This window comes from Diadema setosum, chromosome 17 (assembly GCF_964275005.1).
Source record: "Diadema setosum chromosome 17, eeDiaSeto1, whole genome shotgun sequence".
Lineage (NCBI taxonomy): Eukaryota > Metazoa > Echinodermata > Echinoidea > Diadematoida > Diadematidae > Diadema > Diadema setosum.
Window position 1 is genome coordinate 25956548 of NC_092701.1, and position 64789 is coordinate 26021336.

Below are 64789 nucleotides of genomic sequence, written 5' to 3' on the forward strand. Positions count from 1 at the left end.
AACAAATTAGGGGATGCTCTATATAAGGTGCAGATTTTGGACATCCTTCTCCCGCTTGGTCACTTCGACGCCCCCTCGCTGGTCATACCTCCCCCAATCATGAACATAAACCGACACCCTTGACTACCAGTGACGGATCCAGGGGGCGCACCGGGCGCCCCCTCCCTCCAAAGCGAAAAAATATATATGTAGCTACAAACGACAGTTTTTGGACTGTAAAATGTCAAAATTTTCAAGCTCGCTCGCTTCGCTCGCTCGCATTTAATCGTTATGCAATTCTCCTGATGCTGCTGTCAGAAATTGCCAGCAGTTGCGCCCGGTGCGTCCCCTCCCCTTAATTTCCAAAGCGAAAAAATATAGCTACAAACGGCAGTTTGGGGACTGTAAAATGTCAAAATTTTCAAGCTCGCTCGCTCGCATTTAATCGTTATGCAATTCTCCTGATGTTGCTGTAAGTAATTGCCAGCAGTTGCGCCCGGTGCGCCCCCTCTCCTTAATTTCCAAAGCGAAAAAAGTATAGCTACAAACGGCAGTTTTGGGACTGTAAAATGTCAAATTTTTCAAGCTCGCTCGCTTCGCTCGCTCGCATTTAATCGTTATGCAATTCTCCTGATGTTGCTGTCAGTAATTGCCAGCAGTTGTGCCCGGTGCGCCCAGGCCCTCTCCTTAATTTCCAAAGCGAAAAAATATAGCTACAAACGGCAGTTTTGGGACTGTAAAATGTCAAATTTTTCAAGCTCGCTCGCTTCGCTCGCTCGCATTTAATCGTTATGCAATTCTGATGTTCCTGTCAGTAATTGCCAGCAATTGTGCCCGGTGCGCCCAGGTCCTCTCCGTAATTTCCAAAGCGAAAAAATATAGCTAAAAACGGCAGTTTTGGGACTGTAAAATGTCAAAATTTTCAAGCTCGCTCGCTTCGCTCGCTCGCATTTAATCGCTATGCAATTCTCCTGATGTTGCTGTCAGTAATTGCCAGCAGTTGCGCCTGGTGCGCCCCCTCCCCTTAATTTCCAAAGCTAAAAAATATAGCTAAAAACGGCAGTCTTGGAAACATAAAATGTCAAAATTTTCAAGCTCGCTCGCTTCGCTCGCTCGCATTTAACCGTTATATGCCATTCTCCTGATATTATTGCCAGTAATTGCCAGCAGTTGCGCCCGGTGCGCCCCCTCCCCTTAATTTCCAAAGCGAAAAAATATACCTAAAAACGGCAGTCTTGGGAACATAAAATGTCAAAATTTTCAAGCTCGATCGCTTTGCTCGCTCGCATTTAACCGTTATATGCCATTCTCCTGATATTACTGCCAGTAATTGCCAGCAGTTGCGCCCGATGCGCCCCCTCCCCTTAATTTCCAAAGCGAAAAAATATACCTAAAAACGGTAGTTTTGGGAACATAAAATGTCAAAATTTTCAAGCTCGCTTGCTTCGCTCGCTCGCATTTAACCGTTATATGCCATTCTCCTGATATTACTGCCAGTAATTGCCAGCAGTTGCACCCGGTGCGCCCCCCCCCCCCTGAATTTCCAAAGCGAAAAAATATAGCTACAAACGGCAGTTTGGGGACTGTAAAATGTCAAAATTTTCAAGCTCGCTTGCTTCGCTCGCTCGCATTTAATCGTTATGCCATTCTCGTGATGTTACTGCCAGCAACTGCCAGCAGTTGCGCCCGGTGCAACCCCCTTAATTTCCAAAGCAAATATATATATATATATATATATATGTATATATATACATACATATATTATTATATATAGCTACAAACGGCAGTTTGGGGACTGTAGAATGTCAAAATTTTCAAGCTCGCTCGGTCCGCTCGCTCGCATTTAATTGATACGTTATGCAATTCTGATGTTGCTGCCATGAGGTGCCCCCCCAATGTCTTGACCCACGGTACGCCACTGATAATTATAACACATTAGATTTATGCTATGAGCTAGATGAGATCTACAGTTTGCAAGTGTGTAAAAGGATAACTCTGACTTATAGAAATGAACAAGAATCGTAATTGCATAGCTGGCCAAAATCCACACAACAAAGAAGAGATGTTCATTTATAACTAGGCAGCAAAAATGAAAATAATCACCGTAAACTTATAATCATCATGTTTTGCAAATGATTCTTTAAGTCTTTCGGAACCTTTTTCTCACAAATGTTTTCCTTAAACATATATAAGATACAGAAAGAAAATGATTGCAATAGGTACATCTTGCATTACATTTTCCATTCCACTGGAATAATTTGTTTAGGGAGGTCAAATAAAAATCGTAATGATTTCAATCTACAATTGTATTTTGAATGACAGATTAAGCAGCTAATGTACAAGTAAACATAGTTAATACCGAACGTTATGTTCTGGTGGAACGGCGATATTGAAACGATATTGATTACAGCAGGTATCAAAACAGTCAAAATCAAACTTCGACCAGAATTAACTGGACAAAAGTACCACAATCAGAATCAGCATGAAAACTCGTTTTATTGTCATTATTCTTCTGCGCGAACGTAAGCTTATCACGATTGTCCGTCGATCTCTTCTGCTATCATGTGATTGGCCGTGCAGTCGGCAGTAATATCATTGATCCAGGCGACGACGTCCACGTCGATCCTGGCAAAGTATCCACGATCGGAAGTTGCAAAGGAGTCCGTAGGACACCACTTGCCTCCGTCGCCGACACCTTCAAGCGACCATAACGACTCCCCGTCGTACCTGGGGCAGAAGAGCGGAGAACCGCGATCGCCTCGGCAGTACAAGTTCTCGCTTATTCTGGTTTTGAGAAGGAAAGATGAAGTCAAGTAATTAAGTCTCTCTTCCACGGGTATACACTGTTTAATTATTATATTCATATTCAAATGCAGTAGAAGCAAAATAATACAAAATACTCTAATTTTTCCCCAATCAGAGGGGGAGGGCGGAAAGGAAAGGGGGAAAGGGATTGGGATGGGGATGGGGAGGGGGAAGGGGAGGGGAAAGGGGAAGGGGGCATCGACGGTACTTTTCTCCTGTATAAAAGACAATGTCCATCAGAAACTTGGGTAGTAGGCCTGCCTGGTTAGAAAACGATTGATTTAAAAAAAAGGAGGATTTTATAGAGTGAACCAAATTGAACTAATCTGCGATTTCACACTGGGTAGCATGATTTGCTTCGCCCAGTCTATGTGAACGGCTGTCGACAATGTCTTTTTTGTGTGCCCAAACACTTGAAATTAACGGTTTTTTATTGCGTCGCAAGGAAAATGATTTTTGAAAACCGATCAATTTGAATGTGTACGAACGGGACTTAAAAAAAAAAAAAAAAAAAAACGTTTAGCGTCTGGCTGCCCACCTTGCTCCATCTGTAAATAATGATTTTGTTATCGGTTGTGGTGGAGCCGTTGGGCGACGTGGCGACGACGTCAAAGTGACGTGATAAAGCCATTACAAAGAAGCCATTTTTCACTTTTTTCATGTCGGCTTTGCTTTAATTCTCTTTCAATTACTGCATGATAGTAAAACCGACATTTTCAGGATAAACTACTCACACAACCTGTACTTTTATAAGCAAAAGTAGCAGTCGTACCAGGAGTAGTAGCAGTCTCACAAAAAAAAAAAAATAGATCCTATCAAATTATGTCCATTGCCATCACTGTAGCTCATAGTATTTCAACTATTAGACTGTATACTGCTATTAACTCTGCTTCTATCAGTCCTCTACTTATCATTACGACTTAAAAAATTAATGCTGCTTAACTCCCATTATTACTTATTCCAATGAGCTACTCACTACTACTTCCACATTTATTGCTACTCGTGAAATAACACCTTTACCTATATAAGTTTGCTGCTCGTACGCTCTCCGCTTTCTCCTTTTACTATACCACCAGTATTCATTTACTGCTGCTTCATTTACTACTTCTACTACTACCACTACTACTACTACTACTAATACTACTACTACTACTACTACTTCTACTACTACCACTACTACTACTACTACTGCTACTACTACCACTAATACTACTACTACCACTACTACTACTACTACTGCTACTGCTACAACTACTACTACTACTATTCTATACTACTATACTACTAAGTATTCTTCTACTTTTTTTTCGTCACAAGTATTTACGGGCACGTGAGTTTGGCAGCGGTATCAGGGTCAGGAGGCCCTGTGTGATTAGCTCGTGTGCGGCACTGGTGTGATTGTACTGGAGACTGAAGGGGCACCGTACTAGATTGATCGGGGCTTGGTAGGCCCGACGAGCCCCAGCCTGTGACGTAGCATTGTGCGTCCGAATGGAGTGCATGCAGATCTGGTGTGGGAATGGTGAGGATCAAAAATTAGAACCAAACTCAACTAAACAAAACAGGACAAAATGCACACAAACAAGCAAAGGCGCATAAGAAAACCTCTGGGTTGTTTGATTTCATATTTTGATTCAATGACCTGCGAGAGCGTTGCCTAGGAAACAACAAATAAGCAAATACACATAGGTTTCATGGAAATGACATTCCATGTTCAGGAGTGCGTAAATGACATTCAAACCACCTGAACAGAAACAACTCACTATAGAACAATCCTCTTAAAGTACCCTTTATGAAGATAAATAAAAGAAAAAATATAGCCATTGCACTAATAAAGAACGAACTCAATGCAACTCTGGTGTACCAAGAGAAACTAAACGTGATTTCCAGGATACCATTGAGCTAATTTAGAAGGCTGGTCCAACTTAGCCTTTTGTCAAGGCCCTCGCGCTGTATGATGGCTATAATGGGCGAGCGCAGCCCCACTTGGCTGGGCTTTCTTCACCATACAGCAAGAGGGCCTTGACAAAAGGCTATAGGTCAGACTCTGACTATAATCCCATTAAAACGAATTGTGTAAAAAGTTTGATCGAAAATTCATACGTGGAAAAATGAGGAGAGAAAACGGGATTCCTACGGAATTCGAACCCGAGACCTCCGTATTGCTAGCCCGGTGATTTACGAATTCACCCCAGTGGGAAGCGAATGAATCGGGCTACCCATGCACCCCACCCTACCGGGTCTTTAGGGTTATTAAATCAACGACCTAAAAAAGGGGGAACGTAAATGCCTACAGTATTTTATATGAAACGAAGTTCTCCCCAGCAATTTTAGCACATATTTTAATCTTGAGACTTCACAAATGGATTATTATGAATGCATCAATAAGAAGAATTAACTAAATACAACGAAGTGACGGCACTGTACAACAGCTTTTGTTCACGTTGGTCTGAACGTGATTACCAGTGGCTGTCGGGAACAATCATGATGTAGACGTACCATAATGTAAGAGGCAGTGTTTAGGCCTACATGCGTTTAAATTTTCGCCACAGGTTACATGAGCACACTATCCCTTGGGAGTACTTGCATCTTGTTGGGAAGACTGGAATGAGACAATTGTATTTCAGCATTTTCCACTTTATGTAGAGATGCTTGTATTATCCTTCTCAGGTAATGAAATGAGCTCAAGAGCATTTATATTTTTATTTTCGGGGGTGGGGGATGTGAGGTTGGGATGACCTGTCCTTTTTAGACACGTTGTGATTATCTACAGCGATTGTAGTTGAGTAGAGATATGTTGGTTGAAAGCACAAAGATTGTATTTCAAGCATGTCTGACAGTTTATTTGCAAATAGTCGCTATAGGGAGGGATGGGGAAGGTTTGGATTGGTAAGCAAAGAAGGATACGAAACCTTTCTCCAAGTCAGTCCTCGGCGGAAGACAGACGGTTCGGACACAGGAGCTTAGCTCGACAGGTTGGGTCAGGTTGACCAAAGCGAAGTTGTACGGTCCAGGTTTCTCTGCGTATATATCATAGTCATGATGAAGGACAAAGTTTTCAATGGACGCTGTCTGCTCGCAACCATCCGAAAGAGAAGTGTTGTGCTCGCCGAGAACCACTTTGATCTTCGTTTCGAGTGTCGAGCCATGGAAGGTAGAAACATTAAAATGATGTTAGTCAAATATGACTATCCATAGCTACTACGACTACAGTTGTCGGGAATTTACGGTGTGGGCCACTTCACAAATCCATTATTGTAATATTACTTACACTACTTTTTCTATCTTGAATTTTGTTTGAACATCAGAGAAAAAAAAAACTAGAGATATTAAGTGCAGCACAGAGTTGACCTTAATGCCAGATTCGAAGCCTTTCGATTCTCTTACAAACACTACAGATATAAGTGAACTCGACATTTGACCTTGAGGATTCATCTGTTAACCTCATGCACGATGGCTAATATAACTTCAAATTCATTTCTATCCTGTTCGTCAAATCAAATGACATTGGACTCCTCCGGCTGAAGTAGACGTTGTGAAACGACATTTTCGGTCAAATGTTTGACAACCAACCTTTCATGCTTAACATACTGTATATCACCTAATAGAAGAAAGAATTAGGAATAGAGTGTGTCCAAGAGTTTCATGGACTCTACAGAAACGAGAGGCATCGCACTGCCATACCGTGAAGGGCTGCGGATTAGCCTCGTCTGGTCCAATAGGAAAGAAAAGGTCATTGAAGAAGAACAGGTTGTCGAAACAAGAAGCTGCTGTAAGCACCCAATGGTTGCAAATCAACGCACCGCTACATAACTGCCTGCTCCCAATGTCGTCCTCGGCGAAGATGTACGCTAGCCAAGGCCATGCTTTTTCTGACGCTTCAAATGAGTTATTGACTAAGGACTCGCCTTCTAACACAGTTCCGGCTACTCCACACGGCAACAAATCTGCGAAATGAGCAAGGAAAATGGGATTCCATACATATATATATATATATATATATATATATATATATATATATATAATAAACATAGATATACTCTAAAAAAGTCAAGTGAATCTAGAGTGAAATTGAAGTGAATTTCGAGCGCAGCTTGTGTTTCTCCCAATATTTTTCAGGAGTACGTGAAGGATGTTACCGTGCCCGGCAATTTCTTCTCCTGGTTCTTAGTCTTACCATATTATCATGTATTACGTGTCCGCATGTTGACATTTACATTTGTCGAAAGTGTTTGCAAAATAATAACATCTGCTTTCCAGTGCGGGTAACATTTCAAATACTTTCACAATATACAGGTGAAATATAAATATTTGCATATTTCTTATGGGACATACTTTCATTTTATATGCTTTATCATTATGGAAGATTTCATATTAATTTGATAAATAAACGAGTAATATATATATATATATATATATATATATATATATATATATCGAAGTAGTTCACTCCACAAGATTTTCAAGAAAACATGAAGCTACCATGGCAACGCCTCGTCGGGTACAAAAACAAAGAGTGTTTTGCATAACTACACTTATAGATCATGACACATATCAAATTTGAACTAAATGGCTTAAATGTGGAAGTAATGTGGAAGTAATTTACTCCACAAGGTTTTGGGAAAACTGTGGTTACCATGGCAACCCTTTCTCCGACAAACACAAAAGCATGTCTTGCACATGTACACATCAATGTCATCATGTACCCTAAGTTGAGATTGTCAATAAGACCAATATTAGGTGAAATTGTTTTGCAGATGTGAAGAATAATTATCTAGCCTCCAAGACAATTTCCTATCGACAGTAACACCCAGACATTTGATTTGAATATGATATCTGTTGGCAAAACTTGCTAAAAAGCATTCTCTTGGTTTTCTGAAGATTTAAAAACAATTTATTTGCTCCTATATTTTGCGTGGTTTTTTTTTTCGCAATTCATATTTACGGTACGTGGAAGAGTGACTGGATTTTGGTGTGAATAGAAATTATTTGAATCATCTGCACACGGTATGGATGAAAGGATATTCAAAAATGTGCAAAAGTCATTTATGTAGAGAATATACAATATTGGGCCTAACAAATTTACTCTGTGGAAAACCGCAGGTAATGTCTTTCGGGTTGTAATCATATCCATTCAAGTACTATTGTTTTCTAGTTTGAAGGTAATTCCTGAACCACTCCAAGGCCCAACGCCGTATGGTACAATGAGCTAGCTTGTGAAATAAGATTTCATGATTGATAGTTTAAAAGCATTAGACTGTTAGAGACGTCTAGTAAAATACCGACGATAGTGATAATCTATAGTGTGCGCGACTTTATCAACAAATTCGAAGAGAGCGTAAATGTGTTTCTGTGGGAATCCAAATGGGAAATCAATGAAAATATCACCGGAATTAAAAAACGTAATTGTTCGTATTTATATCAATTTTCAAGGACTTTTGAAGGATAAAAGTAAGGAAATTGGTCTAAAATTTCTTATTTCAAAAAATTGTCGCCTTCTTTAAAAAGGGGAATAACCTTGGCTATGTTTACCTGGTCAGGAAAAATACCACTTGATATTGATCTATCATATAAATGTGAAAGAGGATCAGCAATAGAAGAAATTACCCCCTTCAAAATAAGATTACTTATATCATCCAAACCTGCACTTTATTCATTATTCATAATAGTTACAATATATGTTAACTTACATCTAGAAATAGAGATGAAAAAAAAAGAACAGACTGAACGGTTGGATGACATAAACACTCTGAAAAATGTTTATCAAGTTGCGGAATGTTTTTCACAAAATTTTCACTAGTTGTTTAAAAATTTGAATAAGATATATCAACTACATTAGTGAAACTTTCAGTTCCATTCTTATATAAATTACATTTTTGTAATATCTGATATTTTTGACATATTTATGCCTTCCTATGGCTAATATGATACACGATGCGTCAAAACAAGAACAACGAGTCCGCGGATGAACCAAAGTAGAATGTCGTATATTTACCTATCAGTACGAAACCTCTCCAGTCTGAAAGGAGGCGTGACGAATTGGTAACGTTTAAAAAAAAAAAAAATTCATGAGTCCTCACCGTGGCAAGTGGGCGGCTCATGTGACCACTGTCCGTCCGATCCACAGGTGAGCAGATCAGGACCTCTTCTAAAGTAACCATAGTCGCAGTCGAATAGCGCCTCGTCACCTGCGTTCACGCCTCCAGAGTTCATGTTGCCGTTCGTTGGCGGCGACAGCTCTCTGCACTTGACCCCTGACAACGAGGAAGCAAAATCAAAAGAAAAGAACAAAAATATATGTAGATCAAAATGGAAAGCCGCATAATGTAGAAATGTACTAATGGGTTCAAATAAGGAAGGGTTTAACAATCTGAAAGAAGGAGAAGTGTAATACAAAATATATACACGGATGATTATGCAACGAGAAAAACAATCCACACTCTGTGATTGTAAAAAAAAAAATGTAACTGTTGCGGTGGAAAAGAGTGATTCGCTGTAAAGTGCAACTTTTACGACGTGGATCACTAAAAAAAAAAAAAAGCATACAAAAAAAAAACAAAAAAAACATACACTTACAACACAACGTAGATATTATGGAAAATTAATGTAGGCCCTATCAACTTCGACGCCACGTGACCAGAAACTAAAGGGCTGAAGCCCTAAAATGTTACAAGGCCGCTCAAAAAAAGAAACTTTTTAATTGAACATTCATTTGAACTAAAATAATTGAACGTGAAATGGTTACTTAAAGGGATATGGATCAACTGTGCTTTTTTGACACATCACTATTCATAGGTGTAAGAGTGGAAAACGTGTGTGTGTGTGTGTGTGTGTGTGTGTGTGTGTGTTATGTATAAGAATAACTGTGAAACATATCGAAGAGAGGAAGGGAAGGGGTAACGTGATACCAAACCAAAATCGTTTGACCTATTTAATCATGATTAAGACTTATTTGCATATTCTGTTGCATCCATTCTTGTAATTTTTCCTTTTGCATGCATGCATTTCGTGTGATCAAGCAGCATGCCTTAACAAGTTTTATCAAGCGAAATCATGATGTAAGCGGTAGGGCCTATACATATGTATGAAACATAGTCGCAGGTTTTTGTGTAATTCGTGTTTGGCATGAATGTGTAAAATTCTTTGCATTCATTTGTTTATTCGATCAAGCTGTAATAGCCAGTTGAATACGAGCTGCCTTTATTTCTAATGTGTATTGTTTGTTTGTGACTATGATTTAAGTTCAATTAAGTTCAGGTCAGTTCTTTTCTCTTTTCTGCTTGTGTCGGTTTAAAGGGGATGGCTAGTAACTGATCAGTGGGAATCAGTGGGAATGCTGGAAGATGATTGTTCGAATCCTTGTGGGATTCATTTAAGAGTACATTATATATCTATTGTTGTGTGAAAATTATTTGCTTCAGAATGGTCTCATATTCAAGTAATGTGCAGTTTAATGTTTCCAGGTTAGCATGCCTGGTCAGTGACGGGGCATTAATCTGCACATTACTTGAATATGAGACCGTTCTGAAGCAAATAATTTTCACACAACAGTAGATATATAATGTACTCTTAAATGAATCCCACAAGGATTGGAACAAACATCCCTCAGCATTCCCACTGATCGGTTACTAGCCATCCCCTTTAATCATATGCAAAATGGATGATCGTAATATTTCATACACAAAACAAAGTAATTTCACTCTTAATGGACACAAGAAGAGGAATCTTCAGCACAGGCTTATAATGACGTTTTATGAGAATAATTGAAATACAGAAGACCATCCTTATAAGGAAAGGGGAGCTTGACTACGAAGGTGGTCCCAAATGACGTGGCAACATGGAATGAATTACAAAAAGTAAATTCTAGATATTGCCACTTGCTTTCTATTCACTGAACGAAATTCAAATGGAGAATATACAGAGAAAAATCATTTAATTAGTTATTTGATTTTGTTCGCTTCCCGAGGTTCTAAAGTTTTATGAAATAAACACATTAATGTGGTGAAGTAATTTGCTTCGAGGGTAGCTTAAAAAGCCTCCGATCCATAATACCCATCACTCGGTAAAATGTTCACTTTACGAATAGTCTGGTTAAACATTCTTCTCCATCAATGATATTCAATCAAGCCCCTGTCATACTTAGCCGGATAAGGCAAACACATTAGGAACGATGTCGAATTTTGGCATCCGTTGATATCCATTAAAATGCGTTTCATTACCTTCTTATCCTTTGGATGGACGTTTAGCTTCCAGTGATTTCCGTCCGAGCGGCCAGAAAACTTTGTGCATGCACAATTTTTTTTTTTTTTTTGGCCAAAAACGGATAGCGCAATCTGACCCTATTCCGATAGTTGTACAATTTCTCCTGTATCTGTACTGTACCGTAATTTATAATTTTCTACGCGTTACCCATCCACTAGGCCTTCTGCAGAGTCCGTTGCTGCAAGAGGTGGAACGGATGGAACGGCTGTGTACAGCACATCAAGCACATACGCACGGTTCTCTGATGTTTGATGTTCGTCTCATGCGTCACCCATTTGTTCCTCGTGCGTTTTGTCCCATGGGTGTGCAGTTTATATTCGTTTCTCACGAGTTTGCGCACTTTCCACTGTCCTGTACACAATCGGCCCAGGTGCAGTGTTGTTTGTTCGTTTTGTTCGGCCCCTTGACCGTGCATGTACGCTCCTCTAAAACAGACACTTTCTACCGGATTGACGATTTGAACAACGGATGAGCAAAATGTGGTAGGCCTATCCGGCATAGTGTGACAGTGGCTTGTAAAAGAGTGTCATAAAAGCACACAAAACATGGACAAAACAAGACCATTATTTGCTAAGGTTTTTTTTTTTATTTGGTTTATTGTATCTTAAACCAAAAGAAATTCCCAACTTTGGTCAACATCCAACGGTATCAGGAAAAGTATAAAATGAACGAAAGGAAATTAAGGAAATAAAGGACCTATCTGGAACACGGAACGGTACTCTAATAATGGAGCTACTAACCGTAACTCCATGCTCTAATGGAGTGTTGACTGAAAATGCTATCAAAAGAAAAACAAAAACGAAACATGTCAGACATCCTCACGTTCACACCGTGGCGTCGGATGAGACCATTCGCCGAGAACGCACGTTGTGATGCTGGCACCGTGCAGTCTGTATCCGTCTTGACATTCAAAATGCATCGTTTTCTTCATGGGATAGTCGTCCAAAGGCGTCGTCCCTCCTTCGGGATCTACAACTCCTCCATAGGCTGGCCAAGAGGGAGCTGGGCATCGGTACTCTATACAACAGGAGGACATAAATAGAAAACAGCAACAGATGATAAATTAACCTTTACAGAACAACTGAACCATCATTATTACACTGCAGGTTAGGATGCTTTCAAGCGCTCTCCTAAAGCTCACCATGCCGTATCATACCAATGCCAGAGAAGCGTGAAGCTTTGCTATCTTCCCTTCCAAACACCTGTGAAAGGGCTTAATTCTGATGGCTTCTCTTCCAAAAGCCCGTGATATAGGGAATAACAATATCCTTAACGCATTTCCATCCCTAAAGGGGGCATCTGTAAGAATCTGGAGCAAGCATGTATATGGTTGGCCACCTGAACATGTGTGTGTGTGTGTGTGTGTGTGTGTAAGGGGGGATACTTTTTTTTTCGTTACAGCTTCCTTTAACTTTCGTTGTATCAAACAATAATTTGATCAATCATTTCAAATTGGATATGTAACGCGGCTGTGAGTTCAGGTGGACCAAGCCGACACTGAAATAGTCGTAAACTTTATAGTTATAAAGGAATAACAACAAATGGAAGGGGAAGAATTAAATTGGTTAATAATAATAATAATAATAGTGGCTACTTGTATAGCGCACAGGTCCACTTTTCAGTGCTCATGGCGCTTCAAAAATGAAAAATATCAAATATTTACATGCATATACATATTCAAACATTATGATATGCCATTATGATATTCAGACATTATCACTGCTGTTCATGCATCTTACCTGCAAATTCAACATGGATGGTGTGAAAATGGCGTGATGGACTGCGTAGACTTCTACACATGAAGGTCCCAGAATCTTGGGGTGTCAATGATGGAATTGTTAGCCTCATAGTGGTGAGAGGCTTCCAGTCTAAGTAGAACGGGTCAACCTGGAAAGATTTAGTTGTAGGGAAATATATATTCCTATAATATAGAAATTATGTTATTATATTTTAATGTAAGTATTGTATATAAACATACATATATATATATATATATATATATATATATATGTACATTTATTTATATATATCGTGAAGTTGCCTTGCAGGTCAAGAAGGTGATGGGCGCTGCTTCATAATATTAGAGAGCTTTAGATTTTAGACGCGCGGACGTTCAAAGGAAAAAAAAATGTTCTGAGCGTGCGCAGTAACGCGCGTAAAGTCAATCTATTTTTAGTTTGCGTCGCCTGAGTTTTTCACTACGCGTACTCGGCTATTTTAACGTCCGCACAGTTTGCGACGTAGAGAGCTTCTTCATGCACTGATCATATGGGGGCGCGATTTTGTTTTTTATACGTTGCGTCGCAGCGTAATCTAAAGCTACTTTTCCACACGACGCAGGGAGAGGAGAACGTCCAGCGCAAGCGTCGGCTCAAACGTCCGCGCGTCAAAATCTAAAGCTCCCTAATATTGTGACAGAAAGAAGGAGCAAACGAACGCAATGTGATAGTTCTCATTCAGTGCTTCTTTTGCAAAGCTTTCGACTCTTTGACCGGTCTTCTTCAGGGCTTTTGAACTTCAGCATAACGAGAAACGACGAAACTTGAGCAAATCACAGGAAAGCAAAAACAGCAATTATGAATTAAATCAACTTGCACTAAAACAACACGGCGGTGTTAGCGATAAACCAAGAAGTGGTTGCTTTTCGCAAAGTTGATTTTCAAAGCTCTGACAAGACCGGTCAAACAATCAAAAACTTGACTATCGTAAGGCACCGGAAGTTAACCACCTCGCTGCGTTCTATCGGTCACCATTCCTCCGAAAAGTATAATATATATATATATATATATATATATATATATATATACAGAATAAAAGGCTTGTAATGTGTTTTCATTGGGAGCAATGTGGTTTATGCATATGGGGATACCAACTGGCACGAGCTGGTGCGAGCTCGAAGGTCGCTATTAGCTCGCGTTCAGGTCACTGGCTTAGGTCGCATAGCGGGCACTGATTGGGCTTCAGAATGTGCCAGTAAGGATTGTATGAACTTCACTATAAGTCCCACTTTCACAAAAAAACTACATGATCAAAGATACATATTATGAGAAATGGCTGGGTAAGCTTGCAAGGAAAGAAAATTGAGTGGCAAATCTCATTATCAAAAGGGCACTGAAGAGTGGTACTATACCTGTAGATGAGGTGCGTATATGTCAGCCGGGATGCCAAGGGCTGATGTGTCACAATCTATGTGGACAGTCCGGTTTGGGACGATGACGAATGTTCCGTCACTCTTCGTCTGAATCTGGGTATGACTGAAACTGAATTTCATTCTGCTTTCAGCTGAAAAAAAAAACAGAAAAAAAAACAAAGCAACAAAAAGAAATTAAAGAATTCTCATTCCACGGTCTCGATTAGAACCTAGCTATTGCATAGCTATATATACGCCATAGCTATATACACGCCCATATGATAGGCAATCATGTAAGGAACTCCAACAAAGTCGATGCAGTATAGGTCATGCACCATACCCCCTTTCCTACAACAACACAAAACTCCGACGTTTAAGTGCACTAGAACGTATACAAAAGATTGGTTGTTAAGATAGTTGGGATAACCGGAAGACATCCTTGACCTACTTGTTGAAAAATGAAAAAATTACCAATTCAATCCTGAGATTTTGACAGGAAGTAATCAAAAACATTCAATACTTCATTTTACTAAGTATCACGCAGTAGTTGTGATGTCTTCAAATCGAGTGTTGACAAGAAATACGAGCATTTACTTTTTTTTTCTTATCAAAGATCTTACTGATATTAACCCCCTCCTTTCAAAGAAGTCTAATTGAATCGATTTGTTACACAAAATGTACTTTTGAAAAAAAGTTCATTTCAAAAAGAGCGAAAAGAGTAATGATGTGGGGAAATTGAAACTTTGTAAGACAAAGACCCCTCTTGCTTTGCAAAGATGATGGTGTCTGTAGACACGTGAAACTTCCATAACTTATAGGTTAATATTTGCAGATAATTTTCAAATTTAGTAAAAGAAAATAAATTTTGTTAATGAAATTGATGTACACATTTATTTTCTTTCTTCGAATCATGTACATTCTAAATCGAATATTGATGCCTTTTGTGATATAACTCAAAAGAAATTTGATATCATGTCTGAAATTACCTTGAAAGAAGTAAAATCAAACAAAATATTGATTCACGCTGTATCCTAATGAGACCATGACCACGAACGTTCTGTTTGTTCAAATTCAATAGTTTGCAATCACAGTAAACTTCGATATGGATATAAGCTGTGGATTATAACGTAATAAGCCAGTTCGGAATTAGTTTGCACACGGCTACAAATGATCTTTCTTTTTTTCCTCAGTTGGTTAGGCCTTTCAATTATTTTCAAAGCGACATAATGCATAAGTTTGCCCGACGAAACAAACAATGGAATTCATCAATCATGTTCAAACAATGGATTAACTTGTGTGAACAGAATGGTCCGTCACTTAACAGCTGGGAAAGCATCAATTTCTTTATTTTGCAAATAATGCCTTAACAATATCTTTCTATTGATATTGCAAATACATGTACCACTTTTGCTGTCAGGTGGTTGTGCTGGCAAGAAGGCCTATACCATTAATACTTTTATGAAGATTACTTGAATAATCCTTAAATCTCAGATGCTTATCTCAGTGAATCTTAAAACCAACATACCCTGTTGGTACTAATGACCCGCTTCTGATTATGTCAGTGCAAAGTGGAACCCCGAAATGGCTTTTTGGAATAACTCTTTATGACTGCTCCATAAAAAAGTGTCTGACATACTATTGAGTACAACGAATATAGTTGTGAAAGGGTTAACCGGACTCACTACAGAAACAAAAGTTGTGGGTAGTAGCGATCTACTTACTGCAATTGGGAACACTTCCAGTCCAACGACTCCTCAAACATGTCCTTGTCGTGTCACCCAAGAGGACGTAGTGCTCTGGGTGGGTGCACCGAGAAACCAGCACCGTACCATTGGGGAGACTGCCGTCGTGATAACTACTGATCTCTTGAGTCGCTCTTCCGTTGACAAATTGCAGTACGTCATCAACCTTATCAGGGACGCGGCAGTCATCTGACCGTGCGACTGTGTACAACAGGCAGACCAATTTGACATGGATGAACAATGACGAGAGATTTTTTTTTTAATGAAACTCCGCATACTGCTTGTTAAAGTGAAATGTTAAGTGAACTGATGTGTTCTACTAATATTGCTGCATTCACTAGATTCACACATAATTATATTTGGATTAACTTGTCCTTCAACTTTAATTGCAAGTCAGTAGGAAATTGTGAGATGATGACCGTAATCAACCACTTCGCGTATCTGACTCCGACTAATACAAAAATTTCTAATTCAATAAAAATAATTGTTTTGTTTCAAAGACATTTTGGATTAAATCATTATTCTACCTACCAAAGTGACCTTGAACGATAACCCCAGCTCAACCCCTCCTCAGTCCTCCTTTCTTTCTGCAATTTTTTCATTCACATAATTGAAACTCTTAATATTCCTCAAAAGGTGTGCATCAGATCGTTCAAATTAAATTCTGAAAATGTTCAACCTTCCTCCTGGGGACTCCTCAAACACCCTCCACCTCGATCGGTCGCTTTCCTCCCTCGATCCTCACCCCTTTCACCCTTATTACATCTTACCACACTGCGGCAAAGGCACTGTCCATGTGCCGTTAATACAGGTCGTAGAGACCGATCCACCTTCTGGCACGTAACCTCTTCTTGAACAGGAGACTGACACTTGGACTGTCCTCTGGTTTTGTACTCCTCGGCCAAAGACGTCATCTCCAGGATCTAACCCCGTAAGGGAATACATTTCGCCGTTTGTTGCCGTCGGCAGACGACAGTGTTGGGGATATGCTTCAGCCAAAGGGAAAGTAACAAAGTATATATTTTAGAGTATACATGATAATTATTACCAGAAAAGTTTGTGATACTATGTGATGAGCAGATTTACTAAGGCAATAGTAGTCTACAGTACCAGTAATCAAATAATAGTATGTTGTGAATGAGGTAAATTTTCAGTATGAGTTCATCATTGTCCATCATACCCACAAGTGGCAAAGTCTATGCCTTGTATAGGCCCAACTCCGTCCGTTGTAACCTTCGATAGGTCATCCACTTTACTCTTGCTCGGTCGGTAGCAAGTCTTCAAAGGACCCGGGTTCGATTCCCAAATCTAAACGAGCGATGTTGTATGTAACCATACCGCCCCCTCTATTAGTGAGAGGCAAAACACAATGTTTCTCGGATAACATAAAATGAAGGACCCGTGTGTGAGAGAGTCACATCGAACAAATGCACGTAAAAGATCTCGGTTCATTCATTCATCGTAAAAAGTGGGGTGCATAACCCGCTGAAGTGGTCCCTCCTCACTTCCAACTGGACCCCCATGGAAGACCAGTTAGTGCAGCTGAATATGAGCTACCCACTTACCCATCATCATGTCATATTCAAATGAAACAAACAAACAAACAAACAAACAGTGTACAGTGTGTTTATATTAACAGCTCGACGACCAATAATCGCTACAGTCTGCCTACCTTGTGCCAAACATTCCGGTACCGTGCCACTCCACTGGCCGTATAAACAGTCGCGGACTGCGTTGCCGCTCATGGTGTAACCGTCTGAGCAAACGTAGCGGATCCTAGCCCCATGTACATAGCCTTCGACGCCCTCCTGAGGTATGTTTTCAATAGTGATGTCATTTGATCGTCCAGGCTCCCCACATGACACTGGTTTCGAGTGATAATGATAATGACGATAATGATAATATAATACAGCTCTACTACTACTGCCACTGATGGTTTTTCTTTGTAAGAACAAAGTGATATGGATGATAATAGTTGGTTCTGAGAACAAAGAGAATATAATGCTGATACTACAGCTGATCTTGATTTCTTATTCGTCAATTTCCTCTATTCTTTTTTTTTTTATTTGCTCTCTCAGAGAGAGTACCTTGCATCCATATACCTGACAAAGAGAGACATCGTGGATGGTAAAACACCTTGCCCAATAGGTGAACGTAATAATCACCAGACAAGATTCGAACCCCTGAGCTTTCTGTTTGAGAATCAAGAGACTCATCCACTAAATCATATTGTTCCATCGAACTGGCGGAACTGATGATGGAGGGGGGGGGGAGGGTTGGCGATGAAGGGCGTCGAGGGTAAGGTTTGAGGGAAGGAGTAGAATTACGTGCAGGAGAATAACGACGGAGTTGCATGGAGAGGATTAAATCTGAGCTGTGTTGTCCTTAAGGTTATACCAAAGTCTGTGATTCACTGGAGATATCCAACATCGTGGTAGTTAAATATAAACACAAAAAATGAACATCTGAGAACGAATTGACTTTCCATTTACTTACTCATGGTTTTCCCAGTGTTAGAAAAAAAAAACCCACTCAGTCAAGTGTTTATTCAACAGTGTTTATTTAGGAAATTACTGACAAATTTTGATGATGAAATAACATTTGATCTGGAAATGGAAGTGCAATAGTAGTCTAGAAATATAAATGTCTCATTAAAATCGGAGGTAAACGAAGAAAGTTAGAAAATGTTGAAAATCTAGGCGGGTTTATTTTTGCGTCAAAATATTGAAAATTGTAATAACCCAGAGTACGCCCTTTTAGAGTGTCAATCCAGAATGTCATTCTAATTTGAAATTAACCTCAGCAAAAACAAAACTACGAAAACAAAGAACGACAGATGCATGATTCGCACCGGACCTGAAACGCAGAAACAAAAGGGAATTTTAATGTTTGAATACGTCATGTTTCCATGAAACAGTATTACTAGAAGGAACTATTTAGGCCCTGTTGAAAATTAACTCGATATCACGTGGACCTACATACACTTGAAGGAGAGAGAGTGCAGTTCCAAATTGTTCAAAGCAAGCAATCAAATTTACAGGTAAGTTTTCAGATTGATTGGAAGGATGAGAGACCAGGAAGCCTGTACCCCATCTGATTTGCATGAGTTATTGTGAACAATATCACCGTTTCATGAGAACACGTATAGATTTTTAAAAACCAACTGGCTTCTCGTCGAACGTTTGTCAAAAGTGCGCTTTAAATGAAATTTCTGCCTGTCTGTTTGAATGGTTTTATTACGTATTATCAAAGGAGAACGTCACGTACAATGACATTTTACTTCCAAATTAAGGCAAATCACCTCTTCGACAGGCCGGAAGTTGGGTGTGGTTCCACTCCCCATTCACACAAAGAGGTTGCTGTAGATTCGGTACCTGCTCCGACAATTCATATCCAGGTCTGCATTGGAGCTCCATGCGCTCGCCGTGGTTATAACGCACTTTGACGACCATATTTGAAGTGTTTAATCCTTCCACCCCGCAGGATGCTGCTTCCACAAAGGGACGGGGCACCACCGGGACGGACCAAAAAGTGCCGTGCGTAAAAAGAGCGGGTGAAACAGAAAATGGTCGAAGGGAAGAATTTCGTCGGAGATAATATTCATTTAAACTTTCACTTATAAAGTAAAAATAATACAGCATGAGCACATTGAAGTTCAGCACAACTGGCAATAATTTAAGCATTTATTTCAAAGATAGTTACAAGTTGAGATTACTCGTTTTGAAGTAAGTACAACCTATGTTTGATAAAATGTTTATAGATTGAATACAAGACATAATAACTTGGGGGAATGAAACATAGCTAAAAAGTATGGGTTAAATATAATTGTTTAAGTCTTACTTTTTTTGTGGGAGAAACTTACTGAAAAGCTGATAATCGTGTATAAAATGGGTCCTTCGGGAGAGAAAAAAGAAATAGAGGTAGACCTAGATATGAGAATATGGAGAAAATAAGTTGCTAAAGAGAGAGATAACGTTATCCGGTGAGTTGTAACCGCGTGAGATTGGGACACTTTTTTTTTTGTTTTTTACACAAGGCATAACAAATTATTACATCGTATACTGCGTATGGCCAACATCAAATACACACTAAATACCTTGATGAAGGAAAAAAAAAGGATAAAATTCTCAAACAATAGCACTGTTGTGCAGCCGTTATAAGCTCACTTTTCATGTACTGATGACTGAGCACCGAATGTACAGAAAATCAAACGAATTGAATAAGAGGCCATCTACTTTGCCTGCTTTCGATGAGATGGGGATTCGGTCTCACCTGGCGAACAAGTGGGGACTTCCGGAAACAGGTTGCCATGCCTACACTCTACGCTGTCTGACGGAGTCCCCTCGTAACCGTCGTTGCAAGCATACAGCACAACGCTGTCATGAGGAATGATGTCATTAGTTTCGTATTGCAACAGGCGTCCATTTTCAATAGGCTGGGCCGTGCAGTTCACTGAATATGAGGGAAATACGTATAATACATATATACCTTAAATTCCTGATTATTAATGCTTATAATGAGAGAGAAAAAACAAACGGTAGAAAGTTCATGGTTTGAAGTGAGCCAGCCTCCGATAGAGCGGTCGTCTCCCTTTGTCTGCTTCAACTGTGTCATGTTGTTCATGAGGGACATATCATATTGTCAAACATGAAATTGTGATAAGCGGGAAAACATGGGATGAAAAACACAGACAGAAATAACCGAGAAAAAAAAAGTTTCTAATAGTATGTCATCACTTCCTTGTCTTGTCTTCCCTGAGACTGCCATCAAAATCCACCTCCCCTAACTACGGTGGTCTTCCATATCTGCACTTAACCCCTTACCCCACATGTATTCATACAAAAAATGTAGGATGTGATTTCTATTTTGATAATTTTAATTATTAGAATGAACGCAATTAGGTTAAATTAATATTTATCATCGACATCGACATCACGAATTATATTTTTTGATGATCTCACTGTATGTCCCTTAAAAATGTTAAGATAGAAATAAATCAAATCCATTTCAAATTACGGTTCCTTGACCGAGAAACGTCTTGCGAAGTTTCCTGAACGAAATATCACTGATAAGAAACTGTATACATGTAATGACCTTATCATTTTTCGTCAATTTAACTTAAAACGTCAGTTGATTTGGGCTTTATTTATCATGTTTCTATTCTAAGATATTTTCTCCACATAGCTCAAAATGCACTCAAGCTTACCTGGAACACATATCGGTGGGTCCGAATCCCAGCCCGTTACGTTAAGACATGTCATTTTGTGGTTTTTTACAGTCGATCCGGCAATGGCGTAACCATCGTCGCATCGATACTTGACGACTCCCCGCAGATCGTTTCCTCTTTCCTCTTCAGTTCCGCCTGTTGGTTTCGCCAGGATCACTTGACCGGGCGCGCGATCAGTCACCAACCTGGCGTTGGTTACCTGCGGAATGGTGCACCCCTCGAGTTCACCGGGACTCTGGCTCTGTTCTCCTTGGACTGAGCAGGACATGATTTACGTGCAAGTGTACTAATGGTAAAACATGCGTGCCCATGACATTGTTAACAATTTATGAAGGAACAAAAAGATTGTAAGAAAGAACCAACAAAACCTACTTACGGTCTTACAATTATAACTGAAGACTTTGAACGTCCAATCAGAGAAATGTCATTAAAGTGAGGTCATTATCAATAGAGAAAAAAGCATATTTTCAATAGTACTTCATTTTTTACATAAGAAATATATTCGAAGATGTCATTTAGATTATCACATGTATTTTAAGTATTTTTCTTTGTTTTTCAGCAGATTTCATCTCACACATTTCAATATGATGAACATAGCTGCATCGTTTATTGCATCTAAACTCTTGCTACGATTGGTCAGAATTCTCTTCCTCCTCACATCATGTCCAAATAAGTGGAGAAAAAAATGACACATATCACTCACCCCTTATAGGCCCTGTTCCAAAGACTTCCACTTCACATAGAAGAAAACTCCTCACTGCGCTGCTATGAGGTAAGTCAATACTGACGTATTTCCCTATCATTTCGTCCTCACATATGATACTTATACCATGGTTGTCTGGAGTGCTTTGTAAAATCTGTTGCTGTGTAATGTTGCTCCCGCATTGAGGATTTTCCCGAAAATTCTGCAGCGAGCCGACCCTTACAGCTGCACCTGCAAGTTGGTCCTCTAAATAAAAAAAAAAGCAGTAGCAAAACAAAAGAAATCATCATCATCATCCACATCATCATCAATCATCATCGATATATCAAAACAACCAAAATGCAATCACACAGATCGCATTTGATCTGGGGCCTGTTCGTAAGCAGGTTTCAGTCATTTTATAGAATAATTTGCAACAACTGCATACGGTAGAAGCTAGAAAGTTGTTGCTTTGTTAAAAATTACCGCAGCTTGCAGGAATCGCAAAATTTTTTTTTACACTACATTGTGACACTACAAGCCACTCAGAGAGGGATTTGCAAGAACACATTAACAAGTGTGACAGTCAGACAGTTTTATTCATAAAACACTTTAAATGTTCTTGCCGCCTGATTGGTTGACTGTTTATGATATGACATTTGCTCAAGTAATCTTTCTGAAACTGAAATCCCCTTACTGTTTGACCCGATTCTTACATTACCAAGAGGGGTATCAAATTTGGAACAAAGTTGTCTAAAATGTTTTGATAACCTTAACAACAGATGTCGAAAGTTTGTCCACTGCAGAAGCGGATAAGTTAAAAAAGAGGTGAGAGTATACACGCTATGATATCAATGAATGGGGTTAGAAATGGGGTCCACCGTCGTCCTGAATCTGTAAATGGAAAGAGAACTTTACAAACTCACAGTTCCGAAGGGTCAAATGGTCTACAAGGCAATATGTGACAAGGTGAAGAAGGAAGGAAAGTGATGATAATGATGTGACCCCACCCCCACGCCCCCCCCCCCCAAAAAAAAGGTCGGATGCCGTCAACGAAGAAACAAAAAATGAAAAAGAGGGCGCAAAAATCTTGGATACATGAAGGTCGATGACTGCATCGTCAAATTTGGATGAAAGTGAATATCGATACTCTTGACAACTTTATGCTCTTATCAACTGCTTATAAAGCCAAAGCAAAAAAAAAGTAAAAAAAAAAAGTAAACGAAGAAGATTGTTTCTTATATATATGTATATATATATATATATATATATATATAAGAAACTTCATTTCATTTCATTTTATTTCATTTCCGACGAAAGTATGACATTTGCAAATAAAAAAGTAAAGGTCGATGTGACTTATGCATATTCAAATGAGATTTAAATGCCCGTCATTGGTTTACAATGAGATAAAGCATACATAAACATGGAATCAAAAACAGAACAGGAAGGGAATGATTTATTAGTTTGTACATAAACTGTCCAAAATTTAAACAGTACAAATCCATAATTCTGTATTCTTTATTGGAACCAAATATTTCTTAAGAATGAGATTCATGTTTATTCTCACCTTGACCAGTATCGAACGCATTGAAAATCCGTATTGCCTGAACAATATGCGTTGCGTCCAAGTCTGTTTTCCACCAGGCATTTTTTGACGGACCTGTAAAGTCCACAACATCAAAATACTTCCTGATGAAATAAAACAGATACATTCACTAAAGCTACAGAGGGGGCACATCATCAAATAACCATGATGATGACATTACTGAAATTTCCATATTTTACTCCCCTGCCCCCATCCCATCAAAACAAACAAACAAACAAACGCACAGTTAAAAAAGAATCACAAAATCAAATCAGCCATTCAAGATTACCACACGTGCCTGTTTGAACGTTATCATCATCTTCGTCGCCCTTAACCCAAAATCTGTTTCGTAAATCTTTGGAACAAAGTATATCTCTGTCGATTACATTTGGATGCCTCAAAACGATCTTTGACTGTCATGGTAGGAAATCATTACGATCACAGAGATGAACGAATGTAACCGTCAATAAACCTGTATAAATAACTGGAAAAGACTTTCTATCAAATGAGCTCGCTCATTTCGGATCTATACTTTCGAAATATCATTTTGTGTACACACGGGTGTTCATAAATGGGACGCCAAGTGTTGCATGGTCTATTTCGTTAGGACATTAGTCATTTCGTCGATCATTTCGTCGCGAGATGGTGTCATTTAGTAACGATATAAACATTTCGTTACGAAATATAGTCATTCCGTAACGAAATTAATATTTCGTCCACATAATTGTTATTTCGTTACGTAATGAACATTTCCTAAAATATGCTGTCATTTCGTAACGAAATAAACATTTCGTCGACAAAATGACTGATTTCGTAACGAAATAGACCATGCGACACTTTGCGCCCCATATACATAACAATTGGTGAACTGTGTGTGTGACGATTTCAGCAGAAAACGGGGACAGAGAAACACTCTTGAATGGTAAAGAATGTACTAAGCGTCTCCCTCAACCATTACCGTACGATGTGATTTGATATGATTTGATTTGATTTCTGAGTTTTACATAGAATAACACCATGTGGATTTCTTTTAAAGCACGGTTTTGCACAAGAGCACAAAGTGCAATCCATGAAATTGCAGAATTGGAGCACATACAGCTATAAGACGTCATTCGTGAAACAACTTTAACTAAAAGATGGACGAAGATCCATTTCCCATGCTAGCTCCATTTGAAAAGCGGCCTTAAAAATGATATCATGTATCGATATCAGGTATTCACAGACACAATTTGTGTACATAAATTTGAATTTAGGAAATAATAGTCACATAAAGAAGAAAATAACTAGAAATCACTCAATAATGCAGTTATAGCAATAAGGAGTGTGACCCTTAAGTAAGTTTGTAAAATTTGAAATAAGGTATGAAATAAACTGGTTGAATTAATCCAGATGGGCTCGATATAACTTTGGAAAAAGATTTTTGGGGTGGTTTTGTGTGTGTGTGTGTGTGTGTGTGCGATCCTAGTTTGTCCTAATTTGAATTATTGGTTGAATAATTATTTAGTGAATTTCCGTTTATGATATTGTTTTTTTTTTTTAATGACGGATCAAAATACACATTATAGATGATATAGCCCAAATATCCAGAAGTGAAAGAAAAAAGTAAGCCATCCAACCCCCTAACAAAAAGGGGAAAATGAAAGGATACTATTCATCAATAAAAATTACTACTTAAATAAAAGTAAAAACTTTAAGAGAGTTGTATATAGAAGAAGTGAGATTAACTCTGAAAAAAAAATCCGAACTTGTGTGGTCCAAGTTGACCAGGAAAAGATAGACAAGCCATTACGACCCCCTCCCCCCCCCCAAAAAAAAAAAAAAATCAGATTTCTTTCACTTAATACGAAAAGTAGACAATAGATTACAGAGATTAAATTTAGATGTGTATTCACTTGTATGTGTTGTCCTTTTTATGAAATTTACAAAATTTTGCCTAAAGTGTTTGGTGGAAGTAAGGGGGGGGGGGGGGCATGGGCTTACTTTTCCCTTGAATACTCTGATAGCCCTCGCATATCATCATGCGCGTGGCAGATCGTCGTTAACGCGCTTCCCTGCGAATGTTGGCAGAGCGCACTCCCACACCCTTACGACAATCTGCCATGCGCACGTATCAATATCCGTGGCGAGTGTATTGATTTGGTTGGTCCGAGAGGATAAAGCGACTTCCGGTGCGCGATTACCTATTCTAGTACAGGAGTGTCCACTGTAGTGACCATTGGTACGGCCGTCAATGGCCAGATGGGCAGTTGGATGCAGTTCCGACTGAGAAGGCGTTGATCCGATCGCAAGATTGTTATCTGACACAAACAAACAAACAAACAAACAACAGACAAACGAGAAGCAAATGGACATTAAGTCGCATCATTCTGCGTGGGACCACCATATTGACATGATTTTCCCATATCTCACTTTGTTCATAATCATGTATTCATTTCATATGATGTCAGCATGTCTAGGCATCAGTCACCAACGTAACAATATTGTAACGCAATTATAATTTATCTTATTTTTTACCAGATACAGTTACAAATTCTTTAACTACAAATATTTCTAAGAAGAATTTGAAAAGATATTTATGAGAAAGTTAGAGTTATCATTATGAAGTACACTATAATTATAAATAAGTTTGTTGTTTTGGTTTTCTAGGGACTTATATTACTAAACACTATTCCCTAATTTTATAATGAAAATGTATTTTTTTTTTGTCTGTTATAGGTAATATTTTCACCTCTACCATCTTTTGATTGTAAAGAAATATTGTTTGCTATTATTCTTTCTGTTGGGAACTATGAATACCCTGACAAGACTCCGGTGAAAATGACACGTAAATGGCAGAAATGGATGAAAACTATGACAAAATGATGATGATAGGCTATTTTGATAAATGGCGATAACGATATCAATCGGCCATGACGTGTTGATGGTTGTCACTGTAATAGCAGTAGTGGTGGAAATGTTATCATCATTGCTCTTACCCAACAAGCACTTGGGCGTGGCGGGGATCCACCGTGATGCCCGGCAGACGAAGGTTTCACTGGTAATCGCCATAAGATAACCATCGTCGCATTGGGCTGTGGCCGTGGTTCCGTTCTCATGCAGTCCGTCTTGGCGGGGATCTCGTCCGTATCTGACCGTCACGTTCTCGTTTGGAATGGCGGTGCACGGATCTGGGAAAATGGGAACAATGAATCAAATCGAAAAGCAGCAAAAAAGGAAGAAGACATAAACTTTAAAAGCAGTATAGCAATGAACTGGTCACTTAAACGCATTGCCCAAACCAGAAGTATATTGCCCTAGTCAGAGACGAGCGTAAAATGACTCATGCGATTCTGGGGTAACCGAAAATGACTACCCAACATCAGTGTTATGAATATTAATGCACTCTATTTTTGCTTTCATCTAGCCAACTATGCCCAGTCCCCCCCCCCCCCTCCTCCCAAAGATTCACAATTGCAATCCAAGACTGCAATAATTTGATGTGAAGGATACAACGAATCCTTATTGAAGTCAAGTTGAAAAGGAAATCTTGCGAGGATCTATAACTATAACGGATCTAAGAGAGTCTTGGAAAGTAATTTCACCCTTTTTGCAAGAGAAGTTTGTGATTATTATCCCTACTTTGTGAAAACATGGGGAATTTTCAGATTTTCACGGCATTCTAATGACAGATTTTGATGAACCTCTACCATAGCTGCTCATTGGTTCATTTTGTGCAGAATTGCACTTTCAGCTCTAACAGTGATTTTGAGTTTCGAAATTAAAATAGAATGGAATGCTGCCCCCCCCAAAAAAAAAAGAAAAAGAAAAGGTTTTTGGAAATCTGTGTATGGTAGAAAAAGTAAAATGATAAATGTCATTTGATTTGCCACAGTGGCTTCCTTATTATTAACAAATAGTTTTCAATACGGACTTTCCGTGTGATGTGTGATCGTGAGGAATACAGCATTAATTTGGTGGGTTGGTTGGTTGGTTGGTTGTGTGTGTCTGTTTGTGTGTGTGAGGGTGTGTGAGGGTATGTGTGTGTGAAGGTGTGTGCGTGTGTGTACAATAACAACTCATTATGTACTGGCGCAGTGCTTCATGAAACAATCAGAAGAACAACCTACAGCTTACTAACCCATTCCTTGTATACGATATTCGAAAATTCCCACGCACTTTATTCACATGCAGCAATAAGTCAATCACTGCATGAAGTGCTTTGAATATCGAAGCGCTTCAGACAGAATTCCGTTCCATGAGATCCCCTATTGTCTACGTAGACATGTATTCCTATTAGATCTATAGGGGAGGACACTTAGCTCCTATACGGGGACAATCAATCATTGATGGCATATGGACCTAGGTAATTGATGATGTTGATAGATATATTTTGTTTGAAATCAACATTGGATGGGGCAAGTCATCACCAACAGAGTTCTATTTTTTATCCCTCATTAAATAACAAGAACAACCATAACACGTGACTTTCTTCCAGAGATGAGGAGAATGAAGGAAAGAATTCGAGAAAATTATGCTGTTGATGGCATCAAACTGCATCATGTAGCAGCTTCCAGTCACATGGAATGTGTGATATCATATACATAGAGTCATGGCATTCCGAGCAGTAAGAGGAAGGCAATAACATCCTACCAGGATCGCATCTTGGTGCCGAGGAATTAGCGCCAGTTTGTTGCTGTATCCAAATCCCGTCGTCGCATCGGCTTAGGTCGGGGCCAGTGGTAGTGTAGCCTTCTTCACATTGGATAAGTCTGAAAGACCCATGTGTGGGGGTGATATTGGGTCGGAATATTCCAGTTGCACTACTTCTGTACAGGTTTCTCCCATTCGCGAGTGTGTCTTGAACACATGTTTCTGTAATAACAATGGTGTATTCACGGAGACGATATCGTAATGTGAGACATTACAAGATGGCATAACAGGAAGAACATTAAATTTCTCGAGACGTCTGTGGTCCTACGTCAAACCACTTAGTTTGATTGGTAGGAAGTACGCAATAGTACGCAATAGTACGCAATACTATGCTACTTCACGCCAACGCCTACGCAAATGGTACGCACCTACTCTATGCCAGTCCGACGAAAAATCATTTGAGGTCCGATCCAAGGATTTACCAAAATACCTCTTTATCTCATACTGCTGTCACTTACTTCCGTCAATAAGACTTCCGTGAGTACGCGGCCGATTCGGCGTAGTAGGTACGTAACACTTCTCAACTTTACGCAACTTTCCTCTACTTTGTCCTTTGTGAACATCATACCTCGTATCGTCCCCCACCCCACTCCAACCTCCACCCCTTTCCAAGGCAGCAGGGGACTTTCCACTCATGTACTTTCGCGACCCGTTTAATTTAGTTGGTCATTCTGACCAGGTCACCTCCCTGTTCTGACCAAGGCCTCATCTCGCTGAGACTTGGCTCTCTTTCTCTCTTGCAACTTGACTAGTCTCGCGTAAAGACACTTTGCTTGCAATATTGCTATCATTACAGCGGGAAGACTTTTGCCGAAGGATACTTTTATCTCTGAGTTAGATTTTTACAAATCTACTTGTACAAGAAAATGAACAAGGACAGATAGAAGCAGAGAGATACATCAAACAAAGATAGACAGATATAATAAAGGGATAGCAAAATGAAGATGGAAAGAGGGGGATGGAGGATGAGGAAGAAGTGTGGATGGAGAATAAGAGATACAATTGGCATGTGGATTCTGTACCTACGTACTTAGTGTACATGTTATGGAATCCAGCTGAGGGTTGTACCGTCCATCGTGGCATACAGTCTCGGACGCCCCATTAATAAACTCGTATCCGCGTTGGCACGTAAACTCTATGCGGGTACCGTGGGCGATTTCTGTCGAGCTGGGGTTTGGCGGGTCGAAACTGGCCAGATTGAGGTGAATGTCATTAACATTTGGCCATGGGCAATCATCTAGGCATAGGAAAGATATCAAACATTACCATTATAGTTTATAATATATATGTAAATGAATTATATACATGTATAGCGGACTTCATGAAGTCGACAGTGTTTGACGCCGGACACCATTGGCAACTGTTAGTGTAGTGGCGTCGCTGAACCCCCGGGAAAATGAGCATCAAAATTCACGACTGACTTTGAATGAAAGATCTCTCAAAAATGTTCGAGTGCTTTCACTATTTTTCTTTTTTTATTATTCATTTTCATTACTTTTAACGATGAGTTATATGTTTCCCACATAACTTGACAGTTATCATTTACCATCTTCGAAGTAAAGCTCTGCTTATGAAGATGGTCCCCTGCTTTTCCTTTTTATACGTATTATACATTTTCTCTCTCAAAACCTAATTCGGAGCATTCCCTGTCATAGATAGAACGAATAGTGTACCTTTGATTTAACATCGCTTAATATTTCTTCCTCTGTATGACAAATAATATGTTCCCTTTATGTGAAAGTACTCCATAATGTATATATTGATGACGTGTAGGTACAACTCATACATTTTATGCACATTTTGTTAAGTTCTGTTATAATTGTACCAAAAATGGAATGCAGAAGCAAATTGAACTGGACCGAATGGAACTACAATCCTGAAAATCAGACTTGAACGGTTTGTGGAATAGCACTTTCAAAGCAATGAAGGCAATCACCAGCTGATCATGGCCTTACTTACTGTATATGCTGATGCAGCGGGGTCGCAGGTAGGCCCAGCGTCCGTTATCTGTGCATTGGTTGGATTGACTGCCCCTGATTGTAAAGTCCACGTTGCACTGATAATAAACCACATCCCCGCTTCTGTACACTGCTCTTCTGTTTGCCTCGTTTATCTTACCGTTCGCAGGTGGACCAAGATCATCGCATATAACCTCTTTTTTGGTAGAAAAACAATTGCGGAGAAATGAGATATAATGCTGACTTATTTCCAGTAGTGTTCAGGATGATAAGGGGGGGGGGGGGGGGCGTTACAGCAACGCAAAAGAAAAATACACGAGGAAAGTGAAAATGATTGTCAAAGGAAACCACCAAGCTCCATCAGCAGCACTTGGCACTGGCAGGCAACAACTCGGCTTAAATGAAAAGAAGGAGGTGCCACCTCCCTGATATATAAACCCGAATTTCTGTTTCGAAGATGATAACATACAGATATTATTACAAAGATACAAAGATTAATTTGAGGTTGATAGTGAAAATTTAACTAATGTAACACTTCACAAATCGAAGGTTCCACATGACTTATGAAAAGGTGTTCACTGTCGAAGTCTCGTGAAAGACATTACGGCGATACCAGTGCCTCAAAAATCTCCCACCAGGCACTTTGTGTATGAGTTGTCATATATCATAGCTTTTCTTTTCTTTGGCTAATTTCCTCTCTTCAAAATCTAACAAGAGGGGAATATAGTGACAAATATTTTATGCAAACCGATAAACGACTTCTTGTTATTATTATTGTTGTTGTTATTATTATCATCAACTTTATTACCAGTAGCATTACTACTTTTACTACTACTACTACTACTACTACTACTACTACTACTACTATCTCTACCACTTATCACTATCAGTGGCAATAGTAATAGTAACAGCAAAGTCCGTCAAAGATCGTATTGAGTGTACGATCTTTGGTAATAGTAGTAATGATACTCTTCTTACCATCATCACCAATACCATCATCATCAATTGCATCATCTCACTGGAATAGTGTTACATATTCAAAATACATCGTTATAAATTTTATCGTTACCATTTTTTTTTTCATGACCATGATCTCTATTATCGTTATTTGGGCAATCGTGATTGCCCCAAATAATGCGTGATCTCCGACTGATCTCTATTATCAAAATGTCGAGCAACCAGCAAAATTTGTCTCGCCCAAATGCACATTTTTGTACGCACTCTTGTTCTTAACAAGTCAATCTTAGAGAGTATATTATTAGTAGCGATCACAACACAGGGCCCTTTTCATAAAACTTGTCATCATTGACAACTGCCACATTTCTATTACAAATTTGCTCTCAACCAATCAGATGCAAGGATTTCAGTAGCTTGTCACATCTATGACAACTTGTCACTGATGACAAGTTTTATGAAACGAGCCCACGGTTCGAGTCACACAGCGGAGAACGTCTTACCCACACAGACTGCCTCCTCGCCACTCCACGCTCCGTTCGCCTCGCACTCTCGGATAGCGCTCCCCTGCAGTCGGTAGCCAGCGTCGCACGAGAATCGCAACCTGCTCTCGTACTCGTAGTTGAAGTTATAGGTCACTACAGTCCCGTGGGCGAGACTGTTAATCGGCGTACACGAAATGCCTTTGTGGGATACGTATGGACAGTTTCATAAAGGGAAGTTCCATGCCAAGTGCAAATACAGCAGCTTGAATAGTGAATTTTCAAACCCCTTCAATAAAAAGTGTGTTGATGTTACTTTTAAGGTTGGCAAACTATTCAAGTTAATGAATCATCACTTTTTTATTAGTAAAAAACTGAGCAATTATACAGCTCCCTTCTCCCTGAAAGTCACTGCCACTGTGTGGTTTCAGTTTCACAATATTACGGTGTGAAGAGATAGGAGATATATTTATGTTTTTTTTTTTCAAACCCCCCCCCCAAAAAAAAAAAACACACAACCAAAACACAAACGTGACGAAAATTTAGTAAGAATTTGTAAGTTCACCGAGGCGAGACATCATATCGCTATATACCTATGATAATAATTATTGTCATAGGTAACATTCTAAGCTAAAAAACTGCCTAGAGTAACAACAAAATCTATATTATTCTGTCGAATGACTTTACTCTTAAAACTGTGACACTTCTCACTTGAATTATACTTGATGATAATAGCAACAGGGGTAGAAATAGTAAGTAGTTAGTAGATATTACAATTCCTCATGGAGAAATTCGCTGCTAAGTTACTATCCCAAAGTAGAGTCTTAATGACGTCATCACCTGTGATGATTACTGTCATTGGACAATGACGTCATTAAATAGCCATTTCAAAAAAAAAACTGATGACTGCGCGGGAATTCGTGTTCCAGCAATTCTGTTTCGAGTAAACGATGTTAACGACAGTATTGGTTTTACTGATGTTTGACTGTGGGGAATTGCTTAAGGCTTTGGTTGTTCATCTTGTTTTTGTCATTTTGCTACAAATCTAATGCGTGAGAAAAATTTTCGCCGGTAAATTTACCCAAGTCAGGTCATACTCCATAAAATTTAAAGGGGAATAAAACCCCGAAATACATGTTGATTGAGCTCGTGAATGCAGCAATATTAGTAGAAAGTGAAATTTTCGAGGAAAATCGAACAAGTCGTTCAAAAGTTAAGAAATTTTGAAGCTTTGGTAACGATACCGCTGGTGCAAAAGACTACTGCAGATCAAGACATCACATACCAATGTGCTCTGATATGTAGAACAACACAAAGAAAATTCAACATATTTTCAGTCTTCTATATATACATAGCAAATTGAACATGAAAGAGCAATAGAGTTACTCCTTTCAGAGAGCAGGGGGAATAATACTACCTTTTAAATATATAAGTGACAAGTCCAGGAAATGATTATAAACTTTTCACATGAATGAAATTTTGTGGAATTTGTCTTTATGTTTTCCTTATATCGTAGTACATATGCGATGTCATGATTTGTAATAGTCTTCGGTCTCGTTACCAAACAGCCAAAAATTCATAACTTTTGAACGGATTATCAGATTTTTCTCAAACTTTCACTGATGCGTTCTACTAATATTTCTACATTCACTTAATCAACATCTTTGTTTTGATTTCATCCCCCTTGAAACGATTTGGTTCGCATACCGGTTGAGTATTGATTCAAAGAGTAAAATAAATCCTATGCCTTTCAAGTCAGGCTATTTACGCGAAAAAGACTAGAATTATCACTGAAGGTGATTAATACCCCCGCCCCTAGTGTTGCTTTATAATATGTGATGTCGTGAGGGCAATAACGTCAATACCAAGTTTGTGAACTTGTCGAATTGGAAACAAAATGATTTTAGTTTACTGTACAATTACAGAGTTGACACTGAGTATAAAACTTACAGCAAGTAGAAACATGCTTTCCCCCAGCATCACTACACTTAAAGACCATCACACACACCAGATTTGACCTTCGTATCTTGAATGGTTTATTTTGATACAAAAAAGAGTGGTTACCATGGCAACACATTTTCCTTAAACCAACACATTAGTTTCTTGCAAAACTACACTTCTAGATCATGGTACATACTAAATTTGACTTTAATTGCTTGAATCTGCAAGGTTTTGGTAAAATTGTGGCTACCATGGCAACGGTTTGTGTGACAAACACAATAACTATGCGTTCCACATATATACCTAAGGGCCATAATGGCTACCAAAATTGGTTTCAATTGCTTGAAAACTGTGGAAGAAATTCACTCCACAGGATTAAAAAAAAATACACACACACACACACGGTTACCATGGCAACGCATTGTCCGATACAAATACAAAGGACATTTTGCAAAACTACACTTAAAGAGGGTCATACACACCAAGTTTCACCTTCTTAGATTAAACGGTTCAATTTGACACAAAAATGAGTGGTTACCATGGCAACAATTTTTCTTATATCAACACATTGGTGTCTTGCATAACTACACCTCCCAATCATCATACATACTAAATTTAACTTAATTGCTTGAATGATGTGGAAATTATTCAGTCCACAAAGTTTTGGTAAAATTATGGTTACCATGGCAACGCTTTGTCCGACAAACACAAAAATTATGTGTTTCACATCTATGCCTCAAGGCCATAATGCCTACCAATTTGATTTCAATTGCTTCAAAACTGTGGAAGTTGTTCACTCCACAAGATTTCGAAGAAAACATGCAGTTACCATGGCAACGCTTTGTCAAGTACAAACACAAAGAGTGTCTTGCATAACTACACCTATAGATCATCATAGATACCAATTTTGATATTGATTGCTCAAATATAATGTACTTTGGAAGTTATTCAATCCACAAGGCTTTTGTGAAATTATGGTTACTATGGCAACGCATCGTCCGACAAATACAAAAAACGTGTCTTGCACATCTATACCTCAATATCATCATAAACCCTAATATAAGTTTCATTTAAATTGCTTCAAAACTGTAGGAGGAGTTCGCGACGCAAGATTTTGCAACAGACCGACCGACCGCCCGACCAACATCACGCTGATTCATATACACCCCCTTCACACTATACATTGCTATGTGGGGCGGGGGCATAACAAAATCAACAAAATCAAAACCTTTTTTTTTTTATGGCGAGCTTTTGAAACTGACGTCCAGATTCTCGAGGCAATGGTGACTATTGATGACTAAAATATTTACTCACGTCGACATGTAGGTGTGTTGGAGGTCCACTCGCCATTCGCCTGACATTCTCTATATGGGATGGTGTTGGGTGGATTCTCGTAACCAGGGTTACATTCGTACGTCACTCTATAGCCGTACAAGAACACACTGCCAACCATGCGCATGTCGGCAATACGCCCCGGGTAGCCACAGGATCTGGCTGCCCATGAGATTCACAGGAGGAATAAAAACGTTGGGTATAAGAAAAGAAAAGAAAAAGAAACAAATGAACTGTCTCCGCTGCTCAGTAGGTAATATAAATTAGATTTAAAATTTTTATTGAAGTTAATAAAGAAATCACCTTATGAGGGATAAATTGGATAAAAAAAGAAGAGGATGGACATTAATTTTCCTCTCTTCGAATCGCTTATTTGGTATTAGCGTCCAATTCTACATGCTTTCTAAAAAATCATCGATGAAAGTGGACGGAATCAGTTCTGATCTCTAGACTATGATTTGTTCACTTCCGTTATATCATTTCACATCTGTTGAAGACGACGCGTCACTACCACTGATACGGAAACACATCATGACATCATTGGACTTTAGTACACGTTTTGAAAAAAAAAATGTAATGCCCACTTATATAGTCCCACATCGGCTAAAATCGTTCCCTTTACTCTTCACGATGTGACTTTCACGAGCAGGGGCTTTATTCTTCTGTATATGGTAGGGGTCGTTTGTTTTCTTGTCTTTGGAGAGAGTGTGTAATTACGAATAGGTTTCTTATCCTCGTTCTTCTCTTTAAAGTTGTATGATTGCACAATGGTAGCACGACGCGCAAGGCGGTATGGTCCTACTGAGCGAGTTAGTATATAACCTCCTTAATACTTGCAAGGGCGGTGAGGTGGCTTTCGTAAAAAAACAAAAACAACAACAACTAGATTTTAGGTCGACTTCCACTGTGCTAAATCATGCCGTCCCCTCTTATAGCAACTGGCAAAACACATTGTCCCTATTTAAGCGATTTGAAGTTACAAGAATCAGATATCGGCTGATCTCCATAATTTGATATAATGCGCTTTTTCTTGTTTGCTTTGAAAGAAAAATGATAAACATCGTTCGGGTATAGAATTCCATATATCTGGCCCGTGGTGTCGGATAGATCTATGGGCGACAGGTAACTTCGAGTTATTTAAATGAATCCCAACCCATCCTGTTTTCTCAATTAAACTACTTTAACACAGACTGAGCATACAATCTTTGCACAATATGAAATATTGAGAGATGGAAAGAAACAACATATTATGTACTGTACGTGATGATTTCATGACTTACGTGAACACGTGAACTCCGGTTCTGTCCATGTGTAGTTTTCAGTGCACTGCACCGAGTACACACTTCCTCGGATCACGTAGCCAGGCCTGCATGTGTACGTGCGCGTGTCATTTGGCAGAAAGTAAAGCCGGTTCGTTGGTGCAGGCATTCCTTGCGGAATCTGCGGTAACTCACCGCAAACTTCTGCAGACAAACATACAGACAGACAGACAGACACAAGGAAAGTTGAAGTCTAGTTCACTTAAAAGTCATGTGAAGTTCACCTTTTTTAAACACACAGAACTGCAGAAATATTCAGATAATGAAAATGATCGTTTCACTGTACTCTCTAAAAAAAAAATCGAGTGAAAATATTCACTCTTAAAGGAGTGAATACAAAAGGAGTGAATTTAGAGTGAAATTGGAGTGAATTTGTAGTGAAAATGTTCATTGTTCATGGTAGATTTTTCCCTTAAGAGTGAATATTTTCACTCGATTTTTTTAGAGAGTATATTCTGACCGATAATTTTTCTATCATACTGGGAAGCCATCATCAGTCAATAATAACTTTATTCTTAATTTGATGGTTTCCGTATAGTCTTTTCTTCTTACTACTGTGGCATGTGAGTGTTGTCTGATACACTTTCCTTTTGCTAGCTTTATGGATTCATGAATTGAGAATCTATAATTTTGTCTGAAAGTGTAATTGTAGATGCACGCATGTGTTTTATGCGTACAGTTGTACATGTATATTGATTTTGCCGCTGAAATGATGCCTGTTATGTTGTTGCTTTTTCATCACATATTCCTTCCGGGAATGAGAAAATAAACGAAAAACAAGAAACAAAACATACAATATTATAATACATGGCTCCACATGATGTGAGCTTTACACAGAAACACACACGCACACGCGCCACACACTTATTTATAATCTTTATCATTAGCGCGCGCACACAGAAACAAGGAACTTCAAACAACAACAAGTAAATTTGAACAGAAGAAACAGTCGTTTGATTGAACCAATATAAGACTAATTCGGTAACGTAAATGCATGCATACATTTCAAGGTCCTGCTTACCTTTTGAAACAGTGATTAAAACATTTTCAAGATATCACATTTTATGTATATGTGTAGGTCTGTTGTATCACAAAACACCCTACGATATAACATTTTTACAATAAAGCCTAAAATATAAGGAGATATCAGTATTTTCCTCATTAAACCATAACTGTAGACGATTTAGTCTGGAAACACTTTTATTATAACTATTGTTCACATTTTGTGTATTTAACAACAATAATGATAATGATGATAATAATAATAATAATCATAATAATACATATAATTTCTATAGCACCGTTCTCCACTTATATTGAATGCTCAAGGCGCTTTACATCAAAGCAAATAGACTGAAGATACAAGTACATCACCATAGTAGAAGAAGATGAAGAAGCAGAAGAAGAAGAAGAAGAAGAACTAAATATTGTTTACACGGATTCATGTTTTTGCAGTGGTTGTTTCTATCACAAACTCACATTTAAGAACTATTTTAAAGCACTAATGCGGGGTTTTTGTTTCATCTGCAAATGGTAGATTATGCCTTTAAAAGATAAAGGTTGTTTCCCACAACTAGAGAGCTCGTGAGCAACTATCCAGACATAACAACGGTTAATGCATTGATGCGTAAAACTTGCACTTTGCTATGTCCTGAGGAAAAAAAACAACAACAACAACATCCATTCATATAAATGCAGTATTGAACCGGTATCTCAGTCGACATGAGCCTAGAATAAAAAAAAAATAACATCGATGATACACAAATAGATAATACCACGGTCATTATGATGATAATCAAAACGCTGAAAGCAGTCTAAATGAGGAAAATTATAAAAAATTATATGAATTATAACAATGACATCATACAATAACTGTTAACACCAGAATGGTAAAGATTATGTTGAAGAAGAGAAGTTGGAAATGAGAAAGCAAAGAAAGAAGAACGTACATAGTGAATGATAACAGGCGCAAGATTAGTGGTGGTAATGGTTAGAAGAGAAGAGGAGAAGGATGAGAGACAAAAAGAAAGCAAAACAAGAAAGTATGAATGATAACAATGGTGACAAGCAATGATATATGCAAAATTAGTAACGGTTATGATGAGAAATAAAAAGGAAAAGTATGAGAATGAAGAGGAATGCGAAATTGATGATAAAGGGGAAACCTACTCTGAGGTGCGCAGACGGTCTCTCTACCTGACCAAGTATGGCCAGCTAAACAGCGGCGGGTGAGACTGCCATCGAGATGCCGGTACTCTTCTGCGCACGAGACCGTTGCCACGGCATTGTATGGTCTTCCGGGTGGGTTATAGGTCACCACGATGTTCAGACTGGCCTCATCAAGCTCGGGGCAAAAGTTGTCGGCATCTGCATGAGGGGAAAATCGGATTATACCTCTCTGTTTCATGATATTGGCAAAGCCACCACGACATTGTGTTTGGCTATGTGCCGGTAATGCTTTTCAGGCAGAATTCCTAACACCCCATGATGAGTTAACTTTGGCCGGGGACTACTTTTTTCAATTATAGATAATCAACTTTCTTTTAAGAATTCGCCTATATTTGAAGAGCTTGCTTCCAAAAGGCGCTAAATCCATCAATTTTAATGCATTTAGAGCCTTTTGGAAGCAAGCTCTTCATTTGTGATTAAAGGTGACGTTTGTTTTTTAAGAGAATTATTTCCAATTCGTTTTTGGAAAAGAAAATCTGCTCTCGCTGTTGATCCACTAGGATGTGACTTAACCGTGGTAACAATAAATGTCAATTACCATCTAGAGGACAAGAATAAAAATGAAGGTAAGGATTTTCTTTTCAAGAATGATATCTAAAAGAAAAAAGTGACTTCCATGGATACACAAGTCTTGTCTTCTTACATGCTTGAAGGAACTTTTCGATGAAATAATTGACTTTCAAATCTTCTCCACCTCTCTGAGTGTTTTTTGATTACACACTACGGGGCTTACATCCATCTTACTTCTTACCAATGTCTACGCAGCTCCATCCACAAACACCATCGCATATGCAACTTTTGCCCCGCGGACACGCCCCTCGAGGTCTATTCGTACACGCCGTGGTGCAGGTCTGTCCCAAGTATCCAACGAAAAAATCGTCTCTTCGACACCTTCTGCCTATACGGGAGACGTAAAAAGAGAGAAAAATATAAGAAAAGAGGTAGGAGTGAGGAGAAAACGGACGGTATATTATTGAAGAGGTGTAATCGCGATCTTATATCATCAGAATAGAACAACATCAAGTGAGCAGATTCGTCTAAAAGTTGACTACAATTCAAAGTACAGCTGATTTAAAAGAGAACGACAGTCGCAAACGGCTGGGGTTATACTGCAGGGTTCACCTCAATAGATGTCCAACTTGATCGTGACTAATGTCATTAGTGAAAACATACCAGTAATCTATGAAAGTTAAGATTTCATAACTTTCCTATTTCTCGTCCGATTAGATTCAGTTGGAATTCGGCTGTTATCTTGGCTTTTCTTCGGTAGTAACAGAAACATAAGAGTGGAAGATCGCTATCTGGTTGTTTGTAATTCGATGATTTTCACATTGGCTGCTAAGTAGATGGTTTTATAGTGAAGAATTCGTTTCAGTGTCCTCTACTGTTTAAATTGAATTACTGAAAATGCACCGTTCTTAAACTCGAGACAAGGTGAACATTTCCATTGCGTTTTTCTTCACACTAACTATAACCTCATTCGACATTGGTGTTATAAATTTTAGGCCTATTTCGCAAAAAAAAAATGAATAAAGAAATAAAAAATGCTAACAACAAGGTAGAATATATAATATAAAGTCGATCAAGACTATAAAATGTGTAAGCGTATCTACATCAAAGCATATTTTCAATAAAAAGTGAAATATGAAGGAACCCCAAAAGCAAATTTAGGAGAAAAACACAAATCACATAAAGTCGCCGCTTATAACGTCTGCGCCATCAGTATGGTGTGACACGTTTGACTGGAAAAGTTTCATGGCCTAGAGAGGTCGATCGTTAAAAAAGACGGCTTGTACCAAGAACACAATATAAACAATGTTAGGTGTTACTTTAATTATGTGGCACATTCACGTTGCAATAGTGACACATCATTGGTCTTGAATATTTCTTTTCACTGCAGGGATACAGTTGAATATTCACGTTCAATTTTCCCGATGATATGTGATTTGCAAACAGAGAAACAATCCATAAACACAACTACATAGCTATGTATTGTTTGCTATACCTATGTGTCGGCAAGAGCCCAATCGACCGCTCCATGATCCATTCACGCACGTTCTCTGGGCCGAGGCGGGCGGGAAGACGGCGTACATGTCGTCGCACTGTGTCGTCGCTACAGTTCCCTCCTGATAAGTGTCCGGGTGCCCAGCTACAGCCGGTGGGTCATATGTGATGTCTGCGAAAGTTATCGCCTCAAGAGAGGTACAGTTCTCGGCTAGCACTCCTAAAGAAAAAGATTAACCGATAAAAAATGTCGATTGTTATGTTTTTGCGCGTCACGTTTCATTGCGTCTTTGAACCAAATTAGTGACTTCCATATAGGAATAACTTTCCAGACACTAAGAAGGGAAATAATGTACCCCGAGAAGGTAACTATGTAATTGTTATTTTGTAATTATGTTTCAATCACAAAGCATCACAATAGAGAGTCAAAAATAAAGTATTTTTTTTAATGAAGAGGTGAAATATTAAGAAAAGACGGCGATGCGATGTGTATGTCAAGTCAAGAACACAGTAGGAAAGGAAAAAGAGAATGTAGATTATAATTACACGAATAATGTCACGAAAATAATCTTTTGCCCTTTGGTATGGTTATCTGTTATTCTTACTGTCATAGATATTATCATTTTATATCATAATTATTGATATGGGTTCTTCTTCTTGTTTTAATACTACTATACACACAGAGAAATTACGGTTCTATTTAGCACCCTAAAGGGTTCATATCGTTGTAACACCAGCGGCTCCATTTAGGGTTCTATTTTTCACCCCAAAAAGGGGTGCTTATTTAGCACCCTATATTTAACAACTTTATATGGTGCATATTTGCACCCCTCCATTGAGTTCTTTTTCTGCACCCCATGGGGTGAACAAAAATTAAGGTGCGAATTTGCACCCTTTCTGGTTCATATCGTTGTAACACCAACGGCTCCATTCAGGGTTCTATTTTTCACCCCCAAAGAGGGTGCCCCTATATGAAGGTGCAAATATGCACCCCAAAAGGGGTGCTTATTTAGCACCCTATATTAAGGTGCAAATATGCACCCCCATACAGGGTTCCCCTCCTGCACCTTTATACCTGCACCCATTATGGTTCATATTGTTATTGTTGTAATTTTCCACCCTATGGGGTGATAAACTCACCACAATATAGGTTGCAATAAAATTTGCACCACTATATAGGGTTACCTTTCTTCACACCATATGGTGAAAATTATAATTTTTTTTTTAACCAAAATAATTATTACAGGCTGCCTCTACTGACTTCACAAACAATTACCGAAGGTAACACTCCAGATATGAAGCAAAATAGCATTCATGGATTTACACACAATTTCTCCGTCAATTAAATCCACAATCTTTCGAAAACTGAAATCAGAGACTGAAATTCAACAACAAATAGAACATAAACATGTTGAATACAGTGCATACTTACATAGGAATTACTAACATTTTAATACGTTTCGAGGAAGAGGGACAGTTTGACAGCGAAAATTTTGTTTCATGGTACAATGTATACTTCCAGTGAACATCAAATATACATTGTATTTCTGCAAATTTTAATACCAGATGCATATTTTGTCATGAAAAGGACAATGTAAATCGAAAATGTATATTATTTGGTCAGTAAATTAAATAAGAAAAGAAATATTTGTTCTTTCCAACAAATGATAACTTTTTCTTGTTTTAAAGGAAGTTACCACATTGACAGAAAGCAATGATTCTTTTTATAAGAAAATTATCCCTGAAACTTGTGATGAATAATAGTAAACTATGTGACAAATATCTTTCACATTGTCCTTCTACTTCTAAAATGGATCATAGATATTTACCTTGAATTTACCGGTGCATCTTACGGTAATCAAAAGCACCTTTACAGTATGACGCTCTTAGACATTAACAGCGATATGTCAGCTCTGATTTCTCTTACACAACAAGTTATTGCCAAAACAATGAAGGTTATGGCAACGTTCTGTCATAATATATTTGAAACTCACTACTTATACTGACATATTCCATCCGACACAAAGTTTGAGAGTTTGCAAATTTCCTCCATTACACAATTCCTATACTTAACATTTTGTTTTTCATGTGCAATTTACATTAGAATATGAAAAATGCGCATCTAACCCCGGTTGCCGTTTTATGTACACAGATAAAGATATGTCCCAGTTATAAATCTCGGGCAGAATAGCACATCTGAAAACACACTTTTCATTGCATCAAATTAACATAATTAAAAAATTCCACGGAAAATGTTACCTCAGAAAGAGAAATAAACAAACTGGACATAAAGAGGAAGGAATACGTCTTGTGAATCAAGGTTAAAAATATATTATTTTTTATTCATTTTTTTTTTCACGATAAAAACAGGAAACACATTGCGCTCAGTAGACCATAAATACAATTACACGATGTATGCAGTTTAGCTGCAACATTCAAAATATTGTAAAGAGCAGTCGATTTTGCACATTTATAAAGCAGGCATTGGTATTTGCACCATCAAAAGCATAATTACCAGGAGAAAAATGTGTTATTATTATCATTATTATCACTACTATTATTATCATTGTTGTTATTATTACTATTATCATCATTATTTACAGTGATTTATGATCATGCATGAGACATACCTCAAGTGCAGATGTTACATTCTCAAACCTCTCCCATTCATTCTAACATTTAATTTTCCCCAAACCTCCTACAAAAATATCACTTACACACCCTACTTAGAAGAATGCTTAAAATTATAAGCAGGGTTAGAGGGCAAGTCCACCTTCATAATAATGGACCTACATGTGATTTGAGTGAATGCAGCAATAAGGCAGTTCGGAGATAGCTCATATGCACATGGGTACAATGACCTTTCATTTTTCTCAATTGGTTAAGCACTTCACTCAAGTCAAAGTGACATAATGCAGCAGCTAGCCCAACATAGCCATTTATGGAACTCATATTCTAACAAATCACATAAAGTCGCCGCTTATAACGTCTGCGCTATCAGTATGGTGTGACACGTTTGACTGGAAATGTTTCGTGGCCTAGAGAGGTCGATCGTTAAAAAAAGACGGCTTGTACAAAGAACACAATGTAAACAACGCTAGGTGTTACTTTAATTATGTGGCACATACATGCTGCAATAGTGACACATCATTGGTCTTGAATATTTCTTTTCACTGCAGGGATACAGTTGAATATTCACGTTCAGTTTTCCCGATGATATGTGAATTGCAAACAGAGAAACAATCCATAAACACAACTACATAACTATGTATTCTTTGCTATACCTATGTGTCGGCAAGAGCCCAATCGACCGCTCCATGATCCATTCATACACGTTCTCTCGGCCGAGGCACTCGGGAAGACGGCGTACATGTCGTCGCACTGTGTCGTCGCTACAGTTCCCTCCTGATAAGTGTCCGGGTGACCAGCTACAGCCGGTGGGTCGTATGTGATGTCTGCGAAAGTTATCGCCTCAAGAGAGGTACAGTTTTCGGCTAGCACTCCTAAAGAAAGAGATTAAACGATACTCGGAAAGGATGTCGATTGTTATGTTTTTGCGCGTCACGTTTCATCGCGTCTTTGAACCAAATTAGTGACTTCTATATAGGAATAACTTTCCAGACACCAAGAAGGGAAATGATGTACCCCGAGAAGGTAACTATGTAATTGTTATTTTGTAATTATGTTTCAATCACAAAGCATCACAATAGAGAGTCAAAAATAAAGTTTTTTTATGAGGAGGTGAAATATTAAGAAAAGACGGCGATGCCATGTGTATGTTAAGTCGAGAACACAGTAGGAAAGGAAAAAGAGAATGTAGATTATGATTACACGAATAAAGTCATGAAAATAATCATTTGCCCTTTGGTATGGTTATCTGTTATTCTTACTGTCTTAGATAATTATTTTATATCATAATTATTGATATGGGTTCTTCTTCTTGTTTTAATACTACTATACTACTACTTCTACTACTACAAATAATAATTGTAATGATGAAAATGATAATTGTCATCGTAATCATCATCATCATTTACAATCAGGATGGTAATAACGATGTTGATGATACTACTGATATATCAGAATTTGACAATTCTAATTATTCTCTTATGCGTAATCGCCGATTTCCAAAAAGGTGCTATAAGTACCCAACCAGACTCGTCAGATACACATTTTTAAACCAGGGTAAAACCTAGAATGATAAAGTTGGTAAAACCATGGACCTACTTCCTTGTTATAACTGTCCGGAGGATGTACGGCGAGACACGAAAAGAAAAAAGAAAAACCTGCCGTTTACGAGACTAGAGTCTCATGCATTACGCCAAGTGATCTAGCACCTCCTCCTGCTGTTTAGTCAAATACATGAAGAAAAAAAAAAAGTTGTGAGGGGTTTCTCTTCCGCTCTTTTTTTATAATCTCTTATCTTTTTTTACTATAATTATGCTAATTCGACGAACCCTTTTCCCGATCATGTCGCAGAAGGGCGGTGAGTTGGCTCAGTCGGTAGCGCGTCTGCCTCACGAGCACGCGGCCCGGGTTTGAACCCGAGTCTGGACTGAGCAATGTTGTGTGTAATCATACCTTCCCCTCTAGTAAGAGGCAAAACATTCTGTCCCTCGGATAGGACATCAAATGGAGGTCCCGTGTATTAGAGAGTAACAACTCATGCACGTAAAAGATTCCGCTACATTCATTCATCGCAAAGAGCAGGGTGTTTGACCCGGTGAAGTGGTCAAACCTCACAACCAACTGGACCCCATAGAAGACCAGCTTAACGTATAGCTGAATATGTGCTATTCAGCCATTTTCTCAGATGGAAAAGGAATAAACAAACAAACAAACAAACAAAAGAAGACGCTGAGACGAGACAATCGGAAAGAGAAGCATCGGATGCAGTATTTTTTATTTCATTTCTTGACACTGTCATATTATTCTTGATCTCACCTAGGAGGTTCTCACGAGCACAGAGACCGAAATCTGTAAACACGCTGTCAAACTTCCGGGACGGTAGGTTCCGGAGCTGCCTCTTGAATTACGTATGGATTACATAGCTTTCATTTTCTGTTCCGGTACCCCTGGCTCATTACTTGCCCCCCCCCCCCCCCCCCCACGTTAATTTAAAAAAAAAAATGATTATGATCGAAGAGAGAATGGAGGAGACGTGATTGTATCCATGGACGTATTTCCTATCCAGGGTAGTAGTCCTGAAACCCAGAGGGTTTTGATCAAATGAACGAGGTATACATGGGCCTTAATATAGAGTTACCGGGCTTTAGTACAGAAGGCAGCCTACCATATGCAGATATGGACGTCTGTCGTGTTGCTTCTGGGGCATGTGTGCCCTGGACGTTTTTTAGGACCTGCCAAAGTGGCATAAAAATGGCCTTAGATCAAACATTCTAGGTTCCACATCAGACCAAGTGGAAATTCGAGAGGTCATCCCACTGAGGACCGAATGGACAAAGCCGGGGAAAAAAAAAAACTGCTGCAAAGGGGCCCGCCAGACGCTCCTAAGTGGGTCCCAAAATGGGCCTCAGTCAAACATATAGGAAATTCCAACTGAAACTGGTGCCAAAATTATTGAATTCGGACAAAATTTCTGCTGCAAAAGGTCGGCCAGACGGCCCTTAGTGGTGGCGTGGAGGACCATTATCATCTGGTAGAAAAAAAAAATAGGCAAGACTAAATATTTAAAGACTCCACATAAAACCAGGTGGAAATGAGCGAGTTTCTTGAATATATTACAGAATTATAGCCCCTTCCAGACAAATTTCCACTGCAAAGGGCTCGGCAGACATTCCTACGGAGGACCCCAAGGTGGGTCTCGATCAAACATAGGAGGTACCAACTGAAACGGGTGAAAATTATTGATTTCTATCAGCGGAGTAGGAAATGGCTCCTGCCGGACAAAATTGCTGCTGCAAAGGGGCTCGCCAGACGCTCCTAAGTGGGCCCCAAAACGGACCTCGATTAAACATATAGGACGTACCAACTGAAACTGGTGCCAAATTATGGAATTCAGACAAAATATCTGCTGCGAAAGACCCTTTATGGCGTCCCCGGACGACCCTTATCATAGAAAAAAGGCAAGACTAAAGTAATAACCACACACACACAAAAAAAAAAAAAAAAAAAAAAAAAAACGAGATATGAAACTCGTCACACTGAAGACGAGTTAGGTGATACGCTTGGGGTCATCAGATGTCGGTCATCCGTGATCGACAAAGAAAAGAATGTAATACAGCACCTTGAAGTTCTAATGAGATACTTAGTTGAACTTTTTTGGGCCTACATTATTCAGATCACATTTGTTTTTCTGTCACACAAACTAAGTGGAAATTCTGTGCGTGTGCGACTAAGTCGATTTACGGACTTTTTGAGTACTTACAGTGCATAAACTTAGACCCTGTTTACGGTGCGGGGCTGGGCCGAGCCGCGGCCGAGCTGCAATCAAGGACAACCTCAATTGCGAGGCCGAGCCCCGCAATTTAGTCCGTTTACACTGCCGGGCTCGGCCGCGCTTTTGATTCGAACCTTTCATTATTTTGTCGTAGTGGCGCTCTACCCTTTTAAACAAACGCAATTTGGTATTGTCTGGTTTTCAGATCCTTTGCCAACTGAATTCCGTGGCGACGAAGTCGCCGTTCGGGCAAAGGCCTTTGTCGAAGGAGAAAATCCTTTGCAGGACAAAACCACCTTAAACTATACTAGTTTTCGACGTTGAAGTGGTTAATATCCTGAATAGCGAAATAGTACAGGAGAGGGTTTGGAAGCCAGACTAAAATTGGCCGCGCATTTAGCCCAGTTTGCGCTTACACTGAGAAAAAGGCCGGGCGCGACCGCGGCTCGGCCGCGGCCGAGACCACCTCCAGAGCGTGGCCTAATGCGAGGCCAATTTTGGCCCCGCATTTGGCCTTTTGCGCGTTTACACCGAACGCGGCCGAGCCTCGCACTGTAAACGGGGTCCAAGTGATCCTCGGCACGTACAAATAAAACATGACAATTAAGTGTTTATAACCATCCTGGCTTTAACAGTGGCCTTTTAAAACATGACCTTTGACCATTATTTACATAACCAATATGACTCCCTCTAATCTTGCTATCACAATGATCAGTTCAGAGAGCTCTTACAGCTATATTTATACAAGCCTGTGAGATTTACCAGCAGTAAAACCAATGAAGCCTCCGATACAAAACAGGGGATATAGAGCAAGTGAGTCTGTTTACATGAGAATGTGATTTATCCTGGACGAAAGTGATACCTCAATTAAAGAGAAAAGGGCAAAAGAAAAACGGGCCAAACGTACGGCTCTAGCGAAAGAGACATCACCTTTAACCATGTAACTATAGGTCTCCTCCAACTAAGAGTACACTTTGAACGTAAGCTTATACGTGAATGATAATTTATGACGATCTCACGTGATCGACACACATTCAAAGGGGACAGTTAGAAGTGGAAGGAGTGCTTAATCGTGTCATTAATTCCTAATCAATGACACCACTACTATAGGCATATCATAATTTCTCATCTAAAATCAATGGCCTATAGGGCTCATGCACCATTACTTGTATCGTGCATAAACTTTGTTTTTTAAGCTTTGAGTGAAACGTGTCATAACATAATTCTGTAATTCCATCAGCAGTGATTGATATAATAAAGAAGAAAGATATATCACCGTATTGAACGCTTAGAACCTAACGGGGGGGGGGGGGTATTATAGCATGATACTCGGTTCTTTACTGCCCAGATGCCAACAACACCCATCACCCACGGCTACGCATAGAGAAACAGCCATGGCGAAAATAAAACTTTGCTTTCTCGTAGGCAGAATGACACAACCCCGTCAAACACACTTTTATTGGCAGGGATGGGCATGAAAAAGTTTATTACTAATACTAAACAGCGTATGCATTCCATTCATGTGGCGCGAGATACCTCTATAGCAACATAAAGCCTGTCTTCAACTCCGTTGGTCGAACAATGACAACCTGAAATTTCAAAGAGATGAGCGAGACGCTATATACACCTGGCCTAGAGTTAATTTATTCAGTTCTCATTCCTACTTCAAGTTGGGTTATGCTATTGTAATCATTCCCATCTGCAGTATAACAAAACCAAAGTGAGGGAAAAGGGGAGAGAAAAACGAGAGGTGGCAAAAGGAAAACTGCATGCACAACTGCAATCCATGTCATTGCGTGTGACAGGTGAAGCAAATGTATTAGTTGTTATAGCAGTGGTTTATGAGCATAAACTGGCAAATAGACGGACAATGTCAAATATAAAAACCATCAATTTAATGTCAGAGAAGATGGTAAACAAGATGCATTGAAACTGTAACTAAATCGCTGCTCTTCTACTCGATCACGGAACGTCTAACTTTATATTCGACAAAAAACAAATGTTAGGGGAAAGAAACAGATTTAGATATAACATTCTTAAATTAAAGACAAGAAAAAGAAAATGTCCACGTCAGGATTAAAAAAAAAAAAACGCCGCACGAACATGCATTATATTCTAGATGGGAATACGGTCTTGATGCAAAGGTCCAATGATTGTCTCATTACTTTAAAAGCAATCTATGGTTCCCTTACCATCACCAGTACCACACCACAATGACGTCTCTAAAATCAATGGTAGCACATTTATCATTGCATCATGCATTAACTCCCTTTTCCTAAACTACCAGTGGAACGTGTCATATTATATTGCGTATTTCGATCAGTAGTGATTGACTTTAAAGAAGAAAGATGATGCAAAAAATTGAACGCTTACCACATTGCTTATAGGGCTATTCCAGTTTGGTACTGATCTGTTCTATTCTCCCAGATGCCAGCAACATATATCACCTATGGCTAACTAGTGAAACAGCCATGACGGAAATAAACGACAGAGAACCCCGTCATAATCACTACACTTGGAAAGGTGTTGCCCGAAATTCCTCATTATGAAGCAATATCAAGTCACTTCCTTTCCTGCCTGTCTTTAACTCCGTTATTTGGTCAAACAATAACCTGGAATTCCAAAGAGATAAGCGAGACGCCATGCACCTGGACTAGAGCTAATTAATTCAGTTCCCATTCATGTTAGTTATGTAAACGTACACGTTCCTAAATATCCTGCTACAGTATAACAACAACAAATGAAGAGAAAAGGAAAGAGAAAACGAATGGTGGCAAGCGGGACACTGTAACAAGGGGCAATTTACAACATTAAGTGTGACAAAATTAATGAAGCAAACCCAATCTCCAAACTCCAATACAAAGCAAGGGAAATAGAGCAGCCGTGTTCACGGGTTACGTACACTTGATAAAATAATACGATAAATGACATCGGAGTAAAGCTGAACTGCCGAAAAAAAAAGAGAAAAAAAGAAAGAACGGATAAAAGTCCTGCGGGAGTCGAATCTCTCGCCTTCCGGTATGGCGTTATGAAGAACCAGCGCGCTAACCGATTATGCCACATGGCTGTCCTGAAGATCGAGTGCGAAACTTAAATCTAAATACTATTGTGACAGTGTCGACTTGTGATGGCGCTATTCAACTTCTCACAAGTGGCGGCGTGGATTCGATCAATATACAGTTGCAAAGAAAAATTGGGAATCGTTCCGTACAGATTGCATTCTCATTTTCAGTTTTAAATTGCAAAATTGTCAACCTGATGAGGAGATTTGAAAACATAAAATGCATGATTACTAAAGCTTATTGTCTCAGCTACAAAATATTTATGTTTCAGAGGAAATGGAGCAAAATCAGATGAGGTAAAGGTGCTTAAACGTTGTCAAGTCAATGCATGGTTTTAAAAAAAATCACCTCCCATAGACATAACACGTAAACTTGTCTGATTTTGAGTCTTTACCTTTAATCACAATTTCTAGTGTGATGACGTCATCATATTTCAAAACCATCACATGGACTTAAAAGACAAATGTTCAAACTGCAACATATCTGAATTTGGGATAATATTGAGCTTAAACAACAGAGATACGAGCAAATGAATGTCAGAAACAGTACCTCAAAAAAATCAATTCCACTTTTTTCATCTAAAATGACGATATGATGACGTCATCGCGTTTTCCTGGCAATATTGATACCAGGAATGTTATTTACAATTCATATACTTTTGTAATATGCAATAGAAATATAGGGTCAACGGACGATTTAAAGAGCTATGGCGAAATAAACAAAGACATGTTTTTTCACTATATTTGCAGAAAGACGCGCACGTGGAATTTCAACTTTGACGCCAGTGCATTCCTTTGTTATAGGTCGAAATCGATCGGAAATCAATGGATATTGTTACTCAAAGTATCAGGAATCCAAATCAGTCAAAAAGAATTGCATTTTCATGTTGCTTACGGGCTCTGCGCGCGAAATTGCGCGGACGGACGCGCACGCGAGAAAATGTTTGAAACGCTTAAAATTGTCTGAAACTTCGAGATTTCCCATTGGGAAGTCGTTTTGAGCCTTTTAAAATTTTGACGCGCGCTTACGCGCGCGTGATGATGACCTGTGTAACTAGCGTTAAAAAGTAAGATAGAGCGTGACCTGAACTTCATGTCCACCGAAAATGATACAGAAATGGCATCTAGTTATGAAGTTATGATCGATCATGTGACAAGGTCCGAAAATCACAAAATGGCGCCTAGATGACGTCATAGATATCTTACTGTCATGAAAACCTTATTGTGGCTAGATTTTGTCATGAGACATGTTGACTGAAAATGTCATGTTATTTCGTAATGTCATTCTTGAGATATTGACGACACAAAATTGTCCAGAAAGAAAGAAGAATAAAAAAAAATAAAGAGAGATTTTGACAATCACAATAGGTGATACGCTGATAGCGTATCACCTAACAAGTGAAAATGAGTAAGTTTCTTGAATACATCACAGAATAGCCCCTTCTGTATTGCATTAGAAAAACTTGCTTGTTTCCAGTCGGTTTTATGTGGTACTTTGAATATTTCATCTGCCTAATTCTACGATTAAGGTCCTCTTAGCCACTATTCAGGACCTTTCAGGACCCTTTACAGCAGAAACTTTGTCTGGCAGAAGCCATTCCTTACTCTGTATAATTAACTCAAAAATTTGACATCAGTTTTAGTCGGTACCTCCTATGTTTTATCGAAGACCGTTTGGGGGTCCCTTTATAGAACAGTCTGGTGGGTCCTTTGCCGCAGAAATTTTGTCCGGCAGTGGCCATTCGGTACTCAGTGGGGTGCCCTCTTGAATTTCTACTTGGTCTGATGTGGTACCTAGGATGATTGATCTAAGGCTATTTCGGGGGCACTTGGGCAGGCCCTGGGGCCCACATGCAGCATAAGCAACACAGCAGACGTCCATATCTCGATATGTTTGGTGTCCTCTGTAAGTCCCATTACTCAGATATTGGTACCTCGTTCGTTTGATCAAAACCGTCTTGTCTGCCGGACTATAGCCTCTTCAATGTTGGCTCTGCTTGTCCAGATTTCACTGTCATTAAAATTGCGTACTCACCGTTATCATCTGAAAAATCATAATCATTCTTGAGTTATTGTAATGATTTTACGAGGATATTCCAGTAGCTGTATTACGGAAACATTATATTGTTATAATGTTATAAACTTTATATTGGTATAGAGAAGCAAAAGAGAGAGTTGTGACGTGATAGCCTCATACAAATTTTAGTCTTGATCAATGTCAATACGTCATGGAAACTCCATATTTCATAATTTCAAAACTTTTTTGAGTGTCAATGCAACTTTATTCCCTTTTGTTTTACTCTTGTGTCTGGATGTCATCTTGCAAATAGAGTTTATCATTCAAATGTGCAAATTGCAGTAGTTTGCACGTCTTCGAGTTGAGTGTTATTTGATTTACTATATTCGTTTGCGATGAATAATCATGTAATGAAAATTCTGTAATCTTTTCGATTTTAGAAAGTTTTGATTAACGCTTTAATGCAGCATAGTATACTTGCACAGACATGCATCGCATAATATTAGCGGAGACATGCACACGACAGCCACAAGCCGTGTATATGTGATTATGTGTGATGATTATGATATCCACGCTATTTCATGACCTGTAATTGCAATTATATCCATTCAGAATAATACAACTGATTTCACAAAATCACTTTGAATGTGCTAACAATAAATACGGAACAATTATGATTTTTGTTAGTCAACTTATTGCATATGAACAGTGAAAAATGTTTTACATAAGTTTCATATATGAAAATGGCCGCCAGCTGCGAGTAACACGTCACCTTATCACCTCTCCCGAATCTCATTTGGATATCTATCTTTGGATACTGATATTGACACCTCCTGCTATATCAACTTATCATAATGAGTACCCAGACAAGGAAGGTGCTGCCAAGGAAGGCAAAGCACGATAGGAAGAGTGATTTTGGGGTGGAAAACCGTGGCGCCACTCTTCCTTCTCCAAAGAACTCTACGCCGCTATCAAGAAGACGGGCCTCCACAACTAAGCCCGCCAGCCCACCCCGGGTAAGCAACCATCCCGAGACCACTGCAGCAGCAGCGGCAGCACCCTTGGCATCCGATACCATTGACGTGCCCGACATATCAAGAGATTTGCATGACAAAGGAGCTGACGTAATTTCACCTGAAGGAATTGCCAGCTACTTCCACGAAGCAACAAAGAACTTCGAGCGGATGATAAAGAAAGCTGTAGAATCCTTAATAGAGAACATCAAACAGGTGGAGACACATCTGGGACAGGCGATCGAGTTTGAGAGCAGGAGAGTGACGGAGGTGCAGACCAGGAATCAACAGCTAGAGAAAAGAATGGGCGAGCTGGAAGAGGAGGTTGGTGCCCTGCGATTGGAAGTGGAGAAGCACAACTCGGCAATCAACAAGAGCGAAAGGTTCTCACGGCGCAACAACATCCGCATCGTGGGTATTCCCGAGTCCACCACCGGCGACGAGGATTGCCCAGCTCTCGTCGAGAAAATCGCGAAGGAGAAGTTTGGGATTAACATCAAGGTAGAACGAGCGCACCGTGATGGAAAAGCAACCAAGGATCGGCCCAGGCACATCCTCTTCAAAACCCTGTCGTACCGTGAGAAAGTCGACATCATGAAGAATCAGCGCCTGAAGCTCGCAAAGGAAGCGTACTTCATGACAGATGACCTCACTGCTGACGATCTGACTGAGAAGAGGAAGTGGTCCGCAGCCGTTCAGGAGCTGTACAAGAACGGCGTGAAGCTTCGCTTCTTTGCTGGGAAATGGAGGAACCAAACAGGAGTCCCGCACAACTTCCTCTCCTCCTGTTAGATCACTTCGGTATGACTTCTGTATTCCTTCTCAATAACTCATTCATTATGTCATAATCATGTTCTTTATGTCTACTTCTATCTTTCCCCGATTATCCACCTCTCTGCCTTCCTTTCTCTGTCAATCTCTAAGTCTATACCGCGATTATGTACATATTATGAGTTTATAGTTAAATTTATATCAAATATCACATTGTGTATGATGAAATTGTGTATATAGAATATTTCCAAAGATACAATCTGACTTCTGATGTATATTGTCTGCAGGGAGAGTTGATATAGCAACGATCTATGTTGTGAGATCTCAATTGTCCGATGCGGCTACTACTCACGAGAGTAATTTGTAAATAATCTATTCTCTGTATGACTTGCTATATTCTTTCCATCTCTTCTTGTCTGCTTTCATCAATTCTTATGCAAATGTTCACGAACATGTCATGGTCCATGTGTTGTTCTTGTTTTAAATATGGATGAAATTAATTCATATTCACATAAAAATGTCCAATGTCGGTATTATTTACCTGACGAGTTCAATTCAGAATTTATTAATAATGAGCATTCTTTCAGTTTATTACATGTCAATGCCCGCAGCCTGTTAAGAAATTATGAAAATATGCAATTATTATTGTCTACGATAAATATGAAATTTTCCGTTATTGGTATCACCGAAACATGGCTTAACGACAAATCTCCCCCTTTATATAACATTGATGGATATTCTGTTGTCCGTTCTGATAGAAAATGCGGACGAGGAGGCGGAGTCGCCCTGTTCCTATCACACACGTTATCGTGTAAAGAACGGCCTGATTTGATGTACAATGGAAATGAATTTGATTGCACATGTGTGGAAATTAATATGTATAATAGAAAAAACATAATACTTTGTGTAATATACAGGCCCCCTCATACAGATAGTAATTCATTTTTGGATAATTTTGATGTCTTATTAGAGCTGATTAATCAAGAAAACAAAGATGTATATATTATGGGTGATTTCAACATTGATCTCTCGAGAGAAGAACATATTCTTAGAAATAAATTTTGCAATATTTTGCAAGCAAATTTTTGTAATATTACAATTGATAAGCCCTCGAGAATTACGGTCAACTCATCAACGTTGATCGATAATATTTTTACGAATATTGACACAGACTATTCGAAATCTGGTCTTTTGTATAGTGATATTTCTGACCATTTACCTATATTTTTCATTTGTGGCGACACACAGAATTCTTATGTTAAGCAAAAACAACGTAAGAAAAAGCGGAAATTCACACTAGAAAATATATCATTACTGAACGATGATTTAATTACGGAAACGTGGGATGATGTATTGCTTTCTGCAGACCCAAACAGTGCTTATGACACCTTCTGGAATACATTCCTTTCTTATTTTGACAAACATATCCCCACAATTGAAAAGAAAAAAAATCAAAAATCCGTGGATAACAAAGGGAATTTTTCGTTCCATTAAGAAAAGAAATGCTTTATATAAAAGTAGTTTACGGTATCCTGATAAAGATAATGTTAATCGATATAAATTATATAGAAATAAACTTACACAGATTATTAGGCTCTCCCGCAGAATGTATTATACGGAAGCTTTTGTAAATGCTACTGGAAATATGTCAGCCACCTGGAAGGTTATTAATGACGTCATTGGTAAGCAAAAGAAGGTGTCAACATCTCAAATTACGAATAATGGACAAACGTTTTGTAATCCTAAAGATGTAGCATGTTGTTTTAATGAGTACTTTGTTAATGTAGGTCCTAGTCAGGCTTCTAAGATTGATCATACACAGACAGATTTCTCGCAGTACTTGGGCACGTCAAACGATAATTCATTATTTTTCAAACCAACAGATTTTAGTGAGATCCTTGATATTGTGCATTCCCTAAAATCAAGTCATACATGTGGTCATGATGAAATGAGCACGTCTCTTTTAAAACAAATTGTTGGGAGTATACTGACACCTTTAGTACATATTTGTAATTTGTCGTTGTCAACTGGTGTATTTCCGAACGCATGTAAAATTGCAAAAGTTATTCCAATATACAAAAAAAGATGACTCTTCTTTTGTTTCGAATTACCGACCTATCTCTATTCTTCCTAGTCTTTCTAAAGTCATAGAAAGACTCGTTTATAACAGACTGTATGATTTTTTGTTACAAAATGATGTACTGAACCAAGACCAATATGGTTTCAGGAAATTTCATTCTACTGATATGGCACTCGCCCAGTTGTATGACAGAGTGTCGACTGCCTTAGCTGAACAAAAACATGTTATTGGTGTGTTCATGGACCTAAGCAAGGCATTCGACACTCTTGACCACACTATCCTTTTACGCAAATTACATTGTTATGGAGTTCGTGGCATTCCACTGGAATGGTTTGATGATTACTTATCGAATAGACAGCAATATGTATACTATGAATCGGTAAATTCTGAAGTTTTACCTATACATTGTGGCGTCCCACAAGGATCCATATTGGGACCACTACTATTTCTAGTGTATATAAATGATATCACAAATTCTTCTAAGTTACTGCAATATATTCTGTTCGCTGATGACACCAATGTATTTTGTTCCAATTCTGATTTTCAGTCGCTTTTAAGAACTCTTAATACTGAATTGCCGAAATTATCTACATGGTTTAAGAGCAATAGATTGTCACTCAACTTAAAAAAGACAAATTTTATTCATTTTCACAATAAGAAGCATAAAAATGAAATGCACCATTTGAATATTATGGTGGATGGTATATTATTGGAACAAAAAGAAAGTGTCAAATTCCTTGGAATATATATCAATGAAAATTTGAAATGGAATGCTCATGTGCAATATATCTCAGATAAAGTGTCTCGTAACGTTGGTATACTCTGTAAGCTTAAGTATTATGTCCCAAAGAATATTTTATTTATGCTTTATAATTCCTTGATATTATCGAACATCTCATATTGTAACATTGTTTGGGCAACTGCGAAAAGTCACATTGACAGTATATTGCTTCTGCAAAAGAAAGCTATACGTATATGCACCAATTCAGGTTATCGGGACCATTCAGATCCTTTGTTCGTAGAATTAAAAACACTAAAGGTAAATGATATTAATTTTTTGCAAAATTCACTTTTTATGTTTCGTTTGTATAACGGTCAGTTGCCATCTTCTTTTTTCTCATTATTTCATTTAAACAAGGATATACATTCTTATCCCACAAGGCAATCTGATAAATTTCATCTACAAAATTCTAAAACGGTGATGGCTCTGAAATCTATCAGACACACTGGACCTGATATTTGGAACTCTCTTCCTTCAGAAATTCGAACTTTAAAGTCTATGTATTCTTTCAAGAAAGCTGTAAAGACAATGCTGCTCTCTGGATATCAGTGATCTTATAATGTCATTGCAATTGTATTGTATATGAAATTCCCTCGTGGAATTATCGTTGTTCTGAATTTATTGCGTAATGTTATGTAACCGACCATGACCTGTAACTGTTCACCTGTACCTCGGTGAGAAAATACTTTGCCATGCTTTGCTCTTCAGAGATCCAGGTGTTCTAACTTTGTGTAATAGTGAAAGCAGACAGACCTCTCCTCTCTCCTTTCTCCTATCCCTATCTCTATACAAGTCATCCCTTCCCTATTTTCCTATATGTTATGTATTATGTACGAGGGCTGCATGCAAATCAAGCAATGCTTAAGCTGTAGCCCTTCTGCGTTATTCATTGCATCACTGTTCTGTTGGACATTTATGTACAGGCAATGAAGAAATGTATTGCTGTATATTCTGAAGGTAATGAAAAAACTCATTTTGTCAGCAATTAGTGTTCATGTATATCCATTTATATGTATGGTACCATTAATGTATATGATATATGTTTATGTATCTGCATGAGCAATGATATAATGCAGGAACCAATAAAATCAAATCAAATCAAATCAAATCAAATCAAATCATATTAAATTATCATAATAAGTAGTAGCTAGGTAATAACATATCTAATCAAATAACTTTACTGAATCTTTTACCTGAAAACACAGAGAAAAAGACCTCCCCCCCCCCCGCACGCACACACTCACATAAATATCCTAACTCTGAATCCTACTCATGCATTTTCACTCTGGCATCGGACATCCCTCCCAACTCCCTTACTTCCTGCATGATTCCAGACATTCTCTGCCCCCCCCCCCCCGTACATGCACGATACGATATGTTTTTCAACACACACATACACGCACACGCACGCACACACACACACACACGCACACGGGCGTGCACATACGTACGCACCAACCCAAACATGCAAATACATAATATACACTCGGGCACTTCTCACGGGAAGCTTCTCAAGAACAATTTCGGTAAGATTTACAATTCCAGTCTGGTTAAAAGTGCTGCATTAATACTCTGGACAATGCCTTTAGAAATAAGTAATGAGCAAAGGCAAGGGTGTAGGTACCTGACAAGCAGCACAGCCAAATGCATAATTGTAGGGCAGTAAATACCGGCGACCGCTGATTGCCCTCCATATTAACGGGATCTACGAAGCGTGCAGTCTTCAATGGTCAATTTTGGATGTGTTCAGTGCACAATGCAGCGTTATGAAACTCGATACCAAAGACACCATGTATTGCAACTCATGCAGTGATAATTGCCATCCCGAGTTCAGCCTTCCAGCTTCGGCAAATCGCACACGGTCTCTGATTGGATGATCCACTCTGATTTGGCAGACCTGCTGACGGCATGTACATCATTGATTGGCTGATCTCGCCCCAACTTGATAGCCAATCAGCTGTAGACAAGGCCGTCGATCGTACAGATCATCTCGATTTCTCTACCAATGGAGACTGACACAGGCTGCCGAGGATATGCATTTTTTCCATCCCCCCTCCCGTTGTTCAAGACTTCGTCATTCCAAGAAAACAAAAATTGGGAAGAAATGAAATACAGACTGTGTAAAATTACATATTTTGCTTCCTGAAATCATGAAACGTTAGAAAGTTTTTCCTACAAATTGTTTTCTTTTTTAGTCGTTGCCAAAAATTTGTCGTGGGTATTAAGATTAAAGGTCAAAAGGTAGGGCGCTTTATATTTTAGGAAAAAGAATATTTAATATGTCCCCGCATAAGTGTTTCAAGAATTGTTCTGAATGATCTTTGCTATCATTTGGCAATTTTTGAAGAAGATGAGGATAAATCAGGTATTTTAGTTTGCACTTACCATCACGCAAGACGTATTATTTCCCTCAATGACCATCTCGATAAACCTCCCTCAACTGCTTTGAAGAACTGCAGCTAAGATCTAAAAAGAAACATTATACGCCATTACTTATTGGGATTTTTTTTTTTTATTCTGCATTTTTCTCTGCTACACTAAAACTGCGGTTTACTTATCAAACATTCATGAAATCTTTGGTTGTTGTGTAATTTGTGAATTCAGTAAAAGATGAAATTAGTGAATGGAACATTTCATCTTTCACCTCATGAAATATTCTGTCCATCGCACTCATAAATATTTACAATATGAATATAATGTATATGATATATGTATGTATGTATGTATATATATATATATATATATATATATATATATATATATATATAGTTATGAAGGGGAGGAAATGATGGTGGCAACTCAACAACACGACACACATGATTATCTTCAATGACACCAAACAGATCAGCACCAAACTTTCTTGGAGTAACAGCAACTGAACTTTATTACTCCCCTCAGGCGCCGTATCAAGTCGGTCCGAAAGGTCTCGAAACTTCCCCTGCCTCACGTTGGCTGAACACGTTACACTAATTTACATAAATACATTTACATACTCATAAAAATATGACGTTTAAAAACAGGTAAGATATAGCGTTGTGATAAAGGGAGACAGGGAAGGAGGGAGAAACAGACAGAAAAAAAAAGGAATAATGAAAAACGCGGTGAAGCATCAATTTGAAGATAATATTATGATGTTGAAGTATATACCAGTAGAATATAGGTTTGCCAAATTTGGATTTCACGATATCCGGGTCAGAGACCACATCTATAGGACGGGTACAAAAACAGGAAGATACTTAATGGTAACATGACGCCTGCTTCCGGCTTTTCTCTGGCAAAGTGTTGTTGTCGTAGCTTCTACTTCTGTATTCACTCCAGGAACTCGGGACTCAAGAGGGAAACCCCCATTGCTGTTCATGGAACCCGCTTCGGAAATTGGGTGCCCATATTTTGTTCCGATGATCATCAGATATGTGTTTTATTAGTTTGACGGATATTAGTTTGATAGTGCAGGGTCCCTAAAAGTACCTTGCTGTATTTTCCATCTGTCGTTTAAGTTTAGTTTAGTATAGTTTAGTACATTCTTTCATTCCGTTTCAATATGATATATAACAGAACATAACGAAATGTCATGAATAATTATATGAATTATTAATTTGGATCAATAGATGCAATACGCAATAGAGTATAATCGTATGAAGGAAAACATTTGAAGAGGAAAAATACAAAGCAATGTAACAGTGACGGTACAGATTACGAGAGCAAACAATTCTAATGAAATTTTGTGAGAGAAAGAATATATTTCATATTATACATTTTCTTGAGAGATCATGAGTCTTTACTTTGTATATTATCCGCACACTGGTGTAATGCAGACATCCCACTACCCAACCAATGCCTCATAATGTAATCATTGCTACAACAAATATACCTGATCCGAAAGTAGACACAATTTCGAAGTTGTTTCAATCATTATACTCTGCATCCAAATATATCATATCTGACGCAGATAGCACTAAATCGGTTTATGTTTGACTCCAATTACAATATGTACTTCATGTTTAAAATGACGGCAAAGTAAATTACTATTCTTCGGAAGTTATGATTATGGGATTTGAATGTATTTATCTGCATTTGTATAATATACAATCTGCTGATTATGCAATCTTATTGTTCTCTCAGTATCAACACTTGAGAAACAGCGAATCGCTCGAAAAATTGTGTGCCGAAATAACCTGTTGGTGAATAATGTTTTAGTTCTGTTTTTGATGATATTATCACGCCAACACGAGGACAACTTACTCAATGTATATATAATATTATACTATAATATAATATAATATATATTAATATAATATTATATGTATATATATATATATATATATATATATATATATATATATATGTGTATATTATGTATATATATATATATATATATACATATATATGATATATATATATATATATATATATGTTAACAATTTGAAGCCTTGAAGACAACAAACTATTTAGAAGTTGTATGGCAAGATTCGAAAAAAGTCATATCCGCCGTTTACGAGATCCGACTCTTGTGCACTATACCACATGGATACTATCGCCTGGTATCAAGTCGTCTGACACGCCTCTCCCCTGCTATTTAGGCAAACTAAAAGCAAAAATAAACTAGAAATATCGCTATGACGACTGGTATGCCTCCGCCATACTGCATGGTTCTCCTGATAGTTTTATAGGTCATCTTGACATCGTGTGATGACAGTTTCACATAATTGGCAAAATGTCAAAATGGCATGTTTGGTAGAAATTTGTTGAATATTCACTTTCCTTGAACTAGGTTTAATCGGAAGAATGGCCATCAGCAGGTATCTGGGGATTTGAGGTTTTTTACTTGACTTTTGATCCTTCTATAAGTTTATACACTAAGTAATTTTCAAGGTATGGAGAAAAAGTGTGATTTCAGCATTAAATAGTAAAATTTTGGCATTTTAACGAAGCGTTTGACCCTTGACCTTTTATCCTATGACATCAAAATTTCAAAAAGAATCACTCAGACAGTTTCGTGAAGTTTCATGAAGATACCTAAAGCCACTTGTGAGATATGTCCGAAGGAGTGAAATTAAGCACTTTCACTTGACCTTTGACCTTTTGACAAAAAAAAAACCTTTCTCAGAGAATCATCATTGGGTAATTCATGTATTCACCAAGTTTCAAGAAAAGCCCAGCATGCATTGCATAGATAGGAAATAGTGAAATTTTGAGGAGTTGCCCTTGTCCTTTGACCCCTGACCTTTGACCCATAACCCCCAAATTCCCTTTATAGGTTTACTAATTTCCATGAAGATACCTTGAAACATTTACGAGATGTGGAGAAAAGAATGAAATTTCAACTCTTTTACCTGACCTTTGACCTTAAACCTCTGTCCTCATGACCTGAAACTCTTTCTCTCTAGAGAATCTCTTTTAGGTAGTACAGGTATACACTGCGTATCGAGAGATTCACTGCATATCCATGGGGGAAATACTGAAATTTTGAGAATTTGACCTTGACCTTTGACCTTAAGCATGTGCACCAAAAAGTTGGTAGGCTCAACATTGCCCACTCATACATATACATGCCAGGTTTCATTAGGATACCTGAAACGGTTTTTTTTTTAGTTACGCTTTCCACAAAATTATTACGGACGGAAGCACAGAAGGATGGACGGACGGAAAACCCGAAAACACAATGCCTCCGAAGACGAATGGCAATTAGGCATCTAGTGTGACGTCGGTTGAGCAGTCTTCTTTTTGTTTGGTTGTTTGGTTGTTGTTGTTGTTGTTTTTTTTTTGACATCTTATTTTATGCTATAGCTAAATAGAACATTTTCTTCATGATGTAAAGAGGAGATGTTGAGACACGATAATTAAAAAGAGAATTACAAGCAATGTTCTTGATTTCATTTCCTGACTACGACATACTTGTGGTCTAACGAACACACACACACACACGCACACACACACACACACACACACACACACACAAATTGTACACACTCTGTCAAACTTCCGCAGGTTCCGTATCTGCTCCGGCCATGGATTGCATCATCAGGATCACAGAGCTTAAAGGTACTGTTTACAATTGGGAGCAGTGATAAAAAAAAATCGAGATATCACATTTGATGCATAATATTAGTGTAGGTCAGCTGTATCACAAAACATCCTACCATATACAAATTGTACAATAATGTCTAAAATATAACGAGATATCACTATTTTTCACACTAAACCATAAGTGTAGACGGTTTATTCTATAGAAAACATTTTATATTGTAACTATTGTTCACATTTTGTATATTTAAAGGACAAGTTCACCTTCATTAACATAAGGATTGAGAGAATGTAGCAATATTAGTAGAACACAACATTGAAAGTTTGAGGGAAATCGGACAATCCGTTCAAAAGTTATGAATTTTTGAAGTTTTTGTGCAGTCACCGCTGGATGAGAAGACTACTGAAGTGTATGATGTCACATGCGTACAACAATATAAGGAAGATATAAAGAGAATTTCACAAAATTTCATATTTTGAAAAAAGTACACATTCCCTTGACTCGTTACTGACTTATGCTATGGGTAATATTATTCCCATTGCCTTTAGAAAGAGGCAAGTGAAGTGCTCTTTTATTATGCGAAAAAAGTGAAAATATGTTGAATTTTCTTTACATTTTCTTTATACTGTTGTACTCATATGACATCACAAGCCTTAGTAGTCTCCTCATCCAGCGGTTCCAACACAAAAATTTTTAAAATTCATAACTTTTGCATCGATTGTCCAATTTTACTCAAACTTTCACTGATGTGTTCTACCATGGAGGTAGAAGATCTCTCTTTTCTACCTCCATGGTTCTACTAACATTGCTGCATTCTCTCAATCCTTATGTTTATGAAGGTGAACTTGTCCTTTAATAGTACTTAACTTTGATTATACAGATTTACATTTCACATTGCTTGTTTCTATCCCTAACTTGCATTCTTAGAGCTATTTTCAAGCACTAAAGCTAGGTTTTTGCTTCATCTGCAAATGGTAAATAATGCCTTTAAATTTTTGTTCCCTATCTTCTCCTAGGCTTGTTATTCTTGTGTTGTTGTTCGTTTGTTTGTCTTTTGTACTTGGCACATATATTGTTTTGCTCAAAACACAATGAAAGGGAAATTACTAATTGTGTTCACGGTCGAATGATCTATCCAGGGTAGCCTCTTCAGTGCACGCTCTTTTGATCCACATATCAATTTCAACATTAAGGTCGTCACCGTTTAGCAGATCACTTTCTAGATGATGTTCTCATAAATAAGTTACATCCCGTACAACTGTACTCATTCCTGAGTAGTAATCATGGTAATGATAATTTTACAACGAGGATATTCCAGTTGTTTAATAATGGACATTTTTCTAAGATTGTGCAATGAAACAAAGTAATGGGAGGTTTTTAATGGGAGGATTTTTTTTAAGGATTGTACAACTAAAATAATCTGAAATGTTTTGAATAAGTTTTTATATACTAAACAATTGTGGGGCGCTGTCGCATAGTGGATCCAGACTCCCAATCGGAGGACGCGAGTTCGATTCCCGCTCAGAGCTTACGTCCTTGGACAAGATGTTTTTACCCACCATGTCCCTCTTGACCCACGTGTATAGGCCTACTAGTAAATAGGTAGGGCCTTCCTAGAACACAAGGGTAATGATAATGACATTGCCCTCTGGTAGAGCAGTGGCAACACTAAAGAGGCTAGCCTGGATAAAGAAGACCTTATTATCATCATTATCATTAATATCATCATTATCATTATCATCATCATTATATTCAGATATTAGGTAATGTAAATAACTTTACTGAATCTTTTACCTTAAAGGACAAGTTCACCTTCATAGACATGTGGCTTGAGTGAATGCAGCAATATTAGTAGAACACATCAGTGAAAGTTTGAGGAAATTTGGACAATCCGTTCAAAAGTTATGAATTTTTGAAGTTTCTGCTCACTCAAGGCTGGATGAGAGGACTACTATAGCTTGTGATGTCACATGTGTACAACAATATAAAGAAATAATAAAAGAAAATCAACATATTTTCACTTTTCTCGCATAACAAAAGAACACTTGACCTCTGTCTTTCAGAGGGCAAGGGGAATAATATTACCCTTAACATATGTCAACCTTGTCTCGTTCTGTCTTGTATTGAAGTCCCCTTTCATAAGTTTTGTCGTCTCAGTCTCGTTTAATGTTCATTCGCCTGTGTATGTGTGTCTGTCCGTTACTCTGTCTTCTTATTGGGCTTCCAGACCTTTTTTTTTTTTTAATCTGACTTTATTCCCGATCTTTTTCCCCCTTTTTGCATCAGTTCATTTTCTATTGACATTCTGTACCTGAGGG

At 38.4% G+C, this 64789-nt stretch overlaps 1 protein-coding gene across 1 annotated transcript; it reads right to left on the minus strand.

Moving 5' to 3' along the window:
* Positions 1–2485: 2485 nt before the first annotated feature.
* LOC140240565 (complement factor H-like) lies at positions 2486–58140 on the minus strand. Its single transcript, XM_072320328.1, has 29 exons — positions 58071–58140; positions 40325–40543; positions 39071–39217; positions 38260–38457; positions 36052–36234; positions 34754–34933; positions 31520–31699; positions 30064–30258; positions 29135–29341; positions 28045–28266; positions 26391–26582; positions 25596–25712; positions 23404–23490; positions 21849–22094; positions 21125–21400; positions 20191–20370; positions 19220–19405; positions 17591–17782; positions 16689–16907; positions 15898–16119; positions 14172–14328; positions 13743–13746; positions 12786–12933; positions 11869–12063; positions 8865–9038; positions 6469–6731; positions 5697–5910; positions 4109–4292; positions 2486–2763 (listed from the first exon to the last, which is right to left on the minus strand). The coding sequence occupies exons 1-29, from the start codon at positions 58138–58140 to the stop codon at positions 2511–2513; spliced, it is 5310 nt and encodes a 1769-aa protein (XP_072176429.1). The 3' UTR covers positions 2486–2510.
* Between the last annotated feature and the right edge of the window lie 6649 nt (positions 58141–64789).

Coding starts and splice junctions, on each gene's coding strand:
- LOC140240565 (XM_072320328.1), bottom strand. CDS start 58,140: ATGGAGGGCAATCAGCGGTCGCCGGTATTTACTGCCCTACAATTATGC. Junction 39,218..40,324: donor GGGCTCTTGCCGACACATAG/GTATAGCAAACA, acceptor TCTCCCGTATAG/GCAGAAGGTGTCGAAGAGAC. Junction 2,764..4,108: donor GCTGCCAAACTCACGTGCCC/GTAAATACTTGT, acceptor TCTCAAAACCAG/AATAAGCGAGAACTTGTACT.